Consider the following 72089-nt stretch of genomic DNA (forward strand, 5'->3'; position numbering starts at 1 on the left):
GGGGTTCCAAAACACTTTTTCCCCATTCTACGTCAATGCTATTTTTAAACTTTTAGAACACGACTAAAGCCTCAACTGTCAGACACAATAACACCAAATTTGGCAGAAAGCTAGGTCTTGGTGCAGAAAGTGTGCTTCTTGTGATTTGATGTATATCTGTTCATTAATTTTGGAGATATTAGAGTTGAAAAAAAACTATAGATATCTGGGCATGTGAATACTCCACAAATCCGACTGGCCCAGTGCTGATATCTGATGAGCTGCCAATACTTCAATAAGGAGTTGTTGGCAGCCATCTTGGGACTTGGCTTTAGCCGAATCTTAGAATAAAAGGTTAAAAAAAGAAAAGTGGCCAGTGTGACCCCTTAGCTCTAGTGTCACAGAGATACCCAGCTAGGGTTTTAAAGCATTTCCACAGATGGATACCAAGATTTTTCCAATGTTTAAAAAAAAATCAGTAGTTTCCATCCTTTTTCATGAAGCACCCAGGTGGGCTAGGTCCTGGCATTATGGGGGATTTAGAAAGGAGAGGGGGCTCACTGTGAGTGTAGGTTTCCTCTGTTTCCCTGCCTGCGGAGATGCAGCCAGGGAAACAGAGGAAACATTGCTCTCACAGAGAAGTGACAGCAATGCCTGCTCCCACAGGAGGTGGGGAGCCGACTGGGTCCCCTCAAGGTCCCCAACATGGTCACATGGCCCGGCCCGAGAGGATTAGGTCCCTCGAGCCAAGATCAGCCAGGAGAAGGGGCTTGCATGGCCACCCAACCAAAACAAAAAAATATTTATGCAGAGCCCTAAGGGATGGGGTCCCCAGGGACAAGTTCAGCCTCTGGAGGGGGACCGCATGGCCCCTCTGCCCCTCAAAAAATCTCCTGCTGCCAACTACCACTGTGCATGGCCTAAGGCTGTGTGCAGCATGGGATTGGGTGGTTAGGCGTGTTTTTGCAACAGGGACTAGCTGCAGGCCAGGCCCTGCGTCCAATACCTGCTTCACACAGCCAAAAGCCATGTGCAAGGCGGGGATGAGTTGTTATAGGGGTTAGCCAGAAGTCCTGTGCCCAACCGCCGCTGCGCATGGTGACGAGGCAGTGGATGGATTAACCTATAGTAATAAACTCGCGCCCTAAGGTAACTGTAACTCGCACCCTCAATATGCATTGCAATTACCTCCACAAATTACAGTACTCATGACAACTTTGGTAACATAATTGATAATGTCAGTGTAACATCTGCAGTAAAATTATTGATCAGATAACTGTGCATGGCGGGGGCAGGAGTTATAGTTACCTTAGGGAGCAAGTTATAGTTATCTGAGGGCACAAGCAATAGATACTTGACATAACTGTAACTATAATAGGTGAATTTCTATCGTTTTGTAGGCTTAAAATGTGAGCCTAACAATATGTCCCCGTAACCTTTTTTGTTTTAATTGAATATACTGTATACATATTAGTGATGCACATTTTGGAGTTTGTGATTATTTTTAAAATACAATAAATAGAAAGCGCTCAGTATTTCTTGAACCTTGTAGTTACGAAGAGCGCTCGCACTTTTCCTAACTCAGTTGTCTCAGACCATACAGTTTGACAGATTAATTTCAATACACAAGCAACAGTGATCAACGTATTGCTTATAAATGTGCACATTGTATTTTTAGCATGTACTCATCTTATACTAAGTATGTATTTTCATTATTTTCAGCCAGACATTGATTGTGTTCATAGCCTGCATTTCTCTTCATTTCAGAATTCATACATGCTTCACCATAATTTCATTTTCATTTGTGGTCTGTGTCTTTTATTAAAGTTCCTTTGAGAGAGCTACAGGGGGACTTGATCTGCCAGTGCACATAATACTACTTGTGGCAAGGTATTCACACCTCGATGAGAGCAGCTTTTGTCATATGTATGGAGAACTGATTAACCACTGCTTGGTGTGGGCGGCTTTAACCTAATTGGGTTACTGAGATGGCATTTGTGGCTGGATATGTATGCTCTAATGAGATTGTGGAAGTAGGCAAAATTGGTTATCTGTCAACATGTAGACATTTATCCACTGGCCTGTGGCTTACTCAAAAGGAGCAAGGTCTGAGACATCTTCTTGTGCTAAAAACCTTCAGGGGGTCAACAAAGGCAGCATTTACTACAGAAGAGGAAAATGAAAAAAAAGAAAATAAATTGTATTTCTGTTTGCACTTTTCCTCACAGTTAGAGAGGAAATCAAACGAACATCTCTGGGTAACAGTGAAATCCTTTTTTATGTTCTTTGTTTGTTTATTAGTATGATTTAGATATCAAATTGCAAACATTGCCCGAGATGTACTACTAGTACGTTTAGTAAAAGGGGGCGTAATTTGTTCCTGACCATTATCAAATGCACTCCTATTTCAAAAACTTACCTATGTCCTAATAGTTCGGATAACAAAATACTAAATTGAAGTGGTTTGCAATTTGACTGATCTCATGAACATTAATGAGGTAGGTTGCAAATCGCGAGCCACGATGATTTGCTGCCATCACAAGGCTGGTCGTCTCCTGACGTTGGCAGACCATAATTTTCTTTTAAACAAAGCAATCCTTTTTTTTAAATTTTTTTACCGCAGCTTGTAATCCTTAAACGAAAACTGCAAGTGATTTAAAAAAAATAAAAATTGGTTAACACCTCCTTTGAAGTGTTGATGACAAACTCATATTTTGCAATTGGATTTTAGTATCAAGACATTAATACTTACAGTTAGAAATCTGTATTTGGAGATGCGCTAAACATGCCCCTTCCAAATACCTATTTTGTATTGTTCCCTGAACCCATTCACCAGTTTTCAAAACCTTTGCCGAAGGAGAAATGGGCTTAGTACATTTGAAAAAGGGTTTTAGAGTTTACGAACTCTCTGATTTACTGAAGCACAGGGTTGTGAATATTAAATATCTAGTAAATATGGCCCAGAGTTTGTTTTATGCAAATGGACAGGCTCACATCATATTATCACAGACTCACAATCTGCCTGAAGCCAGTTAGAAATCTCTAATCTTTGTACTGGGTTTAAATGTCACAGTGATAAATGATTATTTTAATCATTTGACACTTTTGAGAGTATATCATTCCCTATCTGGCTTTAACATACACTTTCTTACACGTACAAATACAGTTAGGGGCATATTTATACTCTGTTTGCGCTGAATTTGCATAATTTCTTTTATGCAAACTCGGCACAAACTCAAAACCATACTTGTATTTTGAAGCTAGACCCATGTACAGTCAAAATATTGGAGTTTGCATCATTTTTTGGATGTGTGAACTCTCCTTGTGTCAATGAGTTGCAAGGTAGGCGTTCCCATCCAAAAAATGACGCTATCCCCATAGAACTATATTTATCCCCATGTACTAAAATGACACATAGGTGGGAGGCAGACACAAATAATGGTGTTAAGTTAGCTTAGCACCATTATTTAACGCCTGGGCCAGACCAGGTGTAAGGGGTCCTGTGGAACCATTTCCATGGTAAAACACCATGGGATGGGTCCACAGGTGCCCACCCCAAGCCCCACCCACACCAGAGAGACACCAGAGGATAGGGGGACCCCATACCAGGTAATTAGGGTAAGTGTAGGTAAGTATATTTTGTCATTTTTTTATAGTGCCATTGAGGGTCTAAGAAGGGGCCCCCTGCATGGCACTGGGTACAATGGCCATGCCCAGGAGACACTGGTCCCCTGTGCTGGCCATTGGAGTAGTGGGCAAAGGCTCCTGGCTTTTCTAAGACAGGACTCATGTTTTAGGATGATTGTGTGCCTGGAAATGACACAAGGCTGGTTGGTGGAATTATTTTTGCCGCTAACCAGCCTAATGTCACTTTGTGATGCACCACCTCCTATTCCCATACCTCCACCCCCATCCGGCTAGCATCATGTTTGTTGACGCCAGCCCAAGCTTAGTGCCAGCTTGCGCCATTCCATAAACATGGCACCTGGCTGGTGCTCAGGAATGGGGCAAGCCGGCGGTAAACTTTTTGGTGCAAAACTGCGTCAAATATGCCCCCTAATTTCTTTTCAGTCAGACTGAAATTTCATGTTAAGATTGATTTGCTCTGGTCAAGTCGGCAAGGTGAATTGAAAGTCAAAGTAGTATCGTAAAGGTATTATTTATAACATAGAGCAAATTTATTTTATTGATTTCTGACTTTTCCTCCTACAACTGTAAACTTAAATAGGGCAAAATAATTTGTTTTCAGTCACTGACTCTTGTAAATCGGACTAAAGAAGCAAGTGGCAAGATGTAGGGCAGTTAGAAGTCCACAAAATTTGGTAATGCAGTTACAAATCCTTTCATTTAACCTTGATAGTGTGGGTGTTAGACTTGACAACCTTAGGGTGGTCACCCCCCAACTTTTTGCCTGCCTCCCTCCACTTTTTTTACACTGTTTTTGCTAGCTTTAGGACTCTGCACACTGTACCACTGCTAACCAGTTCTAAAGTGCATATGCTCTCTGCCTTAAAATATGGTGACATTGACTTATACCCAATTGGCATGTTTAATTTACTTGTAAGTCCCTAGTAAAGTGTACTACATGTACTCAGTGTCTTTAAATTAAATGCTACTAGTGGGCCTGCAGCACTGACTGTGCCTCCCACCTAAGTAGCCCCTTAACCATGTGTCAGGTCTGCCATTGCCTGTGTGTGCAGTTTCACTGCCACTTCGACTTGGCATTTAAAAGTACTTGCCAAGCCTAAAATACCCCTTGTTTTAGATTTAAGTCACCCATAAGGTAGGCCCTGGTGTCCCTTCCTGCACAAAAACTATCATCCCCACAATGCAGGCATCCTTGCACCATGGTGCAAGGGTGCCTGTGTTGGCGCTAGGCAGCAATCTGTGCACCTACACAGGACAGTGCAGCAAGACACTTGCTGTGTTGCCGTGCCCCATTAGGGTTGTAAATAAGCCCCATAGTGCTTTAAAAGAAATACATTCCCTCATCAGAAGCCAATTAAGCTGTCTAAGAGCAGTAACAATAGAGGAGAATCCGGGAATGTTGAGCAGCATTCTAGCCACAGCAATCTGAACAAATCAAAGAGTTCTAATTCTCCCTTGGGTAACCCAAAGGTAGAGCATGTTGCAGTTGTCCAGCCTGGACACGAGTAGAGTTTGGACTACTGACTTTCTGGCCACATCCGGGAGGGACCCCCGGATCATATGGAGCATCTTTAGGATGCCAAAATAGACCCCTGCAAGGATGACAATCTGATAATCAAAAGCAAGAGATCTGTCAAGCCATATTCCTAAAGTTTTGATCTTGAATTTGGGAGTTGGGATAGGTCCCAACACATTTGGCCACCATGTGGTGGACCAGATAGATGGCTGTTTTACAACAATCAGCACCTCCGTTATACCAGCAGTGAGGGGCAGATTTAAGAAAAGTGGCTCACCACCCAGTACAGCACCACTTTTCTTGCACCCCTTAGCGCCCCACTACCACCACCATGTGTGCCGTATTTAAAATTTGGCGCACCAGGGGACCATAGCATCATAATATTTGACGTTATTGATGTACTGTTCAGGGTAAGGGCCAAAACTTTGGTGCTAAGCCTGAACAGTACATTGGGGCCATTGCAACCAATGGTGTGCCCCCTTTCAACTTCTGCTCTGAGCTGACATTAAAAATGCCACAAAAAATGGTGAAAATAAATCTTAGATTTCTTTGCACAATTATTTCGGCTCAAGGAGGCACTAGGCCCTCTTAAATCTGGTCCTAAGTTTCCAGCAGCTGTGGTCCATCCAGTCAGCTAAGCTTACCAAATAGTTTCTAAAATTGACTACAGAGAGGCCACCATTCTGAACTATCAAGGTGATTAAATGGGTTTCGTCAGCATAAGACACAATTTTGACACCAAAACACCCCACCACATCCGCAAAAGGGCGCATGTATAAATTAAACAGGGTTGGACTAAGAGCCGATCCCTGTGGCAGCCCCTGCTGTAGGGAGAAGAGCTCTTAGGCAAAAGGCTTTTGGATTACCTGAAAGGTGCAGTACGGGAGAAAATTGGCCATCGAGCTTAAGGCCAAGCTTCAGACACCGAAACCCAAATAAACCAACATCTTGCAAATTTTGGATTTATCATAACTAGTAGAGGGAAAGAGATTTAGAACTCTTTCCGAAAGTTACCAAAATCAGCCCTGTAGTGCTCTTTCCTGATTGGTCAGTCTCTGGCAGCCTGAGACAGGTTACCTTAATGAGCTGTGCAGTGACCCAGGCTGAAACAAAGGGAGCATCTAGTGGGAGGAGAACTGCTGTAGCAGATGGCAGAACAGGAAGAGGGTAGGGTCACAAGCTGGTTTTCATAGGAGGGAAAGCCACCTGAGACAGAAACCAGATCTCCCCCATTTCCTGTGTTCCCAGCCAGATGGGAGCCCCTGTAATTTAATCAGGAAAAGGGCTGAAGGGGGTTTGTTAGGGAAACTTAGCCACACCTGTGGGTCGGCTCAGCTAGATGTAACCTTCAAGGAAAGATTTTCTCCATCTGGGATTTTGGAAAAATGTTGCTTTCTGGGATTGATTTTTGCCACACTTCTCAGGAAGTTTAGTAAGATACTCTTTGACATTTTTAAATTTTGAAATCTATATTTTCAGTTGTTATACAGTGTAAAAATAATTTATTTTATTTTTTGTATTGGGATGTTGATATTTTAGGGAATAAGGTTATGTAGATTTCTTTAATAATGTTCAATTTAATAGTGTAAAAATTATGTTTTTATTATTCATTTTCATTTGAATATTTATTAAATTTAATATTTTGCCATATTTTTTTTTTAAACCATTGGTGTTTTATTGTATGCATTAAATATATTAATTGTAGATATTGTTAGAAAAAGGAAAAGTTGTTACATTTAAATTGTGTAATATTTTTACACTTACTTGTATTACATATTTCTAATTTAGTAAATGTATTGGTATTATATTTTTCCGATTTTTTATCAATGCATAACATTATACTGTCATTGTTAATAAGTTGTTTCCTTTTTTCAATTTTTTTCATTTAAAAATATACATTAAACATATTCTAAAACATGTATAATTACATTATGAAATTATAATAACTAAGTATTATTTATGTTGTTTTAATTAGGATGTATTTGTGTATTCATGTTATACATTTATGTATTTACATGTTAATAAACAATATTAATGTCATTGTTATTATTTATGTTATTTAGGTTATTAAGTAAGATTTCTTGTTGAGCGCATGTATTTCAATATTTATTCATTTTAATGTAATATCATGTATGTTTATTATATAATCTTACAAATCTTTTTTCAAATATTCAATGATTTTTTTTACTTTGGAATATGTATTTACATTTTTAATGTTGAGTATCAAAATTTAGAAATATCACAAAATGATAATAAAAATATATACATTTAAATATTGAATAAAAATGTACTTAAATAATATGTTACTGTATAATTTTAAATATATAAAGGGTTTAGTAGGGGTTATTGTGTCTTGTAAGTACTTTTTTATTTTATTTTATACAGAAAAATGTGTACTGCTATTTAGTATTCAATGTGTTTATAAAGGGCCTCATTACGAGTTTGGTGGTCAGACAGCCAGACCTCCATGTTGGTGGTCTTTCAGGTCGCCCTATTATGAGTTGTACAGGCAGGACCGCTGACTGCCGATCACAAAGGGCCAACTAGCAGCGGCGCAGAGGCCCAGAAATAGGCAGTCCAACCTCCAGCCCTGACAGCACTGCGACCAATCTCTGACCGTATTATAAGCCCAAAGTTGCAGTGGCAGACACCCATGGGGGTCAGCCAGTGGCAGTCCGAACCACAACTATCTGCGGTCACCAAAGTAATAAATAATGGCTCATTGCATAGATTTAAGAACAACACAGCTAACACACATTGCCACACTGGACACACCTGCAAAGGAAACTATAAAACACACCCCTTCACACCAAAATCCTCTGCATCACCATTGCAACACACAGAAGGCAGAGCTAATTATCCAATAGAGCAGCACAGATACAAGGCACCACTTTTTTCTCACCATCTCCTTCACACCTAGCACATACTTTTGTCTGGTCATACACTTTTGAACCTCCCTTCTTTAGTAAGTCGCTGTCACATTTTTTGTTTAGTTCCACAATGTTACGTTCTAAAAATCCATGTTTTTCTGATGATGAGTTGAGAGTCATGGTGGATGAAATCATAAGATTAGAGCCATAATTATTTAGAGCGTAAGTTCACCCCACTCCTCTCAGTAGGAAAATGGAAATGTGGGACAAGACAGTCAATGCTGTAGCCACCACCCTGCACACAAGGGAGGACATCAGGAAATGGGGGAAGGACCTCAGGAGCAAAGTCCATTTCCTGGTCTCTAGGCACCAGCTGTAGGAAAGTACCATCTTGCCTGGCATGTTACCCCCATTTTTCACTGTATATATGTTGTTTTAGTTGTATGTGTCACTGGGACCCTGGTAACCCAGGGCCCCAGTGCTCATAAGTGTGCCTGAATGTGTTACCTGTGTAGTGACTAACTGTCTCACTGAGGCTCTGCTAATCAGAACCTCAGTGGTTATGCTCTCTCATTTCTTTCCAAATTGTCACTAACAGGCTATTGACCATTTTACCAATTTACATTGGCTTACTGGAACACCCTTATAATTCCCTAGTATATGGTACTGAGGTACCCAGGGTATTGGGGTTCCAGGAGATCCCTATGGGCTGCAGCATTTCTTTTGCCACCCATAGGGAGCTCTGACAATTCTTACACAGGCCTGCCACTGCAGCCTGAGTGAAATAACGTCCACGTTATTTCACAGCCATTTTACACTGCACTTAAGTAACTTATAAGTCACCTATATGTCTAACCTTTACCTGGTAAAGGTTAGGTGCAAAGTTACTTAGTTTGAGGGCACCCTGGCACTAGCCAAGGTGCCCCCACATTGTTCAGAGCCAATTCCCTGAACCTTGTGAGTGCGGGGACACCATTACACGCGTGCACTACATATAGGTCACTACCTATATGTAGCTTCACAATGGTAACTCCGAATATGGCCATGTAACATGTCTATGATCATGGAATTGCCCCCTCTATGCCATCCTGGCATAGTTGGCACAATCCCATGATCCCAGTGGTCTGTAGCACAGACCCTGGTACTGCCAAACTGCCCTTCCTGGGGTTTCCCTGCAGCTGCTGCTGCTGCCAACCCCTCAGACAGGCATCTGCCCTCCTGGGGTCCAGCCAGGCCTGGCCCAGGATGGCATAACAAAGAACTTCCTCTGAGAGAGGGTGTGACACCCTCTCCCTTTGAAAAATGGTGTGAAGGCAGGGGAGGAGTAGCCTCCCCCAGCCTCTGGAAATGCTTTGTTGGGCACAGATGTGCCCAATTCTGCATAAGCCAGTCTACACCGGTTCAGGGGACCCCTTAGCCCTGCTCTGGTGCGAAACTGGACAAAGGAAAGGGGAGTGACCACTCCCCTGACCTGCACCTCCCCTGGGAGGTGTCCAGAGCTCCTCCAGTGTGCTCCAGACCTCTGCCATCTTGGAAACAGAGGTGCTGCTGGCACACTGGACTGCTCTGAGTGGCCAGTGCCACCAGGTGACGTCAGAGACTCCTTCTGATAGGCTCCTTCAGGTGTTGCTAGCCTATCCTCTCTCCTAGGTAGCCAAACCCTCTTTTCTGGCTATTTAGGATCTCTGTCTCTGGGGAAACTTTAGATAACGAATGCAAGAGCTCATCCGAGTTCCTCTGCATCTCTCTCTTCACCTTCTGCCAAGGAATCAACTGCTGACTGCGCTGGAAGCCTGCAAAACTGCAACATAGTAGCAAAGACGACTACTGCAACTCTGTAACGCTGATCCTGCCGCCTTCTCGACTGTTTTCCTGGTGGTGCATGCTGTGGGGGTAGTCTGCCTCCTCTCTGCACTAGAAGCTCCGAAGAAATCTCCCGTGGGTCGACGGAATCTTCCCCCTTCAACCGCAGGCACCAAAAAGCTGCATTACCGGTCCCTTGGGTCTCCTCTCAGCACGACGAGCGAGGTCCCTCGAATCCAGCAACTCTGTCCAAGTGGCCCCCACAGTCCAGAGACTCTTCAGTCCAAGTTTGGTGGAGGTAAGTCCTTGCCTCACCTCGCTAGACTGCATTGCTGGGAACCGCGACTTTTGCAGCTACTCCGGCCTCCGTGCACTTCCGGCGGAAATTCTTTGTGCACAGTCCAGCCTGGGTCCACGGCACTCTAACCTGCATTGCACGACCTCCTAAGTTGTTCTCCGGCGACGTGGGACTTCTTTGTGAGACTTCGGGTGAGCACCATTTCACGCATCCTCGTAGTGCCTGTTTCTGGCATTTTCCGGGGTGCTACCTGCTGCTAAGAGGGCTCCTTGTCTTGCTCGACGTCCCCTCTACCTCCTGGTCCAATTTGCAACCTCCTGGTCCCTCCTGGGCTACAGCAGCATCCAAAAACGCTAACCGCACGATTTGCAGCTAGCAAGGCTTTTTGGCATTATTTCGGCGGGAAAACACTTCTGCATGACTCTACAAGGTGAGTAGGATCCGTCCTCCAGAGGGGAAGTCTCTAGCCCTTTGCGTTCCTGCAGAAACCGCAGCTTCTTCTGTCCAGTAGAAGCTTCTTTGCACCCGCAGCTGGCATTTCCTGGGCATCTGCCCATCTCCGACTTGCTTGTGACTTTTGGACTTGGTCCCCTTATTCCACAGGTACCCTAGATTGGAAATCCACAGTTGTTGCATTGTTGGTTTGTGTCTTTCCTGCATTATTCCTCTAACACGACTTCTTTGTCCTTAGGGGAACTTTAGTGCACTTTGCACTCACTTTTCAGGGTCTTGGGGAGGGTTATTTTTCTAACTCTCACTATTTTCTAATAAGCCCAGCGACCCTCTACAAGGTCACATAGGTTTGGGGTCCATTCATGGTTCGCATTCCACTTTTGGAGTATATGGTTTTTGTTGCCCCTATCCCTATGTTTCCCCATTGCATCCTATTGTAACTATACATTGTTTGCACTGTTTTCTAAGACTATACTGCATATTTTTGCTATTGTGTATATATATCTTGTGTATATTTCCTATCCTCTCACTGAGGGTACACTCTAAGATACTTTGGCATATTGTCATAAAAATAAACTACCTTTATTTTTAGTATAACTGTGTATTGTGTTTTCTTATGATATTGTGCATATGACACTAAGTGGTACTGTAGTAGCTTCACACGTCTCCTAGTTCAGCCTAAGCTGCTCTGCTAAGCTACCATTATCTATCAGCCTAAGCTGCTAGACACCCTATACACTAATAAGGGATAACTGGGCCTGGTGCAAGGTGCAAGTACCCCTAGGTACTCACTACAAGCCAGTCCAGCCTCCTACACCAGCTGCATGCCATGAAGAATGGTAGTGGTACTTTCCATCGGAGGAGAAGATCTTGGCCATCCTGTATCCTGAGGGCTTGACTAGAGTACCTGGGGGAGTGGAGTCTGGTAAGTCACAGCACAAAATATTTCACCAAAATACTATGTCATGGATGCTCACAGCTCACCTTTTGCCACATTTCCTGTTGCTCCATTCACTAGCCCAGTATTCACTTGTCCAAAGATTCCTGTTTAGCAACTTACAATTGCAGTGTATGCACCTGCAGAGGGTGGGGGCATTTTTGTATAGTGTATGTGTACTACAGAGAGTAAAAGGTTTGCAACTCCCAGCAAGAACTGTTCTACAGCTCCAAACACCAGACCAGTCTTTCCGTTTCCATATACCCTTGTTTATTAACTCCCATTTGAAGTGCACTCATGTGGGAGGAGAACATTTGTATAGTGTGTGTGTACTAGAGAGACTGAAATGACTGCAACTCACAGGAGGCCCTGTATCTGTAACTCTAAACATCAGCACAGTGGTCACTTGCCCTTATACCCCTGTGTGTCAACTCACAAATTAAGTATACTCACCTGGTGGGGGAACATTTGTATAGTGTGTGCAGTACAAGGAGTTACATGACTGCTAAGGCCAGGATGCACTGTTACTGTTACTTCACTCAGCCAGAACAGTGTCCTCTTCTCCAAAGACTCCTGTGTGGTAACTCACATATGAAGTATACTCAACTGGGGGGATAATATTCATATAGTGTGTGTAGCACAGGGACAGAAATCACTACAACTCCCAGCAGGCAATGTTACAGATGCTCCAAACACCAGACCAGTGTTCTCTTCCCCAAATACCCCTGTATGGGAACTCCCAAATGAAGTGTACTGACCTGAGATACTAATATTTGTATAGTGCGTGTACTAGAGAGAGTGACAACTCATAGGAGGCCCTGTATCTGTAACTCCAAACACCAGCACAGTGGCCCGTTGCCCAAATACCCCTGTGAGTCAGCTCACAAATTAAGTATACTTACCTGGGGTATTTGTATAGTATGTGTAGTACAGGGAGCTACATGACTGATAAGGCCAGAAGGCACTGTTACTGTTACCTCACTCAGCCAGGCCAGTGTCCTCTTCTCCAAAGAACCCTGTGTGGTACCTCACACATGAAGTGTACTCACCTGGGTGGGTTAATATGTGCATAGTATATGTAGTACAAGGTCTGAGATGACTATAACTCGCAGCAGGCACTGTTACTGTTACTCCAAACATCGGTCCACTGTTCCCTTCTTTAAATACCCCTTTTTGGGAAATTTTTTATAGTGTGTGTCGTAGAGAGATTGTCATGGCTGAAACTCACAGGAGGCTCTGCATCTGTAACCCCAAACACCAGCACAGTGGACACCTGCCCATATATCTCTGTGTGTCAACTCACAAATGAAGTATTCTCACCTGGGGGGAGAACATTTGTACAGTATGCGTAGTACAGGGAGTTACATGACTGCTGAGGCCAGGAGGCACTGTTACTGTTACTCCACTCAGCCAGCCCAGTGTCATTTTCTTCAAAGTCCCCTTGGTAGTAACTCACACATGAAGTGTACTCATCTGTGAGGATAACATTTGTCAGGTATAGTGGAGTAGTGAGAGTGACCAAATTGCAAAGCCCAGGAGGCACTGTTTCTCTATCTCCAAACACCAGACCAATGTCCAGTTGTCCAGATACCCTTGATTGATAACTCACAAATGAAGTATTCTCACCTAGGAGGATTAATTTACCAAGTGTGTGAAGTAGAGGGAGTGACATGACTTCTAGGTGGAGGAGGCACTATTTCAGTAACTCCAAACACCAGCACAGTGTTTCCTTGTCCAAAGACTCCTATTTGACAGCTCACAAATGAAGTTTACTTACCTGGGGGGATAACATTTGTCAGGTATAGGGGAGTAGTATGACTGACCTGACTGCAACTCAGAGGATGCACTGTTTCTCTAACTCCAAACATCAAACCAGTATCCACGTGTCCAAATACCCTTGTTTGGTAACCCACAAAAGAAGTGTACTCACTTGTGGGGTTGACAGTTATCAAGTGTATGAAGTAAAGGGAGTGGCATAACTGCTGAGGCCAGAAAACACTGTCTCTCTAACTCCAAACTCAAGTCCAGTGCTCCCATGCCAAAAAACCCTGGTGCCTGAACTCTCAAATGGGGTTTACTCATCGGAGAGGATAACATTTGCATGGCTGGGGAACTAGGGGGAGTGACCGGAATGCAAAACCCAATAGGCACTGTGTGCCTAACTCCAAACACAAAAACAATGTCCACTTGCCCAATTCCATCTGTTTATGAAATCTCAATTGAAGTTCACTCACCTGGGAGGATACCATCTGTCAAGTGTGTGTAGTATGGAGAGTGAGATGATTGGAACTCCCAGGAAGGTCTGCTTTAGTAACTCTAAACACCAAAACAGTGGTCACTTGACCAACTAGCCTTGCCTGCTAACTCTCAATTGAAGTTTACTCACCTGGTAGGGACCAAGATACAGATCATGCTCAACTCTGATAAGTATCTGGCTACCTAGCTCCATCTTGACCTGTTAACCCAAGATGAAACAATTGAGGACAAGAAGGACACCTTACCCAGTGTGCAAAATTATGATCCCAAAGTCCTCAAGATGCAACGCCAGAACGGTATTGGAAGCAGACACATTCACAATGCACTGACCACATGATGACTCTAATCACATATACAACAAAGTCCTGTGTCTGCCTGCATAACAATCACCTGGACCACAAAATGGGCAAAGACATATCTTGCCTAGCCACTGTTTTGCCTGCACTACTGGCAAGCTGGTATTTCCAGGCCATCTTCCCAAGGGCTAATGGGCTGCACATTTTAGCAGCTGCTTGACTTAAATGGAATTGGCATTCTTCACAAATGTCATGTCAATACAACCAATACCATGAATACCTGACGCATTAGGATAACCAGCAAATCAACTATGTAAAAGGTCTTTGTGAAATGTCACTGTAAACGTTTGGAGGTAGCTATCACAATACAACCAGTAACATTATGGCGGTCATTACAACATTGGCGGTAAAAGGCGCTTACCGCAGTGCAGAAGACCGCCAACACACCACCGCGGCCGCGGAATTCCGCTAAAGCTATTATGACCCACATCTCGGAATCCACCAAAAGTCAGACACCCACAAGTCCGCCACACCAAAGGTCAGTGATAAACTGGTGAAAACAAAACCTCCACCGTCACGCCAACAGGAATACGCCCACACTATCACGACACACGAATCCACACGACGGTCTTTCAACCGCGGTATTCCATTAACGGTACACACCGCTGCGCTCAAAATACACACACATTTAAAAAACACAGCCACATTGGACAATTCAAAATACACACACCTGATACACATACACACACCACTCCCACACACCCAATACTATATAAAACAAACACCCACATCACCCACAAACCCCTACGACAAAAAATTCAGAAAGAAGGCCAGAGAGAGACACCACCAGCAAGAACAACAGCATCCACAGGCACACAACACCATCACCCACACAACTTCCACGCACCTCACACAACACACCACTACATATCACCACACTTATCACCACACACTCCACCCCACCCCACACATCACCTACACCACCCCATGGCACAGCAAAGACACCCCAGGTTCTCGAAGGAGGAGCTCAGGGTCATGGTGGAGGAAATCATCCGGGTAGAGCCACAGCTATTTGGAGCACAGGTGCAGCACACCTCGATTGCAAGAAAGATGGAGCTATGGCGAAGAACAGTGGACAGGGTCAATGCAGTGGGACAACACCCAAGAAATCGGGAGGACATCAGAAAGAGGTGGAACGACCTATGAGGGAAGGTGCGTTCCGTGGTCTCAAGACACCACCTGGTGGTTCAGCGGACTGGCGGCGGACCCCCACCTACTCCCCCACAACTAACAACATGGGAGGAGCAGGTCTTGGGGATTCTGCATCCTGAGGGCCTCGCAGGAGTAGGTGAAGGAATGAACTCTAGTAAGACAAAGCTTTACTCTTACATCCCCCACCCTACCTGCATGCTATCACATACCCCCACCCTCACCCTCACCCCAACTCCTCACATATGTCCCAACATCACAAACCACACATCCCAACACCAAGCCCTGCATGCAACAACAAAGCATGGACACCCATCACCAAAGCATGCCCACTGCACTGGGGTACATGGTCACCCCACCATTACACACACAGATTTAATAAACATCCTTTTATACCCCTGCAGGACCCCTACCCAACGTCACCGGACAGGAGGGTCCACACATCTCCACACCACCAACAGAAGAGGCCCACAGTGATGACAGCACCTCTGTCCAACTAGATCTAGATGACCAGCCCGGACCATCGGGGACCTCTGGACAGTCGGTTCCCCTCACACAGGCACAGGCCACCACAGACCTTCCCCCCTCTGGAAACACCAGCACAGCACCCACCCAGCGGGCCCATACCTCCGTCCCCAGGACACGTCAATCAGCTGTGTGTCCACCACTACAGGGAACCCAGGATAACCCAACAATAACAGGGACCTAGGGGCAGTGGTAGTGGGCACACCGTCCAGGGGACGGAGGCCCAGGAACACAGGGGAACTGGGAGGGCTGCTGTGCGACAGGGGGTGGACAGGCCAAGGGAACCCACTCTCCCCGAGGCCCTCTCCTCCATCATGGGAGCCTACCAACACTCCCAGGAGACGATGGCAACGGTACTGGCCAAGTTTCAGGAGACCCAGCGCATGCAGGAGGTACAGTATATGGGCTTCAGGGAGGAACTCAGAACCATCACCTCCACCCTGGGCACCATCGTAGGGGTGCTGAAGGAAGTACTCAACACCAGGAGGGACACTGTGGCACTACAAGGGGCCCCTGACACTAGCATGGACGATGAGCTGCCCACCACCTCCGCCGGTGCTAGTGGACAGGACGCCCCGCCACAGGACCACCACACCAGCACCCCACCCCCTACAGAGGGAGAAGCACCACACAAACGGTCCCGGAGATCCAGGACAAAGACAGCGCACAATGCCAAGACCCCCGCCAAGAAATGAGACCACCCTGATTGTCATCCTACTGTCCCACTTTGTCACCCTGTCCATAATTAAACTGCCCCAACTCCACTTCCTATGCCCATATGGGCAATGTACCTGTGAGACTAATAGACTGGACTCTGCCATGGACATTCCTCCACCATCACCCCTCACCATTTCACTACCCCCTCCAATATTGAGCATTTAAATAAACACACCTAAAGCACAAAATGATCTGGAGTCTGTCTGTGATTTCAAAATAGTGTATTAGCAATTACAGTGACAAAATGTTTTTTAAATAGGAATGTCAACCTACCTATGTCACACAGTTCTAGTCCATGAGGAATCTAAGCAGATGTCACACAGTGGGACCCACCTCTGTGAAATCGTAAGGGAAAGTGACAACTCAGTGACCATACACTGGGTGAAAACGACAGACAGGAGAGAGGTAGTAGTGTCAAAGTACATGTAGTAGGCAGGTTTGTATTCCTACCTGTGTGTCACTGGAAATATTGCAGGATCACTGAGTCCCTGTTCTGCATGTCTTCTTCCTCTGCTTCCTCCTCATCACTGTCCACAGGCTCCACAGCCACAACAACACCGCCATCTGGACCATCCTCCTGCAGAAAAGGCACCTGGCATCGCAAAGCCAAATTGTGAAGCGTACAGCAAGCCACAATGATCTGGCACACCTTCTTTGGTGAGTAGAATAGGGATCCACCTGTCATATGGAGGCACCTGAACCTGGCCTTCAGGAGGCCGAAGGTCCACTCGATCACCCTCCTAGTTCGCCCATGGGCCTCATTGTAGCGTTCCTCTGCCCTTGTCCAGGGATTCCTCACTGGGGTCAGTAGCCATGACAGGTTGGGGTAACCAGAGTCACCTACTAATGGCGAGGGGCAACTTTTAGACACACACTAAACTTGGATGGATAACCCCAGACCCAGAAACCCATTCCCACTGGCTAGCTTCCAGGTGCTCACCTAATAGCCACACACGGTGCCTCTGGAGTTGCCCCATCACATAAGGGATGCTGCTATTCCGCAGGATGTAGGCGTCATGCACTGAGCCAGGGAACATTGCATTCACATGGGAGGTGTACTGGTCTGCCAAACATACCATCTGTACATTCATGGAATGATAACTCTTCCGGTTTCTGTACACCTGTTCACTCCTGTGGGGGGGGACCAAAGCCACATGGGACCCATTAATGGCACCTATGATGTTGGGGATATGTCCCAGGGCATAGAAATCACCTCTCACTGTAGGCAAATCCTCCACCTGAGGGAAAACGATGTAGCTCCGCATGTGTTCAGAAGGGCAGACAACACTCTGGACAATACGATGGAAAACATAGGCTGGGACATCCCTGATGCCATGGCCACAGTTGTTTGAAATGACCCACTTGCAAGGAAATGGAGCACTGACAGCACCTGCACTTGAGGGGGGATTCCTGTGGGATGGCGGATTGCTGACATCAGGTCTGGCTCCAACTGGGCACACAGTTCCTGGACTGTGGCACGGTCAAGCCTGTAGGTGATTATCAAATGTCGCTCCTCCATTGTCGACAGGTCCACCAACGGTCAGTACACCGAAGGATGCCGCCATCTCCTCACATGTCCCAGCGGACGGTGCCTATGAAGGACAACAGCGAGCACAGAGTCAAACAACTCAGAGGTATGTACCCACAGTTTACCCAGAACACCAATCATACACAAAAGGTGGCATGTATGTGTGTTGAGTCAAGGCCTAGGTATGTGTGAGGCAGTTGAAAATGAAGCCATGTGGGCCCCTGAAATGGCGGCTGCCTGACCTGTAAAGTGGGACAATGGGATGTGAGGTAACTGCGCTGGCATTGTACACCGTCGCGGTAGGCAGTCGAAGACCACGGCGCAATCCTGCATTGGTTAACATTGGACCCTATGGGTCCCAGGAGCCAATGACGATGTATGCCGGTGGTGACGGTACGCACGGCCGCGGACGTGACCGCCATTTTCTATCTATTCAATCACTCGATACCTGATCTGCGACAGGAGAGGACCTACACTGCAAGTGCTGCTGTAACCTTGGTCTGGAAGAGACAATGGCTCGTGCGTCTGGGGAAAGGGCCCTTGCCTTCACTGCAGAGGAGTTGGAGAAGCTCGTGGATGGGGTCCTCCCCCAGTACACGCTATTCTACGGCCCTCCAGACAAACAGGTAAGTACACAGGGAGCATGTTGTATGGGCTATGCCTGTGTGGAGAAGGCTGGATGTAAGAAGGAAGGGGGCAGAGTGCTGTGTGCATGAAAGACGGTGAATGCATGTGCCACATGGCAAGGGTAGGGATGGGGGCCAATCACTTTGACGGTGCAGTTGGTAATGACTTCTCTTCTTCCCCTGTACATTTCATGTAGGTCAGCGCCCACCAGAAGAAAGATATTTGGCGTGCCATCGCCAAGGACGTCCGGACCCTGGGGGTCTACCACAGACGGAGCACCCACTGCTGGAAAAGTTGGGAGGACATTCGCCACTGGAGCAAGAAGACGGCGGAGGCTCAGCTGGGGATGGCCTCCCAATGTGGGAGGGGTGCCCATCGCACCATGACCCCCCTGATGTTCAGGATCCTGGCGGTGGCCTATCCGGAGTTGGATGGGCACTTGAGGGCATCACAGCAGACACATGGCCCTGGAGGGCAAAACTACGGACTCGGAATTCACCAGTGGGACGGAGGGCGAGGGGAGCTCCACAGCGGGGACAGGAGCTCACACCAGCGACACAGACTCATCCTCTGATGGGAGCTCCCTTGTGGTGGTGGCAACATCTGTGCCCCCCTCATCTACAGGTACAGCCGCCACCCCTCCTACCAGCACCGCCATCCCGCAGCCCCTCAGCCTTCGCCCGTGCCCGCTCACCCAGGAGAGTGGGCATCACCTTCGCCCCAGGCACCTCAGGCCCTGCCCCAGTCACCCCTGCTGCCCTCAGTGAGGAGGCCATTGACCTCCTCAGGTCCCTCACTGTTTGGCAGTCTACCATTTTGATTGCCATCCAGGGTGAAGAAAGGCAGTTGCAACAAACTAATGCATTCCTGGAGGGCATTCATTCTTCTCAAGCAGCCATTCACCAAGCTTTTCAAACTCTGGCCTCAGCACTGATGGCAGCCATTGTCCCCTTCTCTAGCCTCCCCCTCCAACTTCCTCCACCCAGACCCAATCCCCTGTACCTCTGCCTATCCCAAGCACACCATCAGACCAGCCTGCACACACCTCAACACACAAGGGAAGCTCTGGCAAACATAAGCACCACACATCCCACAGGCACTCACGCAAGCAACAGACACATGCAGACACACCAACATCCACTGCCTCCACTGTCTTTCCCTCCTCATCGTCTCCCTCCTCCCTCCCAGTCTCGTCTACACTCACACCTGCATGCACTACCGCTACAGCCACTACGTCCCTCACCAGCACACCCACCAGCACACCCCGCTCACGTGCAGACACCACCCCCACTACCATTCACACGTCCCCTGTGTCCTATCCCAGTGTGTCTGTGACGCCCCCTCCCAAGATACACAAACGCAAGCACACATCCACCCAACAGCCATCCACCTCAAGAAAGCCTCCAGCGCATGCACCTTCACCCAAAGTCACCAAACGAACAGCTCCTACTACCACCACCTCTTCCTCCACTCCCAAACCCCCTCCAGCTACCCGTCCCAGTGTGTCCCAAAAACGTTTCCTGTCCAGCCTTGACCTTTTTCCCATACCTCCCCCCCGTCCATCTCATAGGTCCCGAAGTAGCACCTCAGCCAAAACATCTCCGGCACCAGTGGTGCCTGTAGTCACCGGTATGTGGAGTGCTCCGGCCACCAGGACAGCCAGTGTGGCATGACCCACAGCACAGACAGTCCCCCACCTGTGAAGCATCAGAAGTTGGCCAGTGCCCAGCGGGAGAGGTGGAAGACTCCAGCCACCAAAGCCGCTCCTAGGGGTACCGGTGGGAGTGTGGAGCCAGCTGTGACACCTTCCAAGGTGGGGAAGGGCCACAAGAAACCCATCAAGTCTGGGAAGAGCTGCACGGCGGAGAAGACCGCCATCATCCTCGCTGCCCAGAAGGCCACCGCCAGCCCCAGCCCAGCTGCCCAGGAGGCCACCGCCAGCCCCAGCCCAGCTGCCCAGGAGGCCACCGCCAGCACCAGCCCCGCTGGGCCATGAAGGACCGCCAGGAAAAGCCCCGCTGGGCCATGAAGGACCACCAGCAAAAGCCCCGCTGAACAGGGCACCCCCAACTCAAGCACCGCTGAACAGGGCACCGCCAACTCAACCACCGCTGAACAGGGCACCGCCAACTTAAGCCCCGCTGAACAGGGCACCGGCAACTCAAGCACCGCTGAACAGGGCACCGCCAACTCAAGCACCGCATAACAGGGCACCGCCAACTCAAGCCCTGCTGAACAGGGCACCGCCAACTCAAGCACCGCTGAACAGGGCACCGCGACCTCAAGCACCGCTGAACAGGACACCGCCAACTCCAGCACCACTGAACAGGGCACCGCCAACTCAAGCACCGCTGAACCGGGCACCGCCAACTCAAGCACTGCTAGCCCATGATCGGCAGGGGCACTGACACAGCTAGGTCCGTTACGGGGTGAGTGATGCACTCTGGGCACCAGTCCCCCTCCAGAACCAGTGGAGAGACCCATCCACTACCTCTGTCCTCAACAGGATGAAGCACTCTGGGCACCAGTCCCCCCAAAGAACCAGTGGAGAGATCCATCCACTACCTCTGTCCTTAACAGGATGAAGCACTCTGGGCACCAGTCCCCCTCCAGAACCAGTGGAGAGATTCATCCACTACCTCTGTCCTTCACAGGATGAAGCACTCTGGGCACCATGCCCCCTCCAGAACCAGTGGAGACTTTTATCCACTTGAGAGACTGTGGCTTTGCACTCCCCAGGATTGAACAGTGGGCAAACCCCCCACTGTATAGACTTGAGAGACTGTGGCTTTGCACTCCCCAGGATTGAACAGTGGGCAACCCACCCACTGTAGAGACTTGCGAGACTGTGGCTTTGCACTCCCCAGGATGAAGCAGTGGGCAAACCACCCACTGTAGAGACTTGAGAGACTGTGGCTTTGCACTCCCCAGGATTGAACAGTGGGCAAACCACCCACTGTAGAGACTTGAGAGACTGTGGCTTTGCACTCCCCAGGATTGAACAGTGGGCAAGCCACCCACTGTAGAGACTTGAGAGACTGTGGCTTTTCACTCCCCAGGATTGAACAGTGGGCATGTGGCCCCCTCGTGGATTTGGCGTCATGCACTCAAGCGGCTGAGGTGCCCCCCCCCTTTCCCTCCCCCTGAGGTACCTGTTTTCTTGGTATCTGATGCCACTGCAGTGTTCTCTCCGTCATGGTCGGGGATCTTGTGTGGGCCTCGTCCATACCGTGTGGTCCCAGTGTTCCATGGACTTTCTTTGTGCAGTACCTGGACTACTCTGCCTGGTATTTATTTTGTACATGGTGTATATATATACATGTTTTTGCCTACTTGTTTTTAATATATTCCGATGGTTACACTCATTTTCTTTGGTCTTTGCATGTAACTGTGTAACTGTGATGTATTGATATGCATTAGTGTGTGTGTTGTAGTGGGTGAGGGGGTGTTGCGTGTGTGTGTTCCTGTTTTTTGCCTCCCCACTCCCCTGTGTCGTAGGTGCAGTACTCACTGTGGTCTTTGCCGCCGGCGTTCGTGCTCCTGGAAGAAGAGCAGGAAGACTATCGCAGGTAGGATTTGGAGTTCCTGTTCCATGATGTCCTCCTTCCTTGTGGAATGTGTAGAGGTGAGCGTTTTCCCTTCTAAATTCCTGTTTCCGCCGTGTTTTTATCCGCGGTGAATCCGCCCCGGAAAAGGTGGCGGATTGGCCTGTCATAATAGTGTGGGCGGTACATTGTCTCCCACCTGTCTGTTGGCGGTGACCGCCGCGCGGTTTGTTTGTACCGTCGTGGCGGTCGCAGTGTGAAAGTGGCTGTCTTTGTTGGCGGTTTCCGCCACGGTCGTAATTGCAATTTATTTTACCGCCGACCTGTTGGCGGTCTTACCGCCGTTTTAACACCGTCCGCCAGGGTTGTAATGACCACCTATATGTTTCACATCAATAAATCGGGCTACCACTGGCCACACAGAGGAAACAGAAGAAACTGCCCTACCCCCATGGATGAACCCCTCAGTGACAATTATATTCCTGGATATCTGGACATAGAGGACAGTTCTGGCCCATCTGGGCCACTGCATCACGTCCCAGCCCAGTTGCCTCTACATTGCAGACAGCCATATGCCCTCCAACCTGTGTCCCTAGGACAGTGGCAACCATCTTGTGCCCCCAGTCCAGGATCCTGAGTGGAAGCACAGCATCTCTGACAATGATGGTCCTGGAACCAGTGGAAGGGGGCACACTGTGGCAAGGCCACTGGGGTGTGGGGGTAAGGTGTGTTGGAGGGATGCTGTCGGCCAGTGGGGTGAGGCCACTGGGGATGCTTCTGGCCAGTTCACCATCAACCATCTCTTGGGGGTCTATCAGGAGCCCCAAGGCGTGATGGGCTAGGTACTTGCAGAACTCCAGGAAATGAAGCAGCTGCAGAGGGACTTTCATGGTGAAAGGCATGAACAGTTGGAGGCTCACAATACCAACATGGCTTCCCTAACAGGGGTGTTGAGGACATTAACACCTTCCTTTGATGCATCTACTTTAGGCCCTTCATCAGTGCCAGTTTCTGGAAGGGAGACCCCATCAGGAAACAAACCTCCCAGACACCTCTGCCTCTGTAGCAGCAGAACACCCTCACCACCCAAGACTCATGGAGGTGCTGATGGCAAGACACCAACTACAGCCAGCAACTGATCTCTTCCAAAATGACCTCCTTGAGTGCCACAGATTCATTCTGTTGACTGTTCTTCAACCATCTTCCATTTCCAATGGGAGGAGTACAATTGACTTTGGACTTCCAGTGCTACAGCATCAACTCCAATTATTTTATCCACCATGATTGAACCCCTTTACTTTTCTTTTCCATCATACCCAAAATGTATTTTATTCACACATGTTCAATAAATCCACCTATCACAAAGTCATTGTCTGCTTGCTTCTGTTCCACATTTTGCTATGTAGAGATGTAAGACTATGTGAAGCAAATGAGGAAGCAAAAGATACTAATGTTACAAGTACAGTGTCCTGCTAAGGATTACTACCAACACACACAAACACATTGCTACAAGTGTCTGGTCACACCAAACATTTTATTTCACTGTTCATCATATAGGCTGTAACTGTCATAGCCAAGAATGGATGACCCATATTGCGTCAAGGTACACATACCAAGGTACAGCCCCCAGAACACAGAAGGAAGGACCTTGTCAGACATTGTCCTGCAGAATAGGCAAACAGAAAAGTGGATGGTGTCACCAGCTTGAGCTTTATCACATACCACGACAAAGTAATCCAAAATCACATAAACCAGGGTTCACACAGAGGACAGCACAACAGTCCCGGATAACTTGCCCATCATTATCCATTGGCCATGCAACTGGTAGTATGACACAAACATATGTCAGTGTTGTGGCACAATCACTCTGGCCTGCAATGATGAAACACATCTACAGCAACATACAGGTCATACGAGTATAGTGTTTAGCCTATGTGAAGGGTGAATGCCTTGCTTGCAATTGATGACAGCACATCTTATGCCCACATGATTATACACATGATGCAATCAGTCCAACACAGCAGACTAAACAAGTCTAATGTGCACTTCTGAACTTCCACCCAAACACTGCTCAAGCCGCCTTGGCGCAGGTCTCATACACCACGGATCTGTAACATACATTTGTAGTGTGGTTAGTTTTACGTATTCATTGCGCTTTAGCTTCAGGCTTTAGGCCTTTGTGCACTTTTCCCTGAATATATTTTATTCATTTGCTGACAGCTTAGAGCCTCTGTGCACTTTGCTCTACATGCTTTTTATTAGGCTTCGTAATGTTATTTTTCAAATAGCCAGTTCTACGGTGTTGTGTTTTATTCATATCACACTGTTTTGCCTACTTCAGCACTGGAGTTCTCCATAACATATTTACTCTGTGCTTCAGTCAAGGATACAGTCTGGTACATTGCCGATAGACGTGGTAGGAGTATAGACTTGGCATTCCTGCGCAGGGACATTTTGTGATCACGATGACATGTTAGTTATAAAATCACTTCCTTGTCCCAATACACACAGGAGGGAGATTCCGACCAGGGAACCACAACTAGACGCTGACTGCCTCGTTGCAGATGCTGAACCAAGATCACAGGTCTTTGCTCAGGTATGAGGGCTGATGTCTCTACAGTGATTCTAATAGGCAAGCTAGAAGCTTAACATGCTGTGCTCTAAATAGAACAAGCAGAGGGAGAGTAGAAACTATTAGACACTATGATAGCTTTGTTCTTATGTTTTACTCTCCTGGTGACTATTTCAATCCTACTGCGTTGTATGGTTCTGGTTATTGCGGCTCACGCCTTAATATCTAAAATACAGTCGTTTTATTAAAACATTATATAAAACTTATTCTGTCTTTGTCATTTGTATATGAGTTCATATTGGAAATAAGAGAGTTGGTTTGGATCTGAGTAACCACGACTTCCCTGAGAAGTTCCAAAGATGTCATGCGCTCGGCTGCCGAATCATTCTTTCCACATGGGAGAAATGAGGCACTGCTAGTAAGCCGGAGCAAAAACCGGATTTAGGGTGACAGAGTTCTTTACACGTTGGTCAGACTCAGTCCCCCACTCCGTTATCGATCCTGCTGCCTAGAAATCCAGTAGTCTCATTTAGAATAATGAGAGCCCACGCGACACATTTACTCGAACAATCTCTGTTTACTTTGTATGTCATAACTGCATCAGATACCTGCTGATGCCAAAACGCTGAAATGCTCCCATGAGGGTGTCATGGTGAAGGTACCTCTACAAACACATAAAATGAGTAGAGGCTTGAAAACATACCTATTACACAAATCACATAGCAAGCATCTGGAAAGGAAACTGCATTGCAATGAGAGTGACACAAAGAAAGTAGCTACATCAAGATGGGGAGATGTCAAAGGCTAACTCTCCAAACACTCAACTCCAAACATTCACACAACTACAGTTCTTCATACATTCACAGTCATTACATCACATAACATACTTACACTCATGAAAAGTAGCTATTGATGAGATCTTCATGAAAGTCAGCTCCTTCCTCTTCAACACAGTCATTCTCACTTGGCATTTCAGGAATCTCACTTAGTGGCACTGCAGGCTGCCCCTCCTATGGGATGTATGGGAGATTCCTCCACAGGGTCATGTGGAGCATTCAGCATGCCACAGTGACCTGACACACTTTCCAGGATGATTAGAGAAGGCTTCACCTGTCCAGTCCAGCAGACTTCCCCTAGCATAGTTGAATTTTTTAGTGGCGTCAACAACCAAAGATGGTTTGGATATGCAGAGTTTCCTGTAAAGGAATGAGACTAATGTGCAACAATGAGTCACTCCATGATTTTAGCACCAATCATTGCACACAGACATTCAGCACAGATATGAATTACCAACCAGCCGAGCTTTTTCTGGGTACATTTGTGACATCAACTGGGGTATTATGCTGTTCAGCGTTATGAAGGGATCATGGACTGAACCAGGATAATGGGCACAAACATGTGAAATGTATAAACGCGCCAAACAGACAACTTGCACATTGATAGAATGGAAGTTTTTTTTATTTTGCAATAGATTGGTTCATTGGCGTGTGGTGGGAGCAAGCCAACATGTGTATGATCAATGGTCCCCCCCACCACATGTGGGATGTGTGCAAAACCACAAAAGTAATTCTTCATGTGGCTAAATCCTGACAATGGGGAAACTGAATGTAGCTGTCCAGGTGTTTCAACGTTGCTGAGAGGACATCCTTGGACACCAGACTGAACATAGGTTGGGACACACCAGCTGACAGGCCCAGGACCCTGTGACCAGGAAGCGCAATACTGACATGACTTGTACAATGGGTGGTATTCTGGTTGGATAACTAATAGCTGGCATCAGATGTGGCTCCAACTGACATCATAAGTCCACTATTGTTTGCTTATTCAGACGGTAAAGAAGGGTAATGTTGCGTTCTTCCATGGTCTGAAGGTCTAGCAGTGAACAGTAGACATGAGGTTGTCGCATTGTCACGTAGGTTCTCATTATCCTAATGAGACTACTGGATTTGGGTGGCAGAATCACCTGAACTGTGGGGTACTGAATAAAACCTTACACCATGTGACACCGTCCCCATATAGGCCAGGGATTCAGCAGTCTAAGCAAGCAGCTGTAGCGAAGACACTCAGCGGTCAGCACGCAGTCATGGTCATCTGGCTGGAATCTCCATCCAAAGTGTATGGGACAGAGAAGTGTTTTTATAATAAAACAGCTGATGGGCTGAGAAAATGTCCCCATGTAAGTATGCGTATGTTTCTGTGAATGTCGAAGACACTGAGTACCACTTTTGCCGGCAACCCTATCTGACTGTAACCTTGGGAAAAGAACAAAGTGAAATAAATGTTGTGCTAAGATGTAAGACGAAAGAGCAAAAAGATAGAGAAAATAAAACAATACTGCAAGTGTGGCTAATGCTAGAAAAATAAAGCAATGCTGAATTACTGGGTTAAAATGCACTGCAGCAGGCCTAGTCTGCTAAACTAACATGTCTAAAACATGGCTAAAATAGCTATACAACAGCACCCTCCCTCTCCCTGGATACCTATGAATAACATGAGTCATTGTGACCACAGCAACATACATGATGCATGTCAATGATATCATGTGACATGGCATTTCTGAAGGGAAAAACATGGCAACCAGGACACATCACAGATATATTTAAAACAGGGGTCATATGTCCCCCCAGGGTTTTCCACAGATGTGTCCAGAACATTTATCTGGACCAAGCTCAAAGATGTGCAACACAATTGCCCCTCGAAATGTGACTGGTAATTTCAGAGGTCCATCTGGGGATGTTCTCCCAACATGGGTGGGGTGCCCATCAGATTATGACCGCCCTAATGGCCCACAGTTTGGCAGTGGCCTATCTGGAGCTTGATGAGGGTTTGAGGGCAGCACGGCAGCCACAACGGGGTGAGTACAGGACAAATTAGTGCCTGTCACAGTGCCAGTCACTTTGTCAAGTGAATTAGTTAACTACTGACAGCTCACCCTGACAATTAGGGATGACCCATATGTCACACTGTAGATGAGTGATTATTTGTGTAGACATGGCATGTGGTGCATACCAATGTGCATTGCCTATTGTCCTAGGGGCCTAGGACACTAGGGACCTAGGACACAACTGGGTAGAATCCATAAACCACTTGCTCTGCAGGGACAACATATGGCTGTGTAGTAGTGTATGCAATTTCTATCCAGGCCACTACTCCTCAAGGTTACAGGCCAAAGATAAGTAGGTGATGTATCTCTGTCCTTAGCCAGGTGTCTGGGTAAATGTGTATATAGGCATCTGCCACCCACAGGCTAGTTGTCTTCAGCATATGATGGGTGCTGGTGCTTTACTGCAGACTGTAATGCGAAGATGTGCAACATACATGTGACTGAGTTCACATTTTTTTTTTTTTTTAATGCAGCTATAGGTTAATACATTCCCTTGGTAAGTGGGGAATGTCTATTGACATGGTTTATGTGCCATCACTGTTGCCAAATTCCTTGTGCTTACACTTCAGCATGTGTCCCTTTTTCTATTGAAAAACATTTGTAAGCTGCTGTTCCATGCACTGTCTACCTATGTTGATGAGATGATGTCTGCATTCTGTCACATATATATGTATAGCAACCTCTGTGTGGAATAATTACAATGGGAGTACATTTCATATTGTGCCTCAGACAGCAATGTGTCACCATTGTTTATTAGCTGGGGCATACCCTCACCCATCATAGCATGTCATTTGGCATGTCTAACGGCAGTAACAATGAGGAATATGCCAGACAGGCCTAGAGTTTAGAGCCACAATGTAAATATCTATGCCTTTGATGTGGCATCATGTGGAAAAGTGTACTGTACATTTGGGATGGGTACGATTTGTGACCTGACTGTTGGTGTGCATCAGGGAGTGATCTACAGTTATGTTGGAATCACTTGTGCTTGGGAATAACCATTCATTCACAGACATACCTCTGGGTCTGCCTCACCATAATTGAGACCATGATGTAACTTTTAATTGGGCAACATGTTGTGGGCCTTCAACAAGTACCTGCAAATCTTTGCGCCTCTCCAACTTACAAAGGACTAATAGCATCTGCTGATGCACTCATAGTACGTCATTGTAAGGGGTGCCAGACAGTAGTGGTGATTAATCTGGGGATTGCTGATTCATTGTGTTGTGAATCTTAGGAACATCTCTCCCTGACATTTTGTACATGATGTCTACAGTGTCCATTTACCACATGTGTGGCCTATCTGAGCAACATTAATACTACCTCCATGACTGTATTTGGACACATCTCACTTGGCTAAGTGTGCATAGTGGAACTGCTTCCAGTGTGACATGAGTATTTCCATGTCACCTTCTATAGACTATTCGATTGTTGTCATCAACATGGCATTATATTTTAGCATCATTTATTATTGTTGGGTCATCACGTATGTGACAAATAGACATGTGCATGACCTTGTGTGGGATCTGTGGAGTTGCATTTGGCTTGACCTACTATTGTATGCCAACAGGTAACTGAGGCAAAGCTTTGATGGTGATGCAGTCTCCTACTTGTTGAATGGCTATTGTTATTGCACAACTTCAGCCATACAATTATAGTTGTCTGAGTATCTGAATTTCCAGTTGGGAACTGCTGACAGCTCAAATGGCATGCACACATATGGTATAGCACATGTATGAAGTCTGTTTCTGGGGCCTACTTGATATCATGGTAATATTTGCTAATCAGGGCGGTTGCTCAAGTGTGATCATAGACATGTGATGACCCTTTTTTTCTTTGTATTTGCAGCATCAGCACCGGCAAGCGAAGAAGATGGGGCACAGCCAAGTGGGGAAGCATCTGACCATGGGACCTTGGGTCAAGACACCACAGACAAAGAGGGACCCAGTGGCCTGGAGGGTGAGGTGAGTGCCACGGGGAGACCAGAACATCCTCATCATCATCATAGGATTCTTCCTCCAGTGGCCACTCCCTTAGGCTGGTGAACCCATGGGGGCATCCCCTTACACCATTTTTGTCTGCCACCCCCTGTTCTGTCACCGCCCTCCCTGTTGCTCCCAAATCCAGTTGCCTGTGTATTCTCTCACCCAAGAGGGTGGGTGTCTCCTTTTTGCAAGCACCTGCCCCCAGACCCTGTTATTTCTGCTGCCCTCAGTGAGGAGGCTATTGACCTCCTGAGAAGTATCTCTGTGGTCAGTCAGCCATTGTGGATGCCATCCAGGGATTGGCAACTTAACTACAACAAACAAACCCATTCCTAGCATTCATGGTGCAATGGCTGGCCTACAGAGATCTTTTCAGGCTCCGGCCTTATCACTGATGGCAGCCAGTCACCCCCCACATTCTGTCCCCCCACCACCCTCTTCCCAATCCAAATCCCCCTTTTCCTACCCCACCCAAAGCACACAGACAGATCCACACACATCCACATCAACACACATGAGCAGCACATACAAACACAAGCACCACAAAACACACTGCCACGCAAGCAAATAACAGGCGCCCACAGACACAACAACTGTCACCACTTACCTGACACCCCCAGCACTCCCAGCATTACACACACAACACCAAGCATATCCACAGGCGTCAGCACCACAGTCAGTGACATACCCACCACATCCAGCATAATCACAGACACCACCCCAGCAGACTCCCAGTCATCCATCACATGCAACATACCCGCAGATGCAGGCACACAGACATCTACCACATCCAGCATACCAGCAGTCACCATCCCAACAGAAACAGACACATCCACCACTACATGCCTCAGCACGTCCACCTCCCAGACCCACAAGACACACAAATGCACTCACTCACCAACCCAACATACACCAAACAAATACAAGCATACATTCCATAAGCTTGCAACCACGACATCCATACCAACACAGCAGACAACCACCCCCTTCTGATGACCATCCCCATGTCCCTAAGAAAGATTTGGGTTTTTCCTGAACCTTTCCCCTTTCCCCTCCACCCAATACAACACCCAAGAGCCCCCACCCACCTCCAGGCCCTCCGTTCCACCTTCAGGTCCTTCCCTGCCCCACTGCAAGCACCCATACCTCTCTCCCAAGAAGTAGCCCACCCCTTCCAAAAAGCAGACCACCCCTCCCAAAGCAATGACCTAACCTCCCCCTAAATCCAATCCCTCTGGATGATCCCAGAGATGCATGCCTGCCACTTGATGCCCCTTCCTGTGGAGGTTACCTGGCAGTTATGAGTCAAGTCGCAGCACTGTGGGAAACTAGCCCCTTGTTGCAGTATCCCCATGTTTTGCCTGGTTTCTGAATGCAACTTAGACTGGACTATACTAGGTACCTGCTAAACAGGTCCCCAATGCCAGTGTTCTTCCCCTAAAATAAATACAAATGTTGTCACAATTGGCAACACCTTTAACTGGCAGTAGAAGTCCCTAATAAGTGGTGCTGAGGCACCCAGCGCATGGGGTACTAAGGGTAGGCCCCTCAGGGCAGGAGCACAGATTGTATCACCCTTAAAGACCATGCATCTTAGTGCACCCGACACTGACATTGCAGGCAGAGCGTCCTGGTGCAATCCTAAAATGCAAAACTGACATGGCACACAGCCTGTGTGTCCTGTCCTAAAAACACACTGCATACAATACAGGTGAGCCACCCCTCTGGCAGGCCTTCCAGCCCTAAGGAAGGGTGCACTATGCTGCATATGTGGGCATGGATGCATGAGCAATATACCTCTACTGTGTCCCTGCCAAACCTGTGACATAATAAGGGAACAGAGCAAGCAGCAATTTTACGTGCGTGTGCTGGACATTGGTCATTACGCGTTTCACAGCTGCATCATTGCCACTCTGTACCCTGGGTTGTTTGATATTAAACAACTCAGAATGATAAATCCAATCTGGATACAGTATTTGATTTACTGCAAAATGTCCCCAGGGGCCACCTTAGAGGTGCCCCCTGAAAAAGCTAACTACCCTGGCATGGTTGCTGGCCAGTCACAACAAGCCTGTCACCACCAGACAAGATTTTGGAACGTTGGGGTGAGAGAGAGCCTGTGCTCTCTGGGTTAAAGCCCTTCCAGGACATAGTGGGTCATTTCGACCCCGGCGGGCGGCGGAAGCTGCCCGCCTGGCGTGAACCGCCAAAAGACCGTACCGCGGTCAAATGACCGCGGCGGTCATTCTGACTTTCCCGCTGGGCCGGCGGGCGGCCGCCAGAAGGCCACCCGCCGGCCCAGCGGGAAAGCCCCTTCAACAATGAAGCCGGCTCCGAATGGAGCCGGCGGAGTTGAAGGGGTGCGACGGGTGCGATGGGTGCAGTGGCACCCGTCGCGATTTTCAGTGTCTGCTTTGCAGACACTGAAAATCCTTATGGGGCCCTGTGAGGGGGCCCCTGCACTGCCCATGCCAGTGGCATGGGCAGTGCAGGGGCCCCCAGGGGCCCCACAACACCCGTTCCCGCCATCCTGTTCCTGGCGGTATTTACCGCCAGGACCAGGATGGCGGGAAGGGGGTCGGAATCCCCATGGCGGTGCTGCAAGCAGCGCCGCCATGGCGGATTCCTTGGACCAGGGGTAAACCGGCGGGAAACCGCCGGTTGCCCTTTTCTGACCGCGGCTTTACCGCCGCTGTCAGAATGGCCCAGGAAGCACCGCCAGCCTGTTGGCGGTGCTTCCGCGGTCCCCGGCCCTGGCGGTCATGGACCACCAGGGTCGGAATGACCCCCATAGTGTTCACCTTCTCCCCAGGAATGTGCACAGCCCTGCCTATGAGCTTCAAAGGACTTACAAGCATTGAAACTCGAACTCCAGCCCTGCTGCTAGCAGCAGATAACTACCCTCATTGCAAGCCCTGACTTTGGTGGGATAAACAGTGGGAAAATGCACAAAGGACATGAGGAGTGGCCACCCCCAGCTTGCACCACTCCTAAGGTGTTGCATGCGAGGTGACCTCTCCATTTTGTTTTCCTCCATCTTGCATGTTAGTAAAATAGCCTTTCAGGGATGGGGAAGTGTGCTGTGCCCACAGGAAGTGGTTACTTAGTAGGTGTAGCCACCCTAGGGTAGATGACCCATTCGTTACTACTAGGTACTCCCCTAAACATCCACTAAATGCAGTATTTAGAAGGCACCCCTAGACCTGCGGATCAGATTCCAAGAATACAAGAAGACCAGCAACAAAGAAGACCCAAGGCTGGAGAACTGCATTCCTGAGGCACCCAGAAAAAGGCACCTAACCCTGTCTGCTGCAGCCAGGATTTGACAACACAGCTGAGAGGTTATCTGGACATCAGACCAACTCTTAAAATCCCTAGAGGACCTCCACTCTTCTGAAAATCACCAAAGATGTCCCTCTAGAGAAAAGGCATGACTCTTTTGAAACAAAGACCCAAAGACAAGTGAAGTCCTGCTGACTAAGGAACTGAACACTACAGCCAGACCAAATTTCACCCAATGTACCCGGAGATCAAACCCTGTACGTTTGCCAAGTTTGGTGGCACTGTGCCCATCAGTGACTGAACCGTGCAATAGCCCAGGGCACTAGTCACTCAACATCGAACACCAGGAAGAAAAGTCCACACCGGACTCCAAATGTACCAGGAGGAAGCCCCAGTCATGGGACTTCAGAAACCACCAGACCCACTCACCAGAGTGTCCAAACTGACCTGCAAGCAATCCTCAAATTGCCCCCCCCTCATGCTTCCAAGGGCACTGTAGCGCACAGCTCTTGTCTCATCTGTCTGCTCTGCACCTGTCCTCCCTGAGACCTGCACATGTGGTTGCCCAGACTCTCTACACAGTGTGCCTGGTCTTGCACACTATATAGAGAGCCAACCTCCTACAGGCACCATGATGTGCCTGTGCCGTAGGACATGGCCTGGTCAATGTGTTGGACTTTCCAAGCTTTGTTCCCAAAAAAAACAAGCAGTTGTTTAGTTGGGTATACCTTTGTCCTGCAATTCCTTTTCTCCTTTTCTGTTTTTCCTGAGTAACTTGTGTTGTATGCCTAGTGTTGTTTGCGTTTCAGCCTGCTTGTTGATTCATTTGCTGTTGTTTGCAGTATCTGAGTTTGTGAGCAGGCGCATATGTTGACTGCATGGATATGTAGGTATAAGTGCATTGGTGGTGTCATGGCATTGTGTTCTCTTTGGTATGGTAAGTACTTCATCTTGTGTTGTCCAATATGAGTATGTGTGGTGTTAGACCTGTCCCCCTGCTATGGATTATGTATTCATCTAATGTTTGTCACCTTGAGTTTTGTTTGCGCAGACATGGAGGAGCATATTTATACTCTGTTTGTGCCGGATTTGCAACCATTTCTTTTACGCATATCCAGCGCAAACTTAACCCCATATTTATATTTTGGCAGTAGACATGTCTAGTGCCAAAATATTGGAGTTAACGTAATTTTTTGCCTGCAGAAAACTACCTTGCATCAATGAGATGCAAGGTAGGCGTTCTCGGACAAAAAATGACTCAAGGGCCCTAGCGCCTTATTTATTCGCCCATGCAAAAATCACGCCTGGGAGGAGGAAGGCCTTAAAGATTGGCGCTAAGCCACCTTAGCACCATTATTTAATGCCTGGGTCAGGGCAGGCGTTAGGGGACCTATGGGCCTTTTTCCATGCTCACAGACTATGGACACAGCCCACAGGTGCCCTTCCCTGCCCCCAGTGACACCCCCACCCACCCTCACCCACACCTGATGGACACCTAGGTATGGGGGGACCCATCCAAGTTAATTCCAGGTAAGTATTTTTAATGGGTTTTTTTTAAGTGCGATTAGGGGGCCCCACTACATGGCACAGTGCCCAATGGCCATGCCTAGGGGACACAAGTCCCCTGGGCATGGCCACTGGGCTGGGGGCATGACTCCTGTCTTCACTAAGACAGGAGTCATGTCCATGGGGGTTGTGCATCAAAGAAATGACACTAGTCAGGTTAGAGTAATTTTTTTGCTTCTAACCTGATGTCAACATCAGGACAGTGCGCGCTCTATGGGCAACGTAATGCAAAAAGCCAATCCTTATATATTGTAATAATTCATGCATTATGTGTTAATGCAGTATGTTAACCTTTTGCATTGCAGAGAGTCATATTGAAACGTAATTAATGCTGTTTGCAATGTATTGCTCATTTTCAAGACTTTGCTGCAGGACTACAGGGTGTGGTTAGGGTGTGGTCCCTATTCTAAGCCTTTCTAGAGACCTATCCTGCAGCCTGGCTGGGTGTGGCACGTGGGCAGGGCCTGGCTCTATATAAGGGAGCCAGCCCAGCTCCACGTCCTCACTATTCAGAGGTCCCAGTGCAGAGCAGCAGCATTTTCCTGAGCTCCTGTTCCAGAAGCCTACCTAGGATATCCAGGCCCTGTCTTAATTTCCTTGGTGATCTTCAAGCAGGGTGGTAAGGCGGAGGTCGGGTTATGCCCCCGATCCGTTTTCAGAAATACTCGAGTTTTGGGCCTTTTTGGTTAAATCTCCTGTGTGATGGTTTTCTTGGCATTTAACTCTTGCAGTTCGGATTGGCAGTGTGCGCGATAGTATCTTGGCATTTAAACCTTGATGGTTGAATCAGCAGCAGAGTGCGCAATTCATTCTTGGCATTTAACTCTTACAGTTCGGATCAGCACTGCGCACGATTGTACCTTGGCATTTAAACCTTGATGGTTGAATTGGCAGCAGAGTGCACGATTAATTCTTGGCATTAAACTCTTACAGTTCGGATCGGCAGTGCGCGCGATCGTACCTTGGCATTTAAACCTTGATGGTTGAATCAGCAACCGATTGCACGATTCATTCCTGGCCTGTAACTCTTACAGTTTGGATCGGCAGTGTGCACGATCATATCTTGGCATTTAAACCTTGATGGTTGAATCGGCAGCAGTTTGCACAATTCATTCTTGGCAATTAATCCTTGCAGCTCAGATCGACAGAGTGCGCAATCGTATCTTGGCATTTAAACCTTGATGGCGGAATCGGCAGCAGTGTGCACGATTCATTCTTGGCAATCAAACCTTGCAACTCAGATCGGCAGAGTGCACAATCGTATCTTGACATTTAAAACCTGATGGTTGAATCAGTAGCAGAGTGGGTGATTCATTCTTGGCATTTAACCCTTGTGTTTCAGATCGCAGAGTGCACAATCATTTCTAGGCATCGAAATCTTTATACACAGTTTGATATTAAAGTCTATAATAATTTCGAAGCAATTGAATTTTGAAAGTCAAGACAGAGTGTTATTCAATGTTCAGAGTATTCTTGAAACCTAGATCAAACAGAGTGTTAGTCAGTGTTCAGAGTATTATTGAAACCCAGACTCAACAGAGTGTTATTCAATGTTAAGAGTGTTCGTGAAACCTAGATTAAACAGAGTCTTAGTCAATGTTCAGATTATTATTGAAACCCAGATTCAACAGAGTGTTATTCAATGTTCGTAGTATTCTTGAAACCCAGATTCAAAAGAGTGTTATTCAATGTTCATAGTATTCTTGAAACCCAGATTCAATAGAGTGTTATTCAATGTTCATAGTATTCTTGAAACCCAGATCCCACAGAGTGTTATTCAATGTTCAGAGCATGAGATGTTATTCTAAAAATGCTCCTATGAAAGTTTGCATAATCCTTATTTATGTTCCAGGTACCCAGAGCTAATAAGGTCATGATATGGGAAAGCTCTTGATCATTCATGTTATCAGTATATAAATATTTGGAACAAAGTTTATGAAAGTCAATGTGAATAATCTTGCTATTGTGTTCTTAACTTTTGCTTCCACAGGTCTCCTTCCCCGCTGCTCCCAACCTATAACCCCATCCCCCACTTGGCCATTCTTTAACTCTGTGCTATAATAGCTAGTAGAGTTTGGAGCTGCCAAGAGGTGGACATATTGGGAACAGGCGCAAACCCTGAGGATCCGGACTCCCTGACACCTGACACCTGACTGGTGGCATTCTTACCCGCACAACCTCCAGTTTTCCCTATACCTCCCTTACCTGATTAGCACCATGTTTTTTTTACTCTAACTGGGCCTTAGCGCTGGTGTCCTGGTATGGCGCTAGCTGGCACCATACCTTTTGACGCAAACCTGCACTAACACATGTTTGCATCAAAAAGTAGAAATATGGGACGGAGTGTGTTCAATTGTTCTACCATTGTTTGCATTTGGTAGTGGATGTGTCAATTTACCTGTGTGTACCTTGCAGGTAATTCATTTGGATGTATGTCCCTTGTAGTTGAAGTTATATGTGTGCCTTGTTGACTTACACCTCCACATTGTGCAGACAGGCATGTCATTCGAGTCTAGTATTGTCTGTCCCAGTCATACCTGGGATACCTAATGGGCTAGTTCGTGTGCAATAGTTGTTTTATGGGCAGTTGCAAGGTGATATATTTCCCAGTGCTGCCTTCTTCCTTGAGTGTTCCTGATGCCCCATCCCTATTGTACAGATAGTGTTTGCATAGTGAGTTTTTGTATATTTGTCTTTTTAACTATTGTGCATCCCATTATCCTTACATTGCGTTGCAATGTGTGTGATGTGTGTGTCCATTGCAGGGCTGTTTACTGGTAGTAGTATTTGTGTTTCATGCCACATCCATACATATGTGTGCTGAATATGACAAGAGCCATGGCATGTGAGGAATGTGAGTGTGAGTTGTATTTGTGTTACAAATGGGGTTTCTGGTTGGCTAGGGTATGCACTATAGCCAGGCAGAACCCACCCACTCTAGTCAGGGCGAGGGAATTACAAACACAGGATAGCCCCTGCTCACCCCCTTGATAGCTTGGCATGAGCAGTCAGGCCTAACCCGGAGGCAGTGTGTAAAACGATTGCACAACACACACAAAACGCATGGCACAATAAATACACCACAAAGGAAACACTACAACAAGTTATCTAAAATAGACTGTATTGCAAAAAACATCATTAGATCACACATAACAAGTATCAGTAATACCCTGCTTCACAAACAGCTGCCAGAACATTACTCTGGTACTATTACTCAGTGAACATCCACAGTAGTCATAGTAACATTTCATAGGTTACTGGTTGTCCGTCAACATAAGTAGTAGGTCGTCATTGCTATAAAGATGCACATATCAGGGTAAAACACATAGGCCTTCATTATGACATTGGCGGTAAATCGCACTTACCACCTTGCTGACTGCCACCAACATACCACTGCTGTGGCAGATATCCATTCACCATATTATGATGCACACACACAAATCCGTCACTTTTCAACCACACACGCAATTCTGCCACACCAAAGGTCAGTGATACACTGGCAGTATCAAAACCCACACTGTTATACCAACAGAACTACGCCCACAACATTATGACCCACGAATCACCACAGTGGACATTCAACAGTGGTAAACCATTGGCGGTATATACCGCCGCGCTCAAAATACACACACAAAACAGCACCACATTGGACAATTCAAACTACACACACTTGTCACCCTGTCCACCTTGAACTGCCATTGCTCCCCTTCCTATGTCCCCTTGGACAATGCACCAGTGCTACAAATAGACTGGACTCTAACCTGTACTTTCCTCTATCATCAACCCAGCCCATTGCACTTCCCCCTTTTCTTCAGAGCACTGCAATAAACTCACTTAGAAAAAATAGAAGTAAGGAGTACGTCAAATGATTTCAAAATGTATTAATTTAAGAAGGTTCTTAAATTTAAATTCAACTATACAGTAATGTTTCCATTGGAAAGCCCTGTAATTGCCTGCAGTGAACACACCAGGAGCAATAATGTGGCACCAACATCTGCAAAAAGAGATGCCAAAGGGTACAGTGAGTGGCCATAGCAGTAGGAATTCACAGTCTGCCAGTGACAATGCCACACATCAAACTGTCAATGAATTATGAAATAACACTGTCTTACCTGGGTTTCATTGGAAGTATTAACGAATGACTGCACTTCTGTTGTCCTTATCCTTATCCTCTGTCACCACATCTTCACTGTCCACAGGTTCCACTGCTGCCACACGGCCATCTTCAGCCTCCTCCTCCTGCAGAAAAGGCACAGGGCATCTCAAGGCAAGGTTGTGCAACATACAGCATGCCACAATGATCTGGCAGACCTTCTTGGGTAAGTAGCACATGGCTCCACCTGTTACATGGAGGCACCGAAACCTGGCCTTCAAGAGGCCGAATGTATGTTCAATGATCCTGCTTGTTCGCCCAAGTGCGTCATTGTAATGTTCCTCGACACTTGTCCTGGGATTCCTCACAGGGGTTAGTAGCCATGAGAGGTTGGGGTAACCAGAGTCACCTGCAATTATCGTGGGACAACTGTTAGCCATACACTAACACTTATGTGCCACACAATACCCAAACACCAACATCCACTGGGTGGGAACCTGGGCTCTTAGCATTGACATGGGAGATGTACTGGTCTGCCAAACACACCATCTGCACATTCATAGAATGATAACTTTTTTGATTTCTGAAGACCTGTTCATTTTGCCGGGTGGGGGGGACAAATGCTGTATGTGTCCCATCAATCGCACCAATGATGTTGGTGTTATGTCCCACTGCATAGAAGTCATCCTTCACTGTGGCCAAATCCTCCACCTGGGGGAAAACAATGTAGCTGCACATGTGTTTTAATCAGGGCAGACAACACTCTGGTCAGCACTATTGAGAACATTGGTGGTGACATTCCTGCTGCCAAGCCCACTGTCACTTGGAAAGAACCTGTTGCCAGAAAATGGAGCACAGATAGCACTTGCACAAGATGGGGGATCCCAGTGGGATGACGGATAGCTGATATCAGGTCAGGCTCCAATTGGGCACACAGCTCCATAACTGTGTCCTTGTCAAGTCTGTAGGTGAGGACAATGTGCGCGTCCTCCATTGTTCCCAAGTCTACCAGGGGTCTGTACATGGAGGTATGTCACCATCTCCTATTCATCTGCATCGCTTGCAATCTATGGGGTAAAATAGTGAGCAGCTGGTCATTATCTGTACATTGTAACCACTTCAGTTTAACTCATATTGTGATTGTGACAATATTTAGGTGAAATATGTCCAAATTGTGAAAATGTGAACTGTGAAACAGTTAGGATCCATGGCCCCCACCCACTAGAAAGACATTCGCCTGTCCAGTATGGAGGGACAGGTGGAAATGAGGTAATTCCGTAGATGTTGTGTGCTGTTGTGGGAGGTGGTCGGGTACCGCCGTGCAAATCCTCATTGGTTATCATTGGGCCATATGGGGTACTGTGGCCAATAGTGATCTACACGGGCGGTGACGGTACACACCGCCGTGGACATGACTGTGATTTTCTATCTGTTCACTCACTTGCTACCTGACCTACAATAGGAAAGGACCTACACTGCATGTGCTGCTGTGCCCTGTGTCTGGAACCAACCATGGCACGTGTGACTAGGGGAAGGACCCCTCCCTTCACCTCGGCGGAGTTGGAGCGATTAGTGGATGGGGTCCTAACCCTGTACCGACTGCTGTATGGGTCTCCAGACCAAAAGGTGAGTACACTGTGAGCACGATGCATGGGGCATGATTGCATGGAGTGCTGTGTGTGAAGGCCTTGTGTAGGAGGGGTTGGTGGATGGGCCTTGGGCAGCGTGCAGCTTTTATGCTGGGCCATGTCTGTGCTAATGGGGATGGGAAGGGGAATGGTGGGCCATGAGTGTAACAGGCAGGATTGTCTGACTAATACCTTTCCCTGTGTGTATTTCTCTGCAGGTCAGTGCCCATCAAAAGAAGGGTATAGGGCGTGCCATCGCCAAGGACGTGTGGACGCTGGGTGTCTACGGCAGGCGGAGCACCCACTGTCGGAAACGGTGGGAGGACCGCTGGGCACGGAAGACAGCAGAGGCCCAGCTGGGGATGGCCTCTTAATGAGGAAGGAGTGTCCATCGAACCCTGACCCCCCTGATGGCCTGCATACTGGTGATGGCCTATCTGGAGCTGGATGGGCACTTGGGGGCATCAGAGCAGCAACAAGGGGGTGAGTACAGTGCCCTTCATGTCTACTTATGCCTGGTGGGGTGGTTTGCGGGTGGGGGATGTGTGTCTGTGGGTCCCCTAGGCCAGGCCTGACTTCGCAGAGTAGGTCCCATGTTGCCCTGGGTTCTGATGTGAAATTCCTCCAACCTAGCTAGTAGGCATCCACTACTGGGAAGGGGTGTGTGGGTCTCAGGTAGGCTGTAGTTAGCGGTATGTGTTGCTACCCATGGCCTGTTGACTAGCATTGTAACTGGTAGTGCATTGCCAAGTGTGTAGGGCTGTTTCCTGTGTGTGAGTGTGTGTACGGCAACTGTGGTGTTGGTGCAGCCATTGACCAAGTGTATCCTTTGACTCTTCCTTTCCCTTTTTGTTTTGTCACACTGTCCTTATGTGCTTTAGCATAATCAGGCAGAGGAGCAGTAGCACCTGCGACAGACAAAGCTGCATCCCACAGAACCCATGAGCCACAGTCCACCAAAGCTGAGGGCACCAGTGGGACGGACGGCGAGGAGAGCACCACGGTGGAGACAGGAGGGGACAGTTCGGACATGGATACCTCCTCCAATGAAAGCTCCCTGGTGGTGGCTGACACCTCTGTGCCCACCCCAGATACACGTATTGCCGCCACCCCCGTACCAGCACCACCCTCTTAGCAGCCCATCAGTGAGTTGCCCGTGCCTGCTCAACGAGGAGGGTGGGCATCTCCTTCGCCCTAGGCACCTCAGGCCCTGCCCCAGTTAGCCCTGCTGCCCTGAGTGAGGAGGCTATTGACCTCCTGTGATCCATCTCTGAAGGGCAGTCAACCATTGTGAATGCCATCCAGGGGCTGACAGCCAAAATGCAACACTCCAATGCATTTCTGGAGGGCATTCACACTGGCTTGGTGGCCCAAACTAGATCAATCCAGGCTCTGACCTCCTCTCTGATGGCAGCCATTGTCCCTGTTTCCCCCCTCCAACTTCCTCTACCCAATCCCCTTCCCCTCAAATCCAACCTATCCCAAGCACCCAGGCAGACGAGCATGCACACAGGGCAACACACAAGAGTGGCACAGGCAAATATAAGCACCACACTTCATCAAACAGGCACTCACACAAACACCATCCAGACGCAGACATACCAGCATCCACTGCCTCCACTGTGGCCCTTTCCTCCTTGTACTACACTCACACCTGCATGGACTACATCCTCATTCACTACCCCCATCACCAGCCCACCTATCAGAACACACACCTCACTGACAGTCACCACCCCCACATCCATGCACATGTCCCCTGTGTCCTCTCCCACTGTGTCTGTGCCCCCTCCTCCCAAAGTACAAAAACACAAGCACTCAGACACCCAACAGCTATCCACCTCACAACAACATCCAGCCCATGCACATGCACCCAAACACAGCAGACTGACACCTCCTACAACCACTCACTTTTCCTCCACTCCCAGACCTTCTTCCTCTTTCTGCCCCAATGTCCCTCAGAAGCTTTTCCTCTCCACCATTGACCACTTCTCTACCCCTCCCCAATCCTTCACGTCAAGCCAGGGTGGTCAAAAGCCAGGCAAGCACCTCAGCCACCCAGTCCACAGGCACAGAAGTGTCCCCACCAACTCCAGGTGGGAAAGGATCTCGCCCACCAGCCAGTGCTGCAGGAAGGAAATGAAAGGCGCTAGCCCCAAGTGCTGCAGGAAGGTAGGGCAAGGAGCCAGCCCAGATGCTGCAGGAACGAAGGGCAAGGAGCCAGCCCCAGGTGCTGCAGGAAGGAAAGGCAAGGAGCCAGCCCCAGGTGCTGCAGGAAGGAAGGGCAGGGGGCCTGCACCAGCAGGCAGTAAGGACAAGGGGCCTGGTGCTGGGACTCAGTCAGAGACCCTAACACCAACCATGGTGATGCAGCCGTCCGAGGTGGCAGGGGATGGGCAGGAGCTTCCCCCACAACCACCACCACCAGCTCCACCAGAAGCACTGCCACCACCAGCAGTGGGCAGCCGTCCGAGGCTGCAGGAGAATGGCTGGAGCCACCCCCACCACCAGCTGGAAGTCGGTGTGTTAAAGTGGCTGTATGTCCGAGCTGTTCCCGCCATGGTCATAATTTTGCAATATTTCCTGCCAGCCTGTTGGTACCGCCCCGGCCCCACCAGCACCCCACAGGCAGGTAGGTGTGATCACCATCGATAGTCCAGCAGTGGCAGTCCAGCCCATTCCTAGTTAGGCAGCTGGTCAGCAAGGCAACAAGTATAGAAGTGATCCTGATGAGTCCTTTGCGCCACCTAGCTGGGGCCAGGCAGCAGGGCATGAACAGAAGGCAATCCAGATGATTCCTTGGTGCAGTCCAGTAGCCTCTCTGGCAGTGTTCAGTCCGAGTGCCCAAAGTGCTCTAAAACCATGGGGAAAAAACCCTGTACATATACTCATTTTGCACAACTGTTACAAAGGGGGGACAAGAGGTTCCAACCAGTCCCAATGGGTGTCCCCTCTCTCCTCCAGCATAGGCTCCAGACATCAGTGGGAGGTAAACAAGCCCATTACAAATGCAGTTGTGCCCGCCTCTCCTCCTCTCAGCCCAGGAAGACCATTCAATGTGCAGATGCACCTTTGTGACACATTCTCCCTCCCTGTGTACAAGCTGTCTGAAAACTATGCACAAAGCCCAGCTGTCACTGTGCCCCAGACATGGATTGGAGTCAAGCTGCAAAACACCAGAGTTATAAGCACAGAGAAATGCCCACTTTTTAGAAGTGGCATTTCTATGATGGTATTAAAAATCCACCTACATCAGTAAGCAGCATTTCTCACTACCATTACAAACATGCCTATGCTACCCCTCATAGATCAGGCATTACAGCCCAGATGTAAGGTAGGGCATTTCCAATGCAATCCCATGAGAAGGCAGCACTCACAGCAGTGAGAAACCAAATAGACTGTCACAACCAGGACAGGCCACACAACTGGGCACATGTCCTGCATTTTACATACATAGCACCCTCCCCATAGGGCTATCTAGGGCCTACCTTAGGGGTGACTTATATGTAGTAGTAGTAGTAGTACAAAAACTTTATTTGACTTTCAAACAAGTGATAAAAGTAACAAATAAAACACACCCATGTATAAAAGCACAATAAATACAAAAAAATAATAAAATAATAAATATCAAAAATATATGTTGTTAATTTATCCCTTCACACGTATTTACATGGCCTAGTCAAATTGACACCAGTACACCCATAGACTTTCTTGCAATTATTACAGAACATAAAACAATTGCCAAATTCTACACATTTCAATAGAAGATAAAAACTGTAAGCTGATGTACGCAATACGACACTAAGACGATTTAATCGATCTTAAAAGAGGCATTAAAAGGCGCTTCCTCTGTTTATCATAAAATTTACAAAAGAGGACCACATGTATCGTGATTTGGGGTGCCTTTGCGTCACAAGGACATGCCCCATAGGTTGTACTCCAATCGTTCTTGTTTGGAAAGGTTACTAGGCGATGTAGACAAGATTAGTTGGTTAGACATAGCACTACACTTTTTTGATTCTGCTTCCTATCGCTGTTCTTCTAAATGTTTCAATGTCAAGGTCCTCAGTTCCTTCCTGGTAATTTTTTCCAGTAGTTCTGGATTTGTGTAATATTCTTTACTGCTCATGTTTTCAAAAAAGGTCATAATGTACCTCAGCCAGGGGACTCTTAGGGAATATGTTGAAGCCATACATTCAGATAAAATTGCTTATTTAATCCAGTATGCTCAGAGGTCCAAACTTTCTGCCACAATAACAATGGCTGTATCTTTATTAAGTCAACTAGGAAGGAAATCCCCAGTTACGCATGACTAATATACAACAAAGTCCCATTTGGTACCATTAATAAGTATCTCAGAAAGTCATTTTTCCACCGTCTCGATCAGGTTGCAGTTAGTATGTCCCCAAATACCTGATTCATACATGGCAGCCGGGATGCACTTGGCTCTATAGATTTTTATCATATTCTGCGGGGTAATCCCTCCTAGCCTTTTTGAAAATAATTTCAGGGCTGCCGTTGTTTTGATAATCTGGACTTTTTTCATTTTCACGCAGTGTACCCAGGAACCTTGTTTGTCAAACATTATGCTCTAATATGAGAATGTTCGAGCTGTATCAACTTTCCCCTCTTGTATAGTGATATTATAGGTCTTACTCTGCTTCCTCCCGCAATTCATTATAAAAGTTTTAGAGCGTTAACGGTAAATCCCAAATCTGTCATGAAAATTATACAAGTGGTTAGAAGTTTTTGGAGGGCTAATGGAGTCCTGGCCATAAGTACAGCATTGTCTGCATAGAGTAGCGCCGGGACAGCACGGTTGCCTATTTGGGGGAGATCCTTATATTTAGTTATCAGTTCACGTTCTAAGTTGTTCATATATAATGAGAACAAGAGTGAAGCTAGTACACAGCCTTGGCGTACTCCTCTATGTATGCCAAAAGGCCTAGTACATTCCCCTCTTATCCCATACCTCACTCTTGCTCTACACCCTGTGTACAGGTCCCGAATAAACTGAATTATTGTTGGTTCTACCCCTATGCTACTTAAGATGTCCCATAATTTCCTTCGTATTACGCAGTCAAATGCTGAAGATAGATCTATGACGGCCAAGTACAAATTACCCTTCCTAATCCTTGTATACTTCCCAGTTATAATGCTTAGATTCAGGCCCTGTTCCACCGTACCTATTCCTGTGCGGAAACCGAACTGTACTGGAGATAAAATGCCATTTTCTTCTGTCCATGTTTGAAGTCTATTCAAAATGATTCTCCCCGCTAATTTAGCTGATGTATCAAGTAGGGAAATTGGCCTATAGCAAGCTGGGTTAAGGCAGTCACCTTTTTTATATAGAGGGACGATGATAGAGTCTCGCCACGATGAAGGTGGGTCTTGTATACAGAAGGCCCTCAATGTCTGCGTCAATAAGGGGCCCCATATTTGCGTATTTGCCATATATGGATCTACCAGAACGCCGTCAGGGCCCGGCGCTTTCCCCGCTTTGTTTGAGTTTATGGCTTCCACTACCTCCTCTAGACTAAACTGGGGTGTTATGATCAGCTGTGGGCCTTCCTGAGCAGCTAAACCCATTAAGGGTTCCATTGGCTCCATATCACTGGTCTGACAATATATCTTAGAAAAATATTCAATCCAATCCTCTTCTGAGATTTCAATTTCCATTCTAGGGACATGTCTGTCCCCTAGAACAGGAGTATTTATTGTTTTCCAAAAGAGGATATTGTCCTCTGTAAGGCTAGCTTTATGTAAAGTTTCCCACAGGTTTCCCTTCAGAATGGATTTCCTTTTTTTTGTGGCTATCTTATATTCCTCTCTACACATACATATTTCGATCGGGCATCTTGTTGGGGCGCTTCAGGCCTTTCTTAATCTCTTGTGTGCTTTTGTGCAATCGTGATCAAACCAGCCCATTTCCTTTTTCTGTCCTACTTTTCCCATCTTAATCGTAAGAGCTTCTTTCACACCCTGCGTTATCTGTGAAAAGGCACTTAAGCATTTTCCTGGGTCAATATCATCACTAAAGCAGTCTGCAAAGGCTTGATTGTGGTCGCAGATTAGATGTTTCAATAAGGCTTTTGGATCTGTCTGTGATCATCGCAGTGTGTATCCATTGCGCCGAGCTAGTTTGATGTCATTTACCAACACACCCTTGTCCACTTTTGCAGATGTAAAGGGAATTAGTGGAACTTTCAGGCTCTGAGGGAAATGATCGCTTATTGCAATATCATGAAGTGTATAGTTGGTAAAATAATGTGCAAAATGGGTGGACATTAGAACGTAGTCAATCACCATGTCAGCGCCCCTTCCATTGAAAGTTGGTTTAAACTGCAGAACTTCGAAATATAGTTCATTTACAAAAGACAAGTTATATTTTTGGGCCAATAGGTTCATCGCATTACCTTGGATGTTATGTGAGAAATGAGGCCTTAAGCCAGTGTCTTCAGTATCCCAACCACATACCTTCTCCGAGGTTTCTTTGCAAAGGTGGACATTAAAATCAGCACCCCATATAATAAGTGTCTCATGTCTATTATTTGCACATATTGGGGGTGATTCTGAGACTGGCGGGCGGCGGAGGCCGCCCGCCAGTCTTCCCCCGACAAAATACCACTCCGCGGTCGCAAGACCGCTGAGGGTATTTTGAGATTTGCCCTGGGCTGGCGGGCGGCCGCCAAATGGCCGCCCGCCAGCCCAGGGCAAATCTACCTTCCCACGAGGACGCCGGCTCAGAATTGAGCCGGCGTAGTGGGAAGGTGCGATGGGTGCAGTTGCACCCGTCGCGTATTTCAGTGTCTGCTTTGCAGACACTGAAATACTTTGTGGGGCCCTCTTACGGGGGCCCCTGCAGTGCCCATGCCATTGGCATGGGCACTGCAGGGGCCCCCAGGGGCCCCGCGGCACCCCCTACCGCCATCCTGTTCCTGGCGGGAGACCCGCCAGGAACAGGATGGCGGTAGGGGGTGTCAGAATCCCCATGGCGGCGGAGCGCGCTCCGCCGCCATGGAGGATTCTCCTGAGCAGCGGAAAGTCGGCGGGAGACCGCCGACTTTCCGTTTCTGACCGCGGCTGAACCGCCGCGGTCAGAATGCTCGAGGGAGCACCGCCAGCCTGTTGGCGGTGCTCCCGTGGTCGGTGACCCCCATTTTCTCTAAATCCTCTCCCATCGCCATTAGAATATTTGGGGCTTCTCCTAATAGTGCATTATTATAAAAATGTATAATTACTAGCTGAGTCTTCTGGTCCAACTTACTCTCAATCATTTGATACTGCGGTCTCGTGATTTGCATCTTTAAGGTCTGTAACAACAACTTATTGGATATATATGTACATAAGCCTCCTTTTGGCCTCCCATGTTTAGTCTGTACAGCTGGTGTATGGAATGTTTTATAACCATTTATATGAACAGGATTTAATAGCCAGGTTTCCTGGAGACATAAACATGGGAAGTCTTCAATAAAATTCACCCAGAGCTCATTACTAATCGTATTTGATAGGCCTGCCACGTTCCAATAAAGTAAAGGTATTTCTGGTTTCTGCTGGGAATGGCGGTGCACTTTATTTATAATTGGGGGGGTGTACCACCATCTATTGCATGAATTATTATCGGAGGGGGGTCTCCCTGATTTGACTGTCTCCCTGCTATATTTCCCACAGGTACCACTTCAAGAGCTCTATCTTCTTATTCATGCTGCGCCCTTCTGAATTTATTCCCGGGCCGTTTCATGGGACGTATCTCTCTTATTCATGCTAAGTCAATCTTGACCTTCTAAAGATGTAAGAGGTTGAAATCTATTACAAGAAAGAATGGGATCAGGGCTAATTAGGGGTATTTTGCATGCTGGTTGTGAAATATTAAAATTATACCACACAGGTCTTTGATAAAAGAATCCCAAGGGTAGTAAGGAGATTCCTTGATGAGTGACCTGCCTAGACCCTAATTCACAGATAATTCTATCTACCAAATCTGGGGATTTAAATGAGAGCACCACGCAGTCTCCTTCCATTACTTTCTGACTGCTTCCTATCCATTTTTATATCATCAAAGAGGGGCCCCACCATTCTAGGGCCCAAGCGTGTCCCTATTCAATTGAGAGACTTATTCCTCAGAGTTGTCCATGATTCCCGCTGTTGGTCAGCTACAGATGGAACATTAGCCAGGACCACTACATATGAGTTGCCTCCTGGGGAAGATGTAGACGGTCGCTTGGCATATATAGAGGCTTCGGGGGTCTTATTCCTCTACGTTGATCCCCTCCTAAATTTATCTGGGGCTGATTTATCCTCCCCGTAGGTAGAATATTATTCACTGTCCTCATTAATATCTGGCTAGTATTTGATACTGATGGTGGTGGTTGTAAATTAGTCAGAGGCTTTGAAGTCAAATATAGTTAATCTATCTTGCGTGGTGAGTTGTATATTACTCCCAGAGTTTGGAATCAACAATGGTGTACTAAAGTCTTTCTTCATAGAATATAAGTCCTCAGGTTGTAGACACTTCATAGTTTCTAGGCCTGCCTCAAGATTACTCTCCACTACTTTTAAGCGCCCTGTCAGAGAGTCCAGTAATGCCTCAATTGATGATTTTCAAAGTATTTACTAATTCGTAAAGATTTACAAGAAGGGTTAGAGTCGTGTCTACTGGCTTCTTTTTTTTTTTTTTATATGTTTATTGTTATTATACCAGTTGTGTACAAGTTTGCTTAATCGCTCAGTTATTTCCATGTATCGACATTTATCCCTCTTAGTTGCACATGTTACCGATACAATTACCATTTGGCATGTAGGCAATGGTTTTGGAAACATTATGCACGTAATAATCATTGTATGACTCGTAACATATGTGAAAAGAGAAAAAAAAAAAAAAAAACAAAGAGAATACAAAGAGAATACAACAGGTTAAAGATGAAAAGGAAGAAAAGAGAGGTTGAGGTCAAGATGGGTGTATTCGCGAAAGGAGAGGATGAGGGGGGGAGGAGGAGGAGAGCAGCGCACACGGCGTGCTCGAGCAGACCCTTCGTCATCTTCCGAGCTGGGATGATATGTGTTCTTAGAATGATTTTGGGTCCGGACACACGGGGGGGGCAGCGATTGTGCAGGCACCAGGAGCGATGTCAACGAGGCGAGCGTGTCTGTGGCCTGGGGCCTCTACGCCTGGGCCGACAACAATATGAGGTGCATTTATGTCCTTCAATCCATGTGTTCTAATATATTGCGAGATGCGTTTGTGTCACGGCGTGTCTACCAGGATGTTTTCTGTGATTCCTGCGGTTACAGTTCTTGTGTTCTGTGTGGCTTCCACCCTGCATTTATTAGTGTGCTAATTATGTCGTCTGTACTATGATTGTTAGTTGTTACCTATTCATGATGTCTATTCAGGGGGGTAATTTGTCATCTTTGCTTTCTAAAAGAGTCACAAATTAACTCCAGGTCTCTGCACCCTTGACCTGGATCTCCGTGTCCTGAAGTGATTGCAGTGTATGTTCTTCTGCCTTTGCCCAGCGTAATAACTCCGTTTGCCATTGGTGTATGCTAGGCGCGCTGGGTGCTTTCCAGTGCATAGCTATCAGGCATCTGTACATCACTAGTGCTAGTGCTAGTGCTATGCATCTTTGTGTCTGCTTCTGCCTTTTAGATATTACCCCTATACCCAGAAGATATAGCTCGGGTTGGGGGACATTGGGGTATCAGTCCATTCAGACAACAAATTTATTATATCATTCCATGTGCGCTGAATTGGTGGACATTCCCATGTCATATGAAAAAAGGTAGCTTCTGCGGTGCTGCACCTAGGGCAACTCTGTGGTGTTTGGGGGAACATGAGTGCTAGCCGGTGAGGTGACAAATATGCTTGATGTACATAATTAAACTGAGTATAGCGGAATCGGGGATTACGTGACACTTCATAAATCATTTGCATAGCCTGGTTCCATGCTTGTTCCTGGAGCGGCTCCGAAAGTACCCACTTGTTTTTTTCTAGCTCCTGCCCATGTTCATTGTGTGTTGTCAGGATTTTATATATTCTGGATACGTTTATTGGGATCGTAGTACTATCTAACAAATCATGTAATATAGGGGCAATTTTTGGTTCATTTTGCCCACAGTTCCAGGTTGAGCGAGCTAATTGTCGTAATGCACCGTATGTTATGAAGCTTCCCTGCCCCAGATTATGGGCATTGGCCAGTGCATCGTATGTTGAAAAGTGTCCTTCGCTGTAGATATCACCCACTGTTTGTATATCCTTCTCTGGCCATATGTGCAGGCCTACCTTTCCTGCTATGTTTTCGACTTTTGGGATGGCCAGTAGTGGGAACTTGGGGGAGTATTGCGGCTTTTTGTCCCCAGCTAGTGCGAAGCGTCCCCAAATCCAGGGAGCGATATTTAGTAGGATGTTTTGTGTGTGCGTTGAAACTTCTCGATTCATCAGATATTGTAGTATACTAGTGTGACCTAGGTCTGTGAGTATCGCCTGCGTTTCTGCATTTGTGAGATTTCCAAGCCATTTAAACACCCATTGTAGCTGGGCAGAAGCATAATATAATTCAAATCTTGGTGCCCCTAGCCCTCCCGCTGTGGGTGGTTGATATATTTTCGTTAGGGCCACGCGCCGACGACCCTTGCCCCATATTAGGTCTGTTAGTATGCTGTTCAGTGATTAAAAAAAAAAAGCGGGGAGTACCAATGGGAGCGGGGAGTACAGCAGACGCGGTAGCAGCAACATCTTTTCTATAGCAACTCTGCCCATGGGAGAGAGTGGGAGCGAGCACCAGAAAGATAATGAGCCCCTAATGGAGCGTATCACAAGACCCAGCTTTCCATCTTTGAGATCCGATGGATCATGATATACATTTATTCCCAAGTATTTAAAAGTAGTGTAGCACCATTTCAGGTCCCCCGGGCTGGAAATCGAACGGTGTATTTTGGGTACTGGTCGCATAGGAAATAGGCAGGATTTTGACCAATTTACTTTTAACCCAGACACCACTCTGAATTTGTGTAGTAACCCCAGCAAGTCAGGCAGAGACTCTGAGTGATTTCTAAAAAATATTAATGCGTCGCCTGCGTACAGTGATACTATGCGATGCATGTGTCCGTTCAGGATGCCCCATGCTGGAGCCAGTGAGCGTAGCCGGGCGGCTAGTGGTTCGATGGCCAGGGCGAACAGCAATGGGGATAGTGGACAACCCTGTCTAGTGCCCCTTTCTATGGGGAACGTCTCAGATATTGTATCGCCTGTCTTGACTCTCGCTGTTGGGCTAGAATACAAGACTCTAACCCAGCTTATATATGTCTTACCAAATCCCATGCGGTTTAGGGTTTCTATAAGGAAGGGCCATCCCAGAGTGTCGAACGCTTTTTCAATATCTAATGATACTGCGGCTTGGCTATATTCGCCCTCTGGGGTATTTGGTATTAGTCGCAGTAGATTCTGTATGTTGGTAAAAGTACTGCGTCCTGGTATGAATCCGGAATGATCTTGGTGGACCGGGTCCGACACCCATGGGAGCAGCCGATTTGACAGGATTTTACCAAGCAATTTACAGTCCGTGTTTAACAGGGATAATGGTCTGTATGAGTGCACATCTAATGGGTCTCTACCTGACTTAGGTACTACCGCTATCAGTGCCTACCTTAAAGTGACAGGAAGATGACCGAGAGTCAAGGCCTCAGTCAGCATTCCCAGATATGGAGTCAGTGTTTGTGCAGAGAATGTACTATAGTACTCTATAAGAATGCCATCATTGCCTGGTGCTTTACCGTGCGCTAGTTGTTGCAAGGCTAGCTGTATCTGTGCCAGATCTATCGGTTTTTCTAAATCCTCCACCTGATCTGGGGTTAAGCGATTTAATTCTATCCCATTGAAGAACTTGTTTAACTGTTCTGTTGATGGAGGGAGTGGGGCCCTATATAGTGTGCTATAATACTTCTTAAAGGCGTTATTTATTTCCACGGGTGCATTTACTATTATCCCTGTGTCGAGGCGGATTGCCCCAATTGGGGAATTACAACTCTCGTTCTTTAGCAGCCATGTCAATAATCTACCAGGTCTATCACCTTCTGCGTGTGCACAAGCCAGATAATGACGATAGTCATACTGCCCTAAACGCCAATCTGCCTTGCACCATTCTGTTTGTAGTCTATTAAGATCTGTCACCATGGTGGAGTCCTCTGCTTGTTTGCATTCTGAGGTTCTGACATCCCGCTCTAGCTGACAGAGCTCCAGCATCAGTGTTTGTCGTATTCCCACTGCCATCGATATACATGCGCCCCTTAGGGCCACCTTATGTGCGTCCCATTCATTTGCTCTAGAGCTTGTTGTTCCATTGTTTAGGGTAAAATATGAGGCAATATGAGTAGCTATATCTTTTCTAAAAGGGGGTCCTGCAGCAATCGTGGTTGGAGACACCAAGTTAGGATACACGCACGTGGTCTACCCCATTTGATGTGAACGACCAATGGGCTATGTTCTGAGATAACCCTTGCAGTGTATTCTGCGCTCGTGATTCTGTGCGTTAAGTCCTGTGAACTGAGTATCAAATCTATACGGGTATATAACAGGTGTACGGGGGAGTGGTACGAGTATTCCCTTTCTCGGGGGTGCAAATGTCTCCATACATCTATTAAGCGACGGTCTGTTATCCATGACTGTAGCATCTCAGAGTTTTTTCTTACTGGGGCGGCCACCAGTGGGGGGTGTGACCTATCCATATCTATTTGTGGGACGCAGCTCATGTCCCCCCCCATATGCTGGGTGCGGTCAAGTCATTAGATAAGTGTGAGATTGTGTTTAGTAGGAACTCGCCCTGTTTGATGTTCGGGACGTATATTCCATTAATTACTAGCTTTTCACCACCTAAAGAGCCTACTATTTGTTTAAACCTGCCATCTTTATCCGTTGTGGTGTGTTCTACTGTGTATTGGACCCCTGGGGCTATCCAAATCAGAACTCCTCTTGCAAAAGTTGATGTCCCTGATCCATATATTAGTCCCGCCCATTTCTTCCCTATGTGTTTAATGTCTTCTGGTGTGAGATGCGTTTCTTGCAATATGGCAATGTGGATGTGATGGTGTTTTAAGTGCGCGTACACTGTATTGCGTTTGGACATTCCCGCCATACCCTTCACATTCCAAGTTAGTATGTTATAGATAGACTCCTTGTGCATTGTATATTATAATGTAATCATTGCATATCCACACTGTGGGAAAAGCCCACGATCTGTGCCCACCGTCCCTACCGCGAACCCACCACGGAAGCCCGCCCGCATAGCCACCCCCTCCCACACCAATCCCCACACAAGATAATATTGACCTTAAAGAGGTGGGATAGACCCCGAGACAGAAAAAAAGAGAGTGAATAAAACAACATAAAAGGATATTTGGGCGGATGCCCAGCTTTAAACGGAGTGGCACACTGGTGCCTAAACTTAAGTCTGTACAGTTCAGTTCCATTCGGGTACCGTCCAGGTGGTGGGGGACGTGGATTAACTGGTGCCTGGTGCTTTGCCAGCCCACCCTCACGATGCTTCTTTCCTCTGCGACAGCCCTGGATGTGTTCATGACCTCTGGCTTTAGTTTCTTGCGACTTATGAGGTCTGCGCCTGGTCTGGCCACGTTGTGGGATGCCCATGTGTGTCCGCTCCCGCATGTTGGAGGGGAGTGGGTACGGCCCCTATTGTCCTAGGGTTGGCGAGTCCTTTCCATACAACTAATGCAAATCTTAGATTTTGTCCGCCAGATGTGGGGTGAGGTCAGGGCCACCCAGTAACTGGGGGAGGGAGGAACTGGAGCCACTGCGCAACGAGCCACTTTCATTTAAATCTGTTTCGTCTTTAGTGTCTGGTGACAGGCGAGTAAATATGCTCGTGTCACTCACAATTTTCGCTTGACCAGCCACCATTTGTGATTTGGTTGGACGTGCTGTGGTGCTTTTCCTTTTCTTTTTCTTAGAGCTGGGAGTGATCCATTCCTCTTTTGCTGTATCCTCGTCGGACGGTTCGGCTAGGCCCTTAGCATGTAACCATGTCCATGCGTCTTCAGGGGTTGGGAACATAAGAGTTTTTTCATCCATTATTATTTGGAGGCGAGCTGGGAACATGAGTGAGTAAGTGATTTTGTGCTCACGCAATATTTGTTTGATTTTGATGTGTGATGCTCTTTTGCGTTGTCCTTCCATTGTGTAGTCTGGGTAGGCAGTGACTTTGCTATTCTCAAGGCTGACTGTACCTGTAGTTCGAAAATGTTGGAGTACAAGGTCTCTGTCCCTGTAATTTAGGAAACGCGCAGAGGGCGAGGTGGAGCACCTGGCCACTAAGGTCTGCCGGGGAGTCTGTGCGCTCTTTCTATCACTGGTATTTTAGCGGAGTACTGTGCATCCATTATGTTTTTCAGCCAGTTCTCTAGAAATTCCTCAGCGTTGGGTGTTTCTTTTCGCTCTGGTATACCGAGGAATCTGATGTTATTACGCCTGGTGCGGCCCAACGCTTCATCGGTCTTGCGATGTAGTAGTGACATTTCCATTTCCATTTGCTGAATTTTAGTTCTCATGTCTGCAATCTCGGGTTGGGCAGTTTTTAGTGCTAGTTCTGTGTTGTTGAGCCTGTCTGATAGTTTGCGATGGTCTGTGCGAAGTAGTGTAACCTGTAAGACCGCCTTGTCGATTTTGCCCTCCAGTGAGGACTTGGTGTCCATTATCGCCTGTAAAAGTTTATCAAATTGCAGAGAATGAGTACGCAGTGTTTCGTTCACTTGATGAAGTGTTGCAATTTGTGTGTTGGATTCGCTTGCACAGGGTGGGTTACCACTGTCCGTGTGGCTCCCCGGTTTAGGAGGTTTTGGCTTGACCATTGTGGTCAGCGGCAGCGGTCACTGCTGGATTACTCGTTGAGGCTGGTATCGGTTCAAATTCCCTGTAGAATGCAGGGTGTGCTGGTGTTTTACTCTGATTGAAGTCGTAGGTGTGGACTACCTTGCAGGTTTGTGCGTGCCTCCTTGATTATGTCCCTCTTATAGATTTCAAAGAGCTTGTTACGATTAGGAGAATTATTGACTCTGGGAGGACGGATGGAATCCTGCTTATTTCAAACCTGGGTTTATAACTCTCTTTGTAGCGGTTAGTAGCTTCACTTGGGTTTATGGCGTGTTTCTGTCTCCCTTTTTTTTCTTTTTATATGATTATTTTGTAGTTGTGCTTCAGGGGCTCCTGGCCCCCACGCTCCGTTCCTTTGCCCCTCCGAGGGCGGCACATTCGCAGCTCTTCACCGTGGGGTGACCCACCGATTCCGTGTCAGAGTGCCTGCACGCGGTCACAGCCCCCTCGGCGGCTCCCCCTGGGAGGCCCAAGCAAGGGTGACCGCGACCCGAGAGTCCCGATCCCGCTCACCGCCGCGGCAAGAACAGGCCCAGATGGGGGGCCAGAAGGTGGCGTCGGCGACTGGCAGCGTCCGCTTCTGCTCTTGGCAGAGCAGACCTCCCGCCACCAGAGGATTCAGGTAGGCCGCAGTATGAGCGTCCTTTCGCCTCGGGGGCTCCGCGCCGGATACACACGGCTCGCCGGCACGATCCAGCCCCCTCACGTAGCGAGGGCGAGTACAGGCAAGGACCCAGGAGGCCCGCGTGCAGCGATAATCCGCACCTACCTCTCAGTCGGGGCCCGCATCGGCTGCATCGATCCCGTGCTGTCAGCGTTATTTTTCGCTGAGGCTTACAGCAGTCCTACATGTGTAGGGGACTTCTCCCACTGCATGGATTAGTGTCGGGCATTGCAGGGAACAGGATTACGGCAGATTTTGGTTGGCCGAGAGCAGAGCTCCTACTTTAAGTGTCGGCTCCAGCCGCCAACTTGGCCACGCCCCCAAGTGTCTACTGGCTTACTTGAGGTTTTCCTTCTAGATGGTTTCTTTAATGACTGTCTACCAAAGTAATTACTGGGTCTTTCTTTAACAATTTTTTGGGGATATTATCTACCGTCCCTACCACCGGTTTCCTTGGGCATTTGGCTACGAGAGAAGGATCATCTGGGGTATAGATTAAGTCCGAGGTATTTTGGATACACCCATTTATGTGCCTTACTTCCATATTCACACCCTCATGACTGCAATGGTTGGGATCATCATGTGTCCCAGTATTCTTTGGTGATTGAATTGTATGTTCTTTAGGTGTTAACAGTTTTCCTTCTACGTTAGCGATTTGTTTATCTATCACCCCCATCGCTCCTGAGATGTATTTTAATATGGATGTACTATCTTTTAAATTTGGGGGGTAGTTCAATGTGGAGTGCTTTCTTTTACCCATACTTTGTATAATAGCAGACCTATTCCTGTGTAGAAGTAGGGCTGAACAAGGAATAGAAGTTAGGTTGGCTTACCAACCCCCGCAGATCCTCGTATAATTATACACAGAACCAACACTGCGCCTGTTAGATAGCTTAGCCACAAGATTTAAGTACACACGCACAGTTAATAATCGCTGGTTGCAAACGTACTCAGAAAGTGAGGTCAAATGTCATATAAAAAACATTCTCACTTGTATGTCCAATGTTCCATCAGCGGCCACTTCTCCTCCAGGATTTTCCCTAATTCTAGGAGCGGTGGCCCAACCGGACCTCCTTCGGGCTCTGGCGAGTTCCCTTAAGGGCGTTGCGGTGCACTTTATGGTTCCTGCGATGCAGCCAGCCCCCCCCTGTCGTGCGAAAACTCCTGGAGTACTCCTGGGAATTGAAGACGTGCCAGTAGCTAAGGCGAGGTGAGGAAAGACTGTGGTGATTTCAATAAGCCGTCACCTAGCACAAGCTGACTGGGGCTCCCTCTTTCCCCTCCTGGTAGGATCCCTATTCAGTCAGCATTGATATATAAGTCTGTCCCAGGGGTCCCCAAGGGGAAAATTAAAGAGGTTTGCCCAGCCCTTCCTCTTCCTGGCAATCACGGGGGCGAAGGACGGGCCCGCCCTTGGCCCAGGCTTTGCCTGGGCGCCGCCCGCAAGCGTCCCGCAAGCGTCCCGCAAGGCAGGAGCGCAAAACAATGTTTAAAGGGGCTCAGAGCCCGCCCCTTTCTCCAGGCAGCTCCAGGCAGCAAAGACCAGCTCCTGTGCGTCCCGCGAGGTGGGAGCACAAAACAATGTTTAAAGGGGCTCAGAGCCCACCCCTTCCTCCAGGCAGCTCCAGGCAGCAAAGACCAGCTCCTGCGCGTCTGCAAGGCGGGAGCGCAAAACAATGTTTAAAGGGGCTCAGAGTCCGCCCCTTCCTCCAGGCAGCTCCAGGCAGCAAAGACCGGCTCCCGCGCGGCCTAGCAAGTAAATTTAGATACCAGGTCCATGTGGCAGCAAAATGGGCATACATGCCCTGTGCTAGCAGGCCAGAGACAGGTTTTAGAAGCTACTTCTCTGGGTGGTGCAGGCAGCACTACAGGTCCACTATAGCATTTAACTTACAGGCCCTGGGTACAGGTATATCACTGTACAAGGAACTTACAGGTAAATTAGATGTGCCAAATTAGGTATAAGCCAATCGTACCAAGTTAACAAGGGAGAGCATATGCACTTTAGCACTGATCAGCAGTGAGAAAGTGACCAGAGTCATAAGGTCAGCAAAAAATAGGAGGAATGCAAAAAGTTTGGGGAATGACCCTGTGAAAAGGGCCAGGTCCAAAACTTTGTATTTGTGAGACAATGTGGTGTACACTTCACTGTTCCTGTGAGTGAGATGGTCAGACTTGTTTTTGTGTAGTGTTGCTGTGCAGTGTGAGTGACCTGCCCAAAGGGGGTATATTGTGACAGTGAATGTGTTCTTCTTTGTGTATAATTCTGACACAGGACTCAACGAGACATGCACTTGGTTCCCATGGTGTGACCTTTATGTCATGTGAACGACGGCACAATGATATATTGATGCAATGTAGGGGGATGGCCCTCTATGTAGTATGCAAAGCTCGGCACACTGTGCAGGGGGTCCAACCAACCACACGTTGGTTCACAGGGGTAAAAACTAGACCACCTAATGATCTAATTTTTATGGGTAGCTTGGTCGAGCAGTTAGACCAATCTTGGAGAATTGCACTCAAAACATTAACCCAACAGCAATTTTAAAAAAAATACTTCAGATTTGTGTATACATTTTAAGACCAAGATCATCAGAATTGGTTAAGTACTTTTTGAGATATGAATTTTAGGAAAATAGAATTTCTGTGCGTAATTACGCACCATAGGAATCAATAGAGGATAACCTATAAAAATAGAAATCACACAGTAGGTTTACCAAGTTCTTCTTTTGCAGGTTGGTCAAAGTCATCTGTTGGCACACTGTGGCAGCTAGAGAAGATCGGACAGCTCCTGATTCCAGCAGGAGCAGCAGGGAAAGGTCTCTGGAGTTCATGCAAGGCCACTGCTGGGGACCACTAGGAAATGCATGGCATAGGTGAATCTGGGGGGACTCCTTGGATGGTCGAGGTTGTAAAGGGTGGGAGACCCATAGGCCAATGCAGGTTCTTCGGTGCAGGGCACAGGGAGGCCAGGTGCAGAGCAAATCTGTGATCCAGGAGCTAGGCGCATGGAGGCCCTCAGAAGCAGGAGGTAAATTGTTCAAGGGTTAATTGCAGGGCAATGGGGTCACTCTAGTGAGAGGTCTGGATTGTTTCTGAAATGTCTGAACTGGGTCTTCCTCCTGATCCTTTTTCAATCCCAGGTGAACTGTTTGTTGGGATGTCTGAAGCAAGGTGACCAATCCCAAGGGTATTATTGTGGTTCAGCTACACTGGCAGGGTTTGTTCTCATGGTTGTTAGTGTGCAGTTTAGTCCAGCTGCAAGGTCCAGTTCTGAAGTTGGCATCCAGCCAGTGAAGTAGCTTGTTGGTTCTTTGTGGATTTGGAGTGGTACCCCCACTCTGGATGGAGTTTTCTGGCAATTTGTGGAGCCTGGAGGTCCTCGGGATTCTTTAGAGTTTTTCCAGTTGCCCAGCAGTACCCCAGCGGTGATTGTTCGGTCCTTGGTGCAGCAGGTAGCGTTTGGCATCTTTTCTTTAGTGCAGAAAGTCCACAGTTCTTGTGCCTTGGATCTTCTTTGTGCTTCTTTGTGCTGGCCTTCTTCTGTCCATTGAATCTGATTTCTTGATCTAGGGATGCCCACTAAATACTGCATTTAGTGGACATTTTAGGTTGAACCTTGTTGTGACCAATGGGCATCTACCTCTGGGTGGCGACACCCACTAAGTGATCCCGTCCTATGGGCAGATGTCACTTCCTTATACCTGATTGCCTATTTTTCATTCATCCAAGATGGAGGAAAATGAAACACAGAGTCCACCTCTCGTGCAACACCTTAGGGGTGGTTCATGCTAGGTCGGGCCACTCCTGTCTTTTGTTCCGTTGCTTCTGCCAAAAGTGGGGTTTTGCAATGGGGCAAATGTCTCCTGCTAGCAGCAGGCCTGCAGGTCACGTTTGAAGGGGTTCAAGCCCTTTGAAGCTCACCAACAGGGCATATGTATATTTCCGAGGGAGGGGGTGATAGCACCTCCAACCAAGAAGGGTTTTGTTCTACATCCCAGAGGGATGAAGTACTCACCCCAGGGGTTCAAATGTGTGTCTGGAGGTGGCAGGCTGGGTGCAACCGGGCAGCAAACATGACAGGGTAATTAGTTTTTGCAGGGGGCACCTCTAACGTGAACCCTGGCACATTTTATAATAAATCCAACACTGGTACCAGTTTGGATTTATCATTCTGAGTTGTTTGATACCAAACAACCCAAGGTTCAAAGTGGCCATCATGTAGCTCTTAAGCTCATGTGTCCCGCATATGTAATTAAAATGGCTGCTCTGTTCACTCACTATGTCCCAGGTTGCTCAAGGGAACAGTAGGGGCATATTTCTCAGGCCACTATGCCCTCAGTACAGTATAGTGCACCCTGTCTTATGGCTGGACGGCCTGCCACAGGGGTGTCTTACCTATATTGCAGGCAGTGTGCAGTGGATAGGGCACACAGGCACTGTGCCATGTTGAGTTTACCTGTTTGGATTGCACCAGGATACTCAGCCTGGCATGGCAGTGTTGGGGGCATCTGGAATGAGGGCGCTAGAGGGTGGCACAATCAGTGCTGCTGCCCTCAGGGACCAACCCTTAGTACTCCATGCCCTGGGTGCTTAAGTACCATTTTCTATGGACTTATAGTGGCAGCTAAAGGTGTTGCCAATCACCTTTGCAATTTTTAGGGAAAGAACACTGCCACTGGGTACCCGGTTAGCAGGATCCCAGTGCACTCCAGTTCAGGTTTCATCCAGAAGCTAGGCAAAAAGTGTGTGTGTGGGGTGGTACAACAAAGTGCCAGTTTCCCACATGCAGTTAATGAGACAGCTAGGTATGTGTACTCATGGTCAGTGGCGGCTATGGCTGCTTGATTTTGTGCACCTTCGATGAGCAGCAACAGCGGCAGGTTATATATGATGGGTTCCCCTGCGGCATCGGATGTGTGAGGCTGTCTGCAGCTGAGTGCCTCCATTTATAGTCCTCATTTTCACCTGCTGAGACATGGTGGTTAGATTGCCACAGTTACATTAATGGTGTGCCACTTCATATTTCTGTTTGGCAGAAACACTGTATCCACCGGCCTGTTTGTGCTGCCTCGTGATTGTTGGGGTCTGTGTTGCCCGGCAGGACTGTGGCAGTCTTTAATTCATAGGCCCGCATGACTCATAGGCCCTCATTACAACCCTGGTGATAAATCCCGCTTTCCGCCGTGCTGAAGACCGCCAACATAACTTTGCGGAGGCAGAAATCCGCTACAGGCATTATGACCCACATTTCGGAATCTGCCACAATACAGACACCCACACAAGTCCGCCACACCAAAGGTCTGGCGATACCAAAACCTACACTGTCACGGAAACAAGAATACACCCACACTATCACGACCCAAGAATCAATGCGGCTGCCTTACAACCGCGGTAATCCATTTGGCGGTACACGCCTCCACGCTCAAAATACACACAGATTTACAAAACACAACCATATTGGACAATTCAAAATACACACACCTGAGACGCATACACACACCACACCCACACACTCACAACACTATAAAACACACCCCCACATTACCCACAACCCCTTACAACAATTTTTTTTCAAAAATCAGAGAGAGAGAGAATAGCAAACACAGCAGCAGCATCAACAGGCACACAACACCATCACTCATACAACATCCACGCACCTCAAAAACACACATCAACATAACACTTCACACAGCACAATACACAGCAACTCACACATCACCCACACAACTCTATGGAACCTCAAATACACCTCAGGTTTTCTGAGGAGGAGCTCAGGGTCATGGTGGAGGAAATCATCTGGGTAGAGCCACAGCTTTTCGGATCACAGGTGGAGCACACCTCCATTGCTGGGAAGATGGAGCTATGGCGAAGAATCGTCGACAGGGTCAACGCAATGGGACAGCATCCAAGAACATGGGATGACATCAGGAAGCGGTGGAACGACCTACGGGGGAAGACACCAGACTGCTGTACAGAGGACTGGTGGTGGACCCCAACCTCCTCCCCACAACTAACAACATGGGAGGAGCCAGTGTTAGCAATACTGCATCCTGAGGGCCTGGCAGGAGTAGCAGGAGGACTGGACTCTGGTAAGTCAAATCTTTACTACTATATTCTCCACATCCTACCTGCATGCTATCACATACCCCCACCCTCACCCCCATCACCCCAACACCTCACACATGTCCCACTATCACAACCCACACATCCCAATACCAAGGCGCTACATGCAACACCTATGCATGGACCACCATCACCAAAGCATGTCCAGTACAGATACCCACACGGACCCCAACCAACTATCACAAAAGAGCAAACACAATGATGCAAGCACAGGAGTAGAGGGTACCTCGCCCAATGCACAAGATGGCACACACAGATACTAAAACTATGCATTTACACCCCAACATGACCCATACCCAACGTCACCGGACAGGAGGTGCCAGACATATCCAGTCCCCCCACAGAAGAGGCCCACAGTGATGACAGCAGCTCTCCATGCCTGGATCAAGATGACCAGCCCGGCCCATCAGGGACCTCTGGACAGTTGGTTCCCCTGCCACTGTCACAAGCCACCACAGAACCTCCCTCCTCAGGAAACACCACCACAGCACCCACCCAGCGTGCCCATCCCTCTGTACCCAGGACACGTCAATCAGCAGTGTGTCCACCAATACAGAGAACCCAGGCAAAGCCACCAACCCAAGAAAATCAGGGACCTGGGGTCAGTGGCAGTGGGCACACAGTTCAGGGGACAGAGGCAGAGGATAACAGGGAAGCTGGGAGGACTGCTGTGCAACAGGGGGAGGACAAGCCCAGGGAACCGACACTCCACGAGGCACTCTCCAACATCAAGGGAGGATACCACCATTCCCAGGAGACCATGGGCACGGTACTGGCCAAGTTTCAGGAGACTCAGCGGCTGCAGGAGGAACACTATCTTGGGATCAGGGAGGACTTGAAGTCCATTAACAACACCCTGGTCACCACTGCAGGGGTGCTGGCAGACCTTGTCAACCCCATGAGGGACACAGTGGCACACAAACGGGCCCCTGACACTAGCCTGGACGATGAACAGCCCTCCACCTCCGCCGGCGCTAGTGGACAGGAGGCACCACCACAGGACTGACAGGCCACCAGCATCCCACCCCCTGCAGAAGGAGAACCACCCCGCAAACAGTCCCTGAGATCCAGGAACAAGACGGAGAACATTGCCAAGACCCCCGCCAGGAAATAAGTCCCTCCTGAATGTCACCCTTCTGTCCCAATTTGTCACCCTGTCCACATTAAACTGCCATTGCTGCCCTTCCTATGCCCCATTGGACAATGCACCTGTGAGACCAAGAGACTGGACTCTACCATGGACATTCCTCCACCATCACCCCAGCCCATTTCACACCCCCCTCTACTTATTAGCACAGAAATAAACACCCTTGAATCACAAAACAATCTGAAATCAGTATGTGCTTTCACAAATGTGTAATTGCTACCTCTATGCAATATAGCAATGTCAATGTACTTGTTCACATACCAATGTTACACAGTTGTAGGCCAGCAGTAAACATAGCAGAGGGCACAAAGTGGGACCCAGATCTGTGAAATGGAAAGTCAAAGTGACAAGTCAGGGTCTAAACACAGAGGTAAAAAGGCAGATTTATGCTAGGTCCAACAATAGTATGAGATGTGGGAATCAGTTCCATCCTCTTACCTGTGTCTCACTGGAAGTATTGCATGATGATGTTGTTTCGGTTGTCTACATCTTCTTCTTCTGCCTCCTCTTCTTCACTGTCCACAGGCTCCCAGCTTCCACAAGACCACCATCAGGCCCATCTTCCTGCAGAAAAGGCATCTGGCGTTGCAAAGCCAGGTTGTGCAACATACAGCAGGCCATGATGATCTGGCACACCTTCATCGGTGAGTAGTATAGGGATCAGGAGGCCGAAGGTGCGCTCTATTATCCTCCTAGTTCACCCATGTGCCACATTGTAGCATTCCTCTGCCCTTGTCCTGGGATTCCTCACTGGGGTCAGTTGCCATGACAGGTTGGGGTAACCAGAGTCACCTGCAAATATCGAGGGACAACTGTTAGACATCCTCCAAACATTAGGGAATCTCCTATATCCAGACAGCAAATTAAACTGTGTGGGGACTTTAGGCTCACCTATTAGCCACACCTGGTGCCTCTGGAGTTGCCCCATCACAGAAGGGATGCTGCTATTCCTCATAATGTAAGCATCATGCACTGAGCAAGGATACTTGGCATTCACATGGGAGATGTAGTGGTCTGCCAAACACACCATCTGCACATTCATTGAATGGTAGCTTTTCTGGTTTCTGTACACCTGTTCATTCCTGCGGGGGGGGGGACAAATGCCACATGTGTCCCATCAATGGCACCAATGATGTTGGGGATATGTCCCAGGGCATAAACGTCACCTTTCACTGTGGGCAGATCCTCCACCTGAGGGAAAACGATGTAGCTGTGCATGTATTTCAGCAGGGCAGATAAAACTCTGGACAACACGTTGGCGAACATTGGCTGTGACATCCCTGATGCCATGGCTACTGTTGTTTGAAAAGACCCACTGGCCAGGAAATGGAGTACTGACAGGACCTGCACTATAGGGGGTATTCCTGTGGGATGGCGGATAGCTGACATCAGGTCTGGCTCCAACTGGGCACACAGTTCCTGGAGTGTTGCACGATCAAGTCTGTAAGTGATAATGATGTGCCTGTCTTCCATTGTTGACAGGTCCATCAGGGGTTTGTATACGCCATCTCATCATCTGCCCCAGCGGACGTGGCCTATGGAGGAGAAGGGTGAGCAGAGGGTCATACACCACATAGGTTTCATAAGGGTGTTTAGAACAAATGTGATGTCATCTGTGTTTAACACTGTATGTCTGTATTCCTGTACAAAACTGCTGTGACACAGTTAGTTGGCCTGCCATGTGGCCACCTGAAACGGCGGCTGCCTGACCTGTAAGGAGGGACAAGGGGAAATGAGGTACCTGCAGTAGGCGGAAGAAGACCGCGGCGCAATTCAGCATTGGTTATCATTGGGCCCTATGGGTTACAGGAGCCAATGACGATGTACGCCAGCGGTGACGGTACGCACCACTGTGGATGTGACCGCCATTTTCTATCAGTTCCCTCACTTGATACCTGACCTTAAACAGGAGAGGACCTACACTGCAAGTGCTGCTGTGACCTGCGTCTGGAAGCGACAATGGCTATAGTGTCTGGGGAAAAGGCCCCTGCCTTCACACCGGAGGAGCTGGAGAAACTGATGGATGGGGTCCTCCTCCAGTACACACAACTGTACAGTCCTCCAGACAAACAGGTGAGTAAACTGTGTGCATGGTGGATGGCACATGATAGTATGGAGTGTCATGGATGTAAGAGACAGGGGTGGGTGACAAGCCAGCATGTGAGGATGGTGTGTGTATGTATGTCTGGGCCAGGGTGGAAGGTTTGTGGCCAATGTGTGAGAAGGAATGTACAGGGGAGTAACATCCATTCTTCCTTCACTTTTCCTCTAGGTCAGCGCCAACCAGAATAAGGGTATTTGGCGTGCCATCGCCAAGGAAGTGCGGACCGTGGGGGCACCCACTGCCGGAAAAGATGGGAGGACCTGCGCCGCCGGACCAAGAAGATGGCGGAGGTCCAGCTAAGAATGGCCTCCCAATGAGGAAGGGGTGCCCGTCGCACCATGACTCCCCTGATGTACCGGATCCTGGCGGTGACATATCCTGAGTTGGATGGGCGCTTGAGGGCATCACAGCAGCCACAAGGGGGTGAGTACACTCTCATTCAACTGACTCTGCGTGCTTAACGAGGTGTTTGGGTGGGGGAGGTGGGCTGTGGGATCCCCTAGGCCAGGGCAGACATGCAAAGGCAGATCTATTGATTTGCAGCTGCATTCCCATTCCAACCCCAAAGGTCGTATTTGCCCTCTACACCTAGTCAGGCTCCTATGGGTTCCAGCTGTGCATGAAATGGTTCTCAAAAGAGTCCCCCATGGGCATGAGCTTTTCCCCTGCCCTGGCAGTGCATGGCTTAGTACCTAGGGCTGCTCCCTGTGTGTTGTGTCCGCCAATGGTAGTGGTGTTGCAGGCCTTGACCATGTGTCTCTTGTGTCTCCCCCCCCCTTTTTGTTTTGTCACCCTGTCCTTGTGTGTATTAGCATCATCTGGCGGAGGAGCAGTGGCACCGGAGCAGGAGGGAGCTGCATCCCACATGGCCCTGGAGGGTAAAGTAATAGAGTCAGAAGGCACCGGTGGGACGGAGGGCAAGGGGAGCTCCATGATGGGGACAGGCGCAGACACCAGCAACAGCGACACCCCCTGTGATGGGAGCTCTCTTGTGGTGGCGGGCACCTCTGTGCCCACCACATCAACAGGTACAGCCACCCCCCCCCCCTACTAGCACCGCCTTCCCAGCAGCCGCTCCTCGAGTTTCCCGTGCCCGCTCACCCAGGAGGGTGGGCATCTCTCTCGCCCCAGGCACCTCAGGCCCTGCCCCAATCAGCCCTGCTGCCCTCAGTGAGGAGGCTATTGACCTCCTGAGATCCCTCACTGTTGGGCAATCAACCATTTTGAATGCCATCCATGGTGTTGAGAGGCATTTTCAGCAAACAAATGCATACCTGGAGGGAATTCATTCTGGCGTGGCGGCCCAACAGAGAGCATTTCAGGCTCTGGCCTCTGCACTGATGGCAGCCATTGTCCCTTTGTCCAGCCTTCCCCTCCAACTTCCTCTACCCACACCAAATCCCCTGTACCTCAGCCTATCCCAAGCACACCATCAGACCAGCATGCACACTCATCTACATACAAGAGTGGACATGGCAAACATAAGCACCACACATCCCACAGGCACTCACACAAGCACCATCCCCATGCAGACACACCAACATCCACTGCCTCCACTGTGTCCTCCTCCTCCACATCCTCCTCCTCCCTCCCTGTCTCATCTCCACTCACACCTGCATGCACTACATCTTCATCTACTACCTCCATCACCAGCACGCCCATCACCACACACCGCTCACGTGCAATCACCATCCCCACTACCATTCACACATCCCCTGTGTCCTCTCCCAGTGTGTCTGTGAACCCTCCTCCCAAAGTACACAAATGCAGGCACACACCCACCCAACGGCCATCCACCTCACAACAGCCTCCGGCCCATGCACCTTCACCCAAATTCAGCAGACGTACACCTCCTACAACCACTACTTCTACCTCAACTCCCAAACCCCCGCCATCTTCCAGTCCCAGTGTGTCTAAAAATCTTTTCCTCGCAAACTTTGACCTCTTCCCTACACCTCCCCCCCGTTTTTCCCCTAGGGCCAGGCTTTCCAGGTCCCAGCCCAGCACCTCAGCCACCAACTCATCCAGGACAGTGGTCTCAGCAAGTCCGGTCACATCGCGGGCGGCACCCATCAGGGCTGTCAGTGTGCCACCTAGCGAGGCCAAGGAGCAGGCCATTCCGCCACCTGCCAAGGTGAAGAACGTGCCCACATGCCGGAGGGAGAAGCCGCACCTACCACCAAGCAAGGGCTCCTCCAAGCCAAAAGGGGGCAGTGGCAAGGGACCAGCAGCAACATCAAAGGTGGGGAAGGGACACATGGCGAAGAGCAGGTCAGGACAGGGCACGAAGGCTCTGGCTGAGGGACCAGAGTCACCCCTTCTGCCACCAGCCCCGTGACTTGCTCAGACAGTGCCACCACAGCTGGCATGGCAATCATCCCCAGTGGCCAGCCATCCGAGGCTGCATGAGACATCCTGGCCCCTGCACAGTGTATATGAGGGATGACACCCAACACTGTTTGTACCTGAAGGTGGCAGGCGAAGTCGCAGCAGGATGGAGTGTGTCTCTGCTTCCATGGAGTATCATGCTACCTGTTCCCAGGCAATCTCATGGCACACACACCCAGGTGAGGGAATGGGACCTGCCACACAACATGTGAAGCACTCTGGGCACAAAGGCCCCTCCAGAACCAGTGGAGATTCACATCCACTACCTCAGACCTTGGCAGGATGAAGGACTCTGGGCACAAAGCCCCCTCCAGAACCAGTGGAGAAAGGCATCCACTACCTCAGTCCTTGGCAGGATGAAGCACTCTGGGCACAATGCCCCCTCCAGAACCAGTAGAGAAAGGCATTCACTACCTCAGTCCTTGGCAGGATCAAGCACTCTGGGCACAATGCCCCCTCCAGAACCAATGGAGATTCACATCCACTACCTCAGTCCTTTGCAGGATGAAGCAGTCTGGGCACAAAGCCCCCTTCAGAACCAGTGGAGATTCACATCCACTACCTCAGTCCTTGGCAGGATGTAGCACTTTGGGCACAATGCTCCCTCCAGAACCAGTGGAGGAAGGCATCCACTACCTCAGTCCTTGGCAGGATGAAGCACTCTGGCACAATGCCCCCTCCAGAACCAGTGGGGATTCAAATCCACTACCTCAGTCCTTGGCAGGATGAAGCACTCTCGGCACAAAGCCCCTTCCAGACCCAGTGGAGATTCACATCCACTACCTTAGTCCTTGGCAGGATGAAGAACTCTGGGCACAATGCCCCCTCCAGAACCAGTGGAGAAAGGCATCCGCTACCTCAGTCCTTGGCAGGATGAAGCACTCTGGGCACAAAGCCCCCTCCAGAACCAGTGGAGAAAGGCATCCACTACCTCAGTCCTTGGTAGGATGAAGCACTCTGGGCACAATGCCCCCTCCAGTACCAGTGAAGACAGACATCCACTTGTGAGACTGTGGCTTTGCACTGCCCAGGAAAAAGCAGTGGGTAAACCACCCACTGGAGAGACTTGTGAGACTGTGGCTTTGCACTCCCCAGGACCAATCAGTGGGCAAACCACCCACTGGAGAGACTTGTGAGACTGTGGCTTTGCACTCCCCAGGATAAAGCAGTGGGCAAAACGCCCACTGGAGAGACTTGTGAGACTGTGGCTTTGCACTCCCCAGGACCAATCAGTGGGCATGGAGCACACTTGTGGAGCAGTGGCATCATCCGTTCATCCGGCTGAGGTGCCCCTCTCCCCCTGAGGTGCCTGTTTATTTTCCATCTGATACCTCTGCAGTGTTCTCTCCGTTTCGAGTCAGGTATCTTGTGTGGGCTTCGCCTATGCATTTTGGGACACTGATCCACGGACAATGATTTCATTCATATCTGGACTTGTGTAGTTGGTGTACATATTTGTATATACTGATATTTGAATTTGGCCTATCTGATATTTCAATGATTACACTTGTTACAATCATTTCCTTTTGTCCTTGCGTTCTTCCAGGGGGTGACAGGGCGTATATGTAATTTTGCTGCATGTATTTGTGTGTATGGTGTTGTGGGTGAGGATGGGGGTGTTGCATGTGTGTGTCACTCTCTTTTCCCTCCCCCCTCCACTGTGTGATAAGTGCAGTACTCACCGTGGTCATCGTCGGCGTCTTTGCTGCTCCTGATACAAGAGGAGGTAGACCAGCATCAGCAGGACCTCTGACTCGGGCTCCATGGCGTCCTGGTTCCTCGGTGGGTGTCGAGAGGTGGGTGGTTTACGTTCCAAGTACTGTTTCCGCCGTGCTTTTGATGGCGTTGGTACCGCCCCAGAAAAGGTGACGGATAGGCATGTTGTATTACAGTGGGTGGAACCTTGTCTTCCGCCTGTCTGTTGGCTGTTACTGCCACGGTGTTTGTTTGTACCGCTGCGGCGGTCGGATTGTTAAAGTGGCTGTCTATGTTGGCGGCTTCCGCCATGGTCCTGATTCAATTTTTTTTACCGCCGGCCTGTTGGCGGTATTTAATACCGACTGCCAGGGATGTAATGAGGGCGGTCCGACTGCCAATGCCGCCATGGCGGTCCACAGACTGCCAAACTTTTAAAGAGGCCCAAAGATTATAGGGGGTCATTCTAACTTCGACGGGCGGCGGAGGCCGCCCGCCGAAGTTCCCCCACTAAAATACCGCTCCGCGGTCTAAAGACCGCGGAGGGTATTTTGGGATTTGCCCTGGGCTGGCGGGCGGCTGCCAAAAGGCCGCCCGCCAGCCCAGGGCAAATCAACCTTCCCACGAGGAAGCCGGCTCAGAATTGAGCCGGCGTAGTGGGAAGGTGCGACGGGTGCTGTTGCACCCGTCGCGTATTTCAGTGTCTGCATAGCAGACACTGAAATACTGAGTGGGGCCCTCTTACGGGGGCATGGGCACTGCAGGGGCCCCCAGGGGCCCCGCGGCACCCCCTACCGCCATCCTGTTCCTGGCGGGAGACCCGCCTGGAACAGGATGGCGGTAGGGGGTGTCAGAATCCCCATGGCGGCGGAGCGCGCTCCGCCGCCATGGAGGATTCTGCAGGGCAGCGGGAAACCGGCGGGAGACCGCCGGTTTCCCGCATCTGACCGCGGCAGAACCGCCGCGGTCAGAATGCCCTTAGGAGCACCGCCAGCCTGTTGGCGGTGCTCCTGTGGTCAGTGACCCTGGCGGTCGGTGAATGACCCCCTTAGTGTCCAATACCATCCCCAAAATGATTTAGATTGCAGTGGGAATAGTAAATGTTGCTGTTTAGTGGCCAATACCTTCCCAATTTGATATTGATTGGAGTGGAAATAGTAAATGTGGCCCTTTAGTGCCCCACACCTTCCCCAAATAGGTTTAGATTGGAGTGGGAAAGGTAAATGTGACCCCTTTAGTGTTCATCAACTTCCCTAACATGGAGATGGGATAGTAAATGTCCCCACTTTAGTGTCCAACACCTTCTCCAAAATGGTACAGTGTGTGTAGGTGGTAGTAGGCCACTGATGGGTTTGGGTACTATAGGGAATGTATGTTTTAGGATTTTGTGGGTTCCTGGAGACAAATGTTTGCCTCTCTTATATCATGCAATACTTAGGATTCTGTGGGTTTCTGGAGATATATACCTCCCTTGCTTCTATTTCTTTCATATTTGGGGGTTGGTTGTGGTAGCTTCGATTAGTTATAACAACAACTTTTGTAGTGGCCAGTCCATAGTATGCATTAGAGTAATATTTAGTACATTTCCAATTAATTTTCTATTGATGTACTTTCTTGCTTGTAGGTGCAACCCAGGTGACTTAATAGTTGCTTTCCTTTCTCTGATGCAATACATCCTGCTCTTTCTGTCATTATGTCTGAAATAGTGTAATTGTATAAATAACCACAATTTTTAAACGTTTATATGTGGTTAGTTTCATGTAAAACTATGCAACTCGTTTTCATATGTATACTTACATGTATATTCTTCTTAGATGTTTTACACTTTCTTTGCTGCTTTTGGGCTGCAGGTTTTGTTACATGGCGCACGTGCTTTTTTCTGTTTGTAGAAAAAAGTGCATTGGTTTCATTTTCAATGTTTGTTTGTTGGTAGTTCATAAAGGTTGAAGTTGTTAGGTTATAGTTTTTCTTTTTTATGGTAAGCTTCTGGTTTAGAAATATTTGCATTCACTTACGTTTTATGTATTTTGTGACTTGTATTGTTTTTTCAGTAGATTTGCATTTTCTTGATGGTGTAGCACTTTCTTTTAGTAAGTTTTTGTAAAGAGATATAAGTAGTAGAGTGTATTGTTATTTATTATTTTACACTATCAATGTTGTTAAAAATTAAGTTACAGTTTAAATGTAAAGTAGTTGTTGATACACATATACTTCTGTTTTCAGGTTCTGTTTAGAGAATCTGGCAGAGATTTCTCTTCTGGAAGTTTTTGTCATTTTTCTGGAGTATTACGTTGATAAAATGCTAGTGCCTTTTATGTTGCGTATTTAGTGTTTGTGTAATTGTATTGGTTATGTTTGTTCATATTTGGATTTTTATTGTTTAGTTCTGTTTTGGTTTGATTTTTTTTCAGGTACATCTGTCTATGGTAAATGCTAATATGTGTTTTATTCATATTCTTTAATATGTATTTAGTTACTTTGGAATGTATATGTAATATATTTGAAGTTTAGATTTTTTGGGGGTAATTTATAAATACTTCAGTTATGTAATATGCTATTACATGGACCCTACAAAAGATGTTGTTATTAAAACATGTCTATATGTTGTTTATTTTATTGTATTGATTAACATAAAGGGTAATTAATGATAATGTAATTATTTTGGCCATATTGTGTGAGGTGATGTTTTTGACTGGGTGTATGTTTATTGAAAGGTAAGGGTATTTTCGGTTGCAATATTTTTGTTTTCAATACTAATACAAAATGAACATTTTAACAGTGATTTTTGGGTTCTGTATATTTGTTATTTTACCTGTTAAGTATAGGAAGGCAATATTTTTGTTTTTTATGTTAAATATCTGATATTTTGG

Source organism: Pleurodeles waltl, chromosome 2_2, assembly GCF_031143425.1.
Source record: "Pleurodeles waltl isolate 20211129_DDA chromosome 2_2, aPleWal1.hap1.20221129, whole genome shotgun sequence".
Lineage (NCBI taxonomy): Eukaryota > Metazoa > Chordata > Amphibia > Caudata > Salamandridae > Pleurodeles > Pleurodeles waltl.